At 35.0% G+C, this 58188-nt stretch overlaps 7 protein-coding genes across 13 annotated transcripts; 5 read left to right on the forward strand and 2 right to left on the reverse strand.

Annotated features, from left to right (window-relative positions):
• Window positions 1–5073: 5073 nt before the first annotated feature.
• On the forward strand, window positions 5074–9200 carry LOC114717851 (BAG family molecular chaperone regulator 1-like). Its single transcript, XM_028903074.1, has 5 exons — window positions 5074–5135; window positions 5170–5270; window positions 5614–5870; window positions 7856–8002; window positions 8678–9200. Exons 1-5 carry the CDS (start codon window positions 5074–5076, stop codon window positions 8819–8821), a joined length of 711 nt encoding a protein of 236 aa, XP_028758907.1. The 3' UTR covers window positions 8822–9200.
• Window positions 9201–10423: 1223 nt separating this feature from the next.
• On the forward strand, window positions 10424–12254 carry LOC114717856 (pentatricopeptide repeat-containing protein At4g21065-like). Its single transcript, XM_028903083.1, is given in 3 exon segments — window positions 10424–11069; window positions 11072–11131; window positions 11134–12254. Coding segments are annotated over 3 exon segments (1827 nt in total).
• A 5272-nt stretch (window positions 12255–17526) lies between these two features.
• LOC114717865 (protein BREAST CANCER SUSCEPTIBILITY 1 homolog) lies at window positions 17527–24587 on the forward strand. Its single transcript, XM_028903091.1, has 14 exons — window positions 17527–17654; window positions 18292–18345; window positions 18443–18513; window positions 19455–19568; window positions 20045–20532; window positions 20916–21023; window positions 21111–22055; window positions 22186–22286; window positions 22594–22780; window positions 22869–22966; window positions 23064–23187; window positions 23272–23437; window positions 23581–23699; window positions 24210–24587. The coding sequence occupies exons 1-14, from the start codon at window positions 17599–17601 to the stop codon at window positions 24561–24563; spliced, it is 2985 nt and encodes a 994-aa protein (XP_028758924.1). The 5' UTR covers window positions 17527–17598; the 3' UTR covers window positions 24564–24587.
• Window positions 21834–37866, forward strand: LOC114717806 (cytochrome b561, DM13 and DOMON domain-containing protein At5g54830-like). 5 transcript variants are annotated; one of them, XM_028903004.1, is made up of 2 exons: window positions 21834–21844; window positions 33277–37866. In XM_028903004.1, the coding sequence occupies exon 2, from the start codon at window positions 33502–33504 to the stop codon at window positions 36220–36222; it is 2721 nt and encodes a 906-aa protein (XP_028758837.1). In that variant the 5' UTR covers window positions 21834–21844; window positions 33277–33501; the 3' UTR covers window positions 36223–37866. The 5 variants fall into 5 exon arrangements, 2 of the variants coding, with proteins under 2 accessions (XP_028758837.1, XP_028758857.1); XR_003737751.1 differs by lacking the exon at window positions 21834–21844 and having other exon boundaries at window positions 33198–36342; window positions 37403–37866; XR_003737752.1 differs by lacking the exon at window positions 21834–21844 and having other exon boundaries at window positions 33198–36342; window positions 37446–37866.
• LOC114717875 (intracellular protein transport protein USO1-like) lies at window positions 25321–26610 on the reverse strand. The gene is made up of 2 exons (XM_028903102.1): window positions 26408–26610; window positions 25321–26132 (listed from the first exon to the last, which is right to left on the reverse strand). The coding sequence occupies exons 1-2, from the start codon at window positions 26505–26507 to the stop codon at window positions 25321–25323; spliced, it is 912 nt and encodes a 303-aa protein (XP_028758935.1). The 5' UTR covers window positions 26508–26610.
• LOC114717835 (F-box protein SKIP19) lies at window positions 29018–32139 on the forward strand. 3 transcript variants are annotated; one of them, XM_028903059.1, is made up of 4 exons: window positions 29018–29491; window positions 30909–31560; window positions 31707–31770; window positions 32085–32139. In XM_028903059.1, exons 1-2 carry the CDS (start codon window positions 29115–29117, stop codon window positions 31528–31530), a joined length of 999 nt encoding a protein of 332 aa, XP_028758892.1. In that variant the 5' UTR covers window positions 29018–29114; the 3' UTR covers window positions 31531–31560; window positions 31707–31770; window positions 32085–32139. The 3 variants fall into 3 exon arrangements, with proteins under 3 accessions (XP_028758892.1, XP_028758885.1, XP_028758880.1); XM_028903052.1 differs by having other exon boundaries at window positions 29019–29491; window positions 31677–31770; XM_028903047.1 differs by having other exon boundaries at window positions 29019–29491; window positions 30909–31770.
• An 8933-nt stretch (window positions 37867–46799) lies between the features above and the next one.
• Window positions 46800–49198, reverse strand: LOC114717827 (protein kinase PINOID-like). Its single transcript, XM_028903036.1, has 2 exons — window positions 48270–49198; window positions 46800–47760 (listed from the first exon to the last, which is right to left on the reverse strand). The coding sequence occupies exons 1-2, from the start codon at window positions 48893–48895 to the stop codon at window positions 46953–46955; spliced, it is 1434 nt and encodes a 477-aa protein (XP_028758869.1). The 5' UTR covers window positions 48896–49198; the 3' UTR covers window positions 46800–46952.
• Between the last annotated feature and the right edge of the window lie 8990 nt (window positions 49199–58188).

Genomic DNA, 58188 nt, shown 5'->3' on the forward strand with positions numbered 1-58188 from the left:
CTAACATCGAAAATATACAATATTGCATAGATTTTGCCACAGCAATTGCGTTATTACATTTAGCAAAGGATGGGTGTAACCAATCTGGAACTTAATAAATTAATGAACATTTGTTTATACACCTAGAAAGGGATTTCAGCCAAGTTATTTTTTTTAATCGTAAATCAACAAACATTAAATTTCTTAAACATGACCTCGCTTGAATCACAAGCTATAGCACCACCAAGCTAGCAAAGTTATTGTGCGTTGCATGACAATAAACAAACCCGTATATTTTTAACTACTCTTCTTCAATAATGCCTGAAGGCTCCAATTTTTAACAAGAACTTACATATTCAAAGTTCATGAATTAATAATTCTATCAAATATTAACAATTTACTCGTCTTTATATGTACACGCCAACCTTATAAAATTATATACACTTTCCAATCCCAGAGCTATGAACGCTAAGTAGTTGTTTTAGTTTTAAATAAGATCTCCATCTCCTTTTATCTTTCATATTTATTTTTTAAACTATCCCAATAGTTAAAATTTTTTAAATACTTGTTTTATGTTGATGATACTCTAACATGAGTGGTTCTATAAGAAAGAGTATATATTTTAGAAAAATTGTCTCATGTTTTTCATAAAAAAATTAATTACATGGTGGCACAGTGTAATTGGTGAGTTTGTTTCGGCAAAACAAAGAAGTAATTAGTGGCTAGTAGGACTGAATATAGAATCTTAATGCTTTTTTTTTTATGTAAGAAAATTCTACAAAACTCATAGAATTCTGATATCACCTTGGTAGTTATCGATCATTATTAATATGCTTTTACTCATTTCACGTAATGTCGTTAGCTTGGTTCATTTCTTGGCTGGAGACCCTACTCACACCCACTTGAGTTGTTAGAGCCAAATCAAATTAACCTGTTTCATCAACACATCAAAACGTGAGTGCATAATAAGCAACGTGACATTATTATTATTATTATTTTATTATTGTTCTGTATGTTATCATTACTATTACGTTATTCCAATTTTCATTTTCACCTCAACATCAAAGTGGAAAAAAGAAGATATTTTTCACTTTGATTATTGTAAGAGATATATAATTCCAAATTCATCTAAAATATAAAAATTAGTTTTATTAAAATAGATATTATGATTTAAAATATATTTCATACTCAAAACTGATACAAAAATAACTATCTTTTAGAAATTAAATTGAGAGAATTAAACAACTTTATCCATACATGGCTAGAGTTCTGGCAAACGCATTATACTGCTCATCAACTCAACACATGGGCTTGTGTAATTTGGTTCAATTATACAACCATTACGTGACAATAAAAGTCAGCTTTTTAGGAACTTAATATATAAGTTACTAAGTTAATTTGATGTTTATCTTGGGAAGGCACAATTATTATTTTTTAAAAGAAGTATATTATTATTATTATTTTGTTTGAAAGACAATAATACTCTTCTTATCCTTAATATATGACCTAATTATTGAATTAATTTTTGTCTTAAATATAAGACATATTTCTCATATATATTAATTTTTTTAAATTATCCCTATTGATATTTTTCCAACCATAACCAAGTAGAAATTGGAGGGAATATATTAATGAAGATAATTATGGTATTTTAAGAAAAAATATCATATTTTTTATAATCAACAAACTTACCTAACTTCTTTAATTTAATCAAATTAGTTAAATAGGTTTTTATATTAAGAACAAGAGGAGTACCAGGGAGTTGTATACTACCTCTGGTCCTATTTATAAGATCTCGTTTGTAAATTATAAATGAGATTTTATAATTATAACCGGAGGTCGTATAATCTTTCGTTTTTTTTTTTTAAGAAGTTGCTTCCCTAATTGCGAGAGAGATGTGAAGATTAACTTACTCAAAAATTAACGATTTTAGCAAACCAGACGATAAGAATTGCACCATTTTTCAGGAAGTCTAATTTCTCCTCCTTACCCACACCACAAGCCTCGATAAAAATTAGTTTCTGCTCTTAACAAATAACACTCATTGTCCCAGTGGGGGGAAAAAACTGGCGTCCTATTTGTAAGCTACTGAGATTTGTTACAAATTGACACTGACTTCAACTTACAAATCAAGTGAAATGGTAATGATTTGTTTTTGAATGGCAATATATTTATATATTTAATTAGCAAAGTCATCAATTGGCAGTTTAAAACAAAAAAAAAAACTACAAACTCGTCAAACTAGCTGCATATAAATAAATAATAATTCAGGATGTGAAGCAATCATGTAGATGAATTTTGATTGGATAGCCAACTAATCCTACCCAACGGGTGCTCTCATGTATTAAATGGATGGCATGGTTCATGGATTCGTTTTTTTTCTTCTGTTAATATTATACTCGTTCACTCTTTAATGAATCCAATTGTTAAGTTGATTTTAGTCTTAAATATAAGACTAATTTTTTATATTTATCAATTTTTTCTAAATTACCCTTATAGATACTCCCTCAACAATAATCAAATAGAAGAGAGAGATAGTATTAAAGAAGATGATTATAATATTTTAAAAAAATATATCATATTTTTTATAATTAACTAACTTACCTAATTTTTTTAATTTAATTAAATAAATTTTATAGTAAACACGGGCTACACATTTCGTTTTCATTGGCAGGCAGGCGACATGTGAACCGGAACATGTTTGCAAGCGAAGATAAGTGGGGCCCCATGAGGCTGATGTGACAGGAGTATTTCAGATCCGTGACCAATCCTGGCCGTTGGTTGGAGGTCAAAATCAACTGATCGTAGGGTCCTGCGTGGTTTGTGATTATTGATTGGCCCCGTGCTTTTGCTTGGACTACTTCTAATCTTTGTTAAAGGAGATAGATGACGCTTAACAACCATTGATTAATACCAGTAATACTATTTAATTGGGATTAAGGAATCTCACTAAACTTTTGACTATATGAAGGGCTTAGTGTTGCTTGCGTGTTGGATTTTAGTCGTCACTTCTTAGAATTTAATTTTTAATTTTTTAATTTAGTTCTCCTTCAGTTTTACAAAAGTCAAGCAAACATGTTTGGTTAATGCATTTAATTATAATTTTAATCTATTTAAGAATTTTCAAAACATAAATATTTATCCTTAGCATCTCAACGCTGATGAATAATTGAAATTATTTTCATCAGGCAATTCAGAAGGTCGAAATACTTTAATAATAAAGACGTAGATATAAATATTACACATATTAGATATAACAACTATGGTAGCCATGAAATGCTCCATTCAGTTTTAAATATGAAAGTTACTCAAATTCCTTGTATTGATTTAAAACGTAGGATCTCAATCCATTCGTTTTTAAATTTAAAATTTTTTTTCCAAACTATTTTTATTAATTGCATATATGAAAGGGAGGTTCTATTAACATGAAAATGATTAGGGGTATTTAAAAAAATTAATGCACATTTAACACAAACAATATTTTAAATTAATTATTTAAATTTTATATTTAATATTGAATGGAGTATATATATTTTAAAGGGATAAATAATCTCCAGGTCCTTATAGTTTCATTTGATTTTTAATTAGGTCCTTATAAAATTTTTTCTTTTTATTAGATCCTTTTACTTTGTGTGTTTTTTAATTAGGTCCTTCTATTTTTTTTCTTTTTATCAGGTCCTTATAGTTTCACTTATTTTTAATTAGGTGCTTTGTAGTTTTTGAAAATTATTTATTAACTTTATTCTTTAAAATTAATTTCATTTTTAAATTAATAATTATATAATTGGAAAAAAATAATTAATATAATCATTTAGTAATTAATAAATAATCAGAATAATAATTATGCTTAAATATAAATTATTTATAATCATATTTTAATTTTAGATAAATTTATTATTATAATTTGAATTTTATAATTATAAAAATTTGAATTAAAATAAATAATATATTTGTTTAACTAAAAATTTAAAAGAATATTAACATAAGATTGTTACAATAATTTATTATTTTTAAAATGTTATTATTTGTAAAATAAAGAATAGAAAACTAGAAGGACCTAATTAAAAACAAAGTAAAACAATAAGGACCTGATAAAAAGAAAAAAAATTATAAGGACTTGATTAAAAATATATGAAAGTATAAGGATCTGATAAAAGAAAAAAATGATAGGGACCTGATTAAAAACCAGTTGAAACTATAAGGACTTATATATTAATTATCCTATTTTAAATATTAAAAACTTTATCCATGGGAAATTCAAACCCACCAAAGGCGGTATTTTACATAATACTCTTCTGGTCCTATTTATATAACAAAAGAGAAGAGATTTTTTTGTCTTATTTATAAAGTATTGAAAGAAATTTTAGTATAGATGTACAATTTTATCCTTATTTATTATTATGTTGATTTTATTTTATAAAAAATAATATATATTAAATATAATAAAATTAAAAAGTTATTAGATTTTAATTGAGAGTTAACAAAATTTAAAGTTTTTTCTAAATCATATAAAATATGCTATAAAAGTGTTTATAAACATCCCATGCGAGTAAATTAAAATCTTCACTGCGTTGGTCCCTTGGGGTAATCCATTCAGGGAGACCTGCAATTTATGGTCCAATGATGATTCTCCACGTATCCAAATGAGCACGCTTAAAGTAAGCAACAAGGCCATGTGTCTTTCCTCTCGGATTTGGATGCTTCCTTGAGCTGTCGGCAAACTCCCTCCTGCTTAGCTGTCACTGCACACTATCAAACGAACCCCAACACGTGGCACACCTCTCATTGGTCCAAGATTCTCCCCTCATACTCCCCATCAACACGATGCATTTCCCCACTTCGCCTGCACTATAAAAGCCCCACACACCCAACATTACGGCTTGATAGTGTCGGCAGATCAATGCAACGTTCTCCGCTCATGCCTTTAGAGATATTTTCTCTCATCTTCCCGAGAAAACGGTCTCCTTCCTTCTCTCTCGCTTTTTTGTTTTATTTTTACACGCTTCGAGACGTTTTCCCGGGAAAATTGAGTTCAAAATGATGAGGAATAGACCGAATGGGTATGGTAGAACGGCCAGTGGTAGCTCCACAACGATGAGGACGCCGGCGCCGTCGTCCTCTTCGTCGTCGTATACTTCTAGAGACGAAGATGCTGAGTGGGAAATGAGGCCTGGAGGAATGTTGGTACAGAAAAAGTGAAAAACCAGAAGCTCCCGTGCCGAATTTGCGGCTTCGGATTGCGTATGGTGCTCTACGATACGAGATCTCAGTTAGTTCCATAGTGACATTTGGTAAGACGAGCCCTGGATCTAGAATCGCCATTGTTGTATTTTCATTTTCTGTTTGGCTGCTGAGAAAATTTAGTTGGGTGGCGCTGGCTAGCAATGCGTTGTAATGTCGAAATTGAGTTCGGTGGTGAGTTCAATAGCATCATCATTAACAATGCTACGTGCCTACGTAGCATTGCATGGCGTATTTATTAATTTTCTCTTTTCATCTTGGCTAGTCATGACGGAAATGATGACAAAAGTATTCATAATTTTAGATGGAAGTGCGGCCACTATCTTTCGCATTTGATGCAATGATTTGGCATTTGTGATGGAAACTGAGAAAGAAAAATGTGAAACTTAACAGGGGAGGTGAAGAAGCTACTAACGGAGCAGACAGGGTTACAGGCCGGTGAACAGAGACTTGTTTTCCGAGGGAAGGAGAGAGAAAATGGAGAATACGTGGACATGTGCGGAGTGAAAGACCGTTCAAAAATCGTTCTAATTCAGGACCCGGCCAGCATTGAGCGTCGCTTCCTTGAAATGCGTAGGAATGCTAAGATCCAGGGTGCCCGTCGCGCCATTTCGGACGTGTCTACAGAAGTCGACAAGCTGGCGGAGCAGGTAAACCTCACTGCCTTTTGTTTTGGTCGATACTTGTGTTTTTCACGTTTAATTATTTTATTACGTCTATTTTAGTTAGTACGCGATGAGGCCTTAGAAGCATTCACAGCTAGGGAGACGGAGAGCATAACAGTTCAACTTAGAAATTTGTGGTTTCATGCGCTCAAATACGTAGAAATTTGCAGGATTTGAATTCGAACCTTTTGAAGAAAGACAGAAATTAGACTTGCAGCCTGTTCGTAATCAAATGCTTGATGTAAATATTGGATGTCCAAATCTCGATCTCGAGCATCAAGTTACTCCTGAGTGGGGTTATTAAGCGAGCATAGGGTTGCAAACTCGGCATAATTTCAGTTTAGGGAGAGCGAACGAGGCACATCTCACAGTCCGCTATTTTTGAACCCAGCGTTCCTTTCTTTAGTAGCTGATTTCTGATACGCAGACGATCTGTAATCTATTGGCTCAGATTCAGATGCCCCTGGACCACACTGAGAGTTTCAGGGAATCTGAATTTTTCTTGTCAAGTGGACTATATGGTGAAGGCAAATATTGGCCTTTCCCATTCATCCTTCCGTTTTTGCATCAATTCTGTGCCTTCATTTTCATCTTTTCCGAGTAAGTGACAAATTTTCTTAGGTAGATAACGTGCTCCACGTCATGGTTTTTGGCCTTTTTACCTCGTCATTTATTAACCGTATTCATGAGTGAGGGTCAGATAGAATATATGCAGCTTTAATTTAGTGGAATCCTTGCACATATTGCGGAATACTCATTTGTCAGTCTAGTCCATGACTATACCTAAATATTGCGTTGGTGTTAGAAGTTTGAATGTGAACCACTTTTTGGTTCGTTTTTCTTTTAAGCTGGGTGGCTGAAACCTATAACAATGCCTTGGGAATTTGAGTCAAATTTAAGTTTCATCCCGGAGTACAAGTCTGTAGTGTTCGAATGATTTGAGCACTTGCTCTGCTCGTTTCATCATGTTCTGCAATTTTACACGATGTAGGTTTCATTTGTCAGAATGTCCAAATACTTTGAACTGTAGTGAGTGGAAACTGGGAGACATGCAAAATAATTGGTTGCCAAATTGTAGTACGTTTGTTCGGTCCCCTGGAATGTGAGCCCCCCTAATAGAGATGATTCATTTCCTTTGTACTCACTCTCAATAAGATTAATTGAAATTTAATTGAAGTAGCCAATGTTCAATGAGACAAATGTCTCGATGGGCACTTTAAATTGCTATAGTTGCTTATAAAATTTTATCAGTACAAAAAGGATCCTGCTTTAAAGTAAGCCTGTTTGAGTCTGCCTTACTCTAACAACTTAATATCTCAATTGTTAACGGAGTACACTGGTGAACATTTTGCTGTCCAAGCCCATGAGTTCAGGTTCGCATAGCGTCTTATGAAAAGTGATGTTATAACTGCATTACAATGTAAATCTTGTTAATTGCAGGAAGAGATAGTTTAAGTTACGACTAAGTACTAACCTTTAATTTTCGTAGAACATATTGCCTTCAGACCTCAGTATCCTTTAGCGTTGGGTCCGATCCTGTGAGCAATTGTATGACACCCTGCCTTTGCTTCTAACTCAACTGATTAATTAACATGGTGGGATTACTCAGCAACGCACAAGCGCATAATCCTTTTTGGGATCATGGCATGCTCTGATCTATCCTAATTATTGTGCTGTCCTGTCCTTCCCGATTAGCAAGAGACTATAGGCAAAAAAAAAAAAACAAACAAAAAAACACAAAAAGGCAAGAGATGGACTATAACAGTCTAGCCAATTTTAGCTTCAATTATATATTCTTCTCAACGCGTATGTTCAAATCCTCTTCTAGGTTTCATTCTTCATTACCATTTGAATGATCACTTATATAACGCGGTATAGTCTGAGAGTGCCAAGTTAATTGCTAATTGTAAGTGCTGGCCGATTTCCCCCTCTCTAGTAGAGGAAATAATAATGCATTTTTCATTTTATAGGTCTCCGCAATTGAAAAGTCTGTTTCCAATGGAGTCAAGGTACCAGAACTTCAGATCACAACACTAATTGAAATGCTTATGAGACAAGCAATTAAACTAGAAAGCATTCAAGCAGAAGGAGATGCTTCTGTGCAGAAAAATTTGCAGGTAATTACCACCTCAAATTCTGTAACCTCAATTGAAGTTTCATCAGCCTCTCCAGTAAAATTGACTAATCAATACTAATTGAAATGCTTATGAGACAAGCAATTAAATACAAGCTACTGTATGTATGGTTCAGTTAAGCAGCTCTAGAGAAAGGCTCATGTTCAACCCTATTTGCCCTCACAGATGGAAATGACCAACTTAACCTTCATAATGGCTATTCGCTCGACATTCTTACCCTTACCTCCATTGGGTCAGGCGATGCATGTATACATATTCCTTTTGCCATTAAAGTGCATGTATAGTTTATAAGTCCAGATAACCCATAAACCTAAAGCCATGCATTTCCGGAAACGGGCTTTCCAACTATTTTTCCCGCAAGTATGACTTGCCATGGGTTATTAATAAGATCAAGAGAAATCCCTGTAAGAGGGCTAATAGGCATATGATGATTTTCTTATGAGCAGTTAAGATTTACATAAACAATGAGCTAATTAATAACTCCTTATAGATACAGTTCTCTTAACTCTATCATCAACAATTGTCCACTTTACCTTCTAACGTACTAGAAAGACGCGCTCAAATGGAGCTGGATCCATCAAGTTCTCTTCACTTTATAAACATTGTAGGGAATATTAAATCAAACTATAAGGCTAAATCTGATGGCTGCGTTTCCAGGGCAAGAGAGTACAGAAATGTGTAGAAACCCTTGATGTGCTGAAGATATCTAATGCACGAACAAAGCCTGTTGTTCTCACGACAAAGTGGGAGACCTTTGAACCTCCTCCATCCACCACTACCCAATGGGAATTATTCGATTGATCACTCTCTTTCATTTCCCTTTGTCTTTGCGTGTCCATATTATTCAATCTTGTTATGATCTTAAAGAACTAAGCTTCTGTCCAAAAGGTACTGTATACTTCAAAGTACAGTCTCAACGGCAGCTGAACATGTGAATATGTCCATTTTTGTTGGTGTTAAATTTGCTTTTATCACTTCAAGTTTGGTGATTGCTCCGTCAAACTCCATATTGGGGAACATGGAATGTATATTCTTCATGTATTTTGTAATTGAGTGGTTGGAATATAACAGCTCAGCTCTAGTGTGAGTTTCTTGTAATTGTAACTCTATATGTTCCATTCTTTAAGGAACGTGTCTCGGAACCTTCTTTTATCAATTGTTACACGGATTTATAATTATACCAATTGACGGTTAGCAATGAATACTATATACCGCATCGTTAAGTTGAATTCTATCGTCATTATTAAATTTGGATTCGATTCTTTCGAAAATGTTTTGAGTTTATTTTCTGCCCGCATTCCATGCTTTCCCAAAGATGAAGAACAAACATGCGCTTCCAAAAGCATTTCATCTCATTGGATTTACTGTGTCTATCTAATTGATCTGCACCGTTTTGGCCTTGGATGAAGGACATTTCATCACTAACCAATAATTATTCTGATGACATTGCCCTAGCTCAACCTACTTAAGCAGTCTAACCATCTGTAACAAATGATGCTGCAATCCAAAACTTCTGTCTGGTTTTTTTGACTTTATATTAGAGAACAAGGACAAGTCCCATTCTTTATTTTGTTTTCAATCCGGCCCCTGCGATGATCCATCAACATGATTGAAAAAGATGAGGGATGCATAATACTTACAAGAATCGAAGTATCCAACCACACAGCTAAAGTTTTTTGGTTGATGATAACGATAAGTACAATCATTCAAATCTCAACATCAAACAACATAAAATGGCACATTTAATGCATTCAGAGAGAAGTGTCGGAAAAAAGGGAAGAACCATATGCAATTATTTTGGGATAAGACGGTTAAATATCAGTAAATATACATGAAGTCCGTGCCTGGAATTTTTTTTTTTTTACTCTTATTTGTCTTGAAAGTTTTGTTTTCATAGTAAAAATATCATGGTAGTTATCTGCCGTTCTGTTTGACCTTTAAATTATGTAGTATAACTGGTATTTTTAACTGTTAAATTTTTTTTGTGGATAACAGTTCATAACAGAAATATTATTTAAAAAAAAAAAAGGCCTAAGGCATTAAAAACCTACTAAAAACACTTTTAGGTGTTGAGTCCATCTTCGTTGTTTAAGTGTTTAACCACTCGTCCCATTAATGCTTCGTAGTGTTACTCTTTCCTGGCTATTGCCGCAGTAATAGCCGCGCTCCTCTGGTGCCAATCGCCATTGTTTTCACATGTGGGTGGAGAATCGCGACTTTACTTCTTTTCTGTATAATCAGTTAAATTATCGGTCGCAGATGTTGTTGTCACAAGTGATTCAACTTAGCCAATACTCTAGATTCTCTACTTGCTATTTCGCTGTGGTTATCACTGTAATTTAATGTTCAATTCAAAGTAGAAATTCCCTTTAAGCCTTTTTATCCTACAAATACAAGCTTCGAATGCGCTCGAAGTTTTCCTCGTTGTTGACTTACAATCCCAGAAACCACTCATGCTTCTTCTCAAGCTCCTTATCACCTTCTCCCGAAAACACAATACTAAATATTCTCAGGAAGTGTATCAATCTTTTGCAACTATGTGCTTCTTCCTGTTATAAACTGAGGCAGATCCATGCATTTTCCATTAGGCATGGTGTCTCAATCGAAGACCCTGATATGGGCAAGCATCTTATCTTCACTAGTGTGTCCCTTTCTGTATCCATGTCCTATGCTGCTCGCATTTTTTCCCAAATGCAGAATCCCAACATATTTACTTGGAACACCATGATTAGAGGCTATGCTGAGAGTGAAAACCCAAGGCCTGCAATTCGTTTGCACCGAGAGATGCACGCTTCTTCTGTTGAACCTGACACCCACACTTACCCTTTTCTTCTTAAGGCTGTTTCTAAGTCAGCCAATTTCAGAGAGGGTGAAGTGATACATGCTGTTACTATAAGAAATGGTTTTGAGACTTTGCTTTTTGTTCAGAACACTTTGCTTCATATGTATGCTGCTTGTGGGGAAACAGAGAGTGCACACCAGATGTTTGCGTTAATGACACAGAGGGATCTTGTGGCGTGGAATTCTGTGATAAATGGGTTTGCTCTCAATGAAGGCCCAATGAGGCTCTGACTCTGTTCAGAGAAATGAGTTTAGAGGGTGTGGAGCCGGATGGTTCACTATGGTTAGCTTGTTGTCTGTCTGTGCTGAGATAGGAGCTCTGGAGCTAGGCAGGAGGATCCATGTATACATGTGGAAGGTAGGTTTGCTAGAGAATTTGCATGCTAGTAATGCGCTACTGGACTTCTATGCAAAATGTGGGAGCATTAGAGAGGCCCAGAAAGTGTTCAATGAGATGCGTGAAAAGAACGTGGTTTCTTGGACATCTTTGATAGTTGGTTTAGCTGTTAATGGATTTGCTGAGGAAGCAATCGAGCTCTTCAAAGAGCTGGAAAGACAAGGACTAGTGCCCAGTGAGATAACCTTTGTTGGTGTCTTGTATGCTTGCAGTCACTGTGGCATGTTGGATGAAGGATTCAATTACTTCAAAAGGATGAAACAGGAATATGGTATTGAGCCAAGGATAGAACACCATGGTTGCATGGTAGATTTGTTGGCGAGGGCTGGTTTGGTGAAACAAGCCTATGAGTATATTCAAGATATGCCATTACGGCCTAATGCAGTTATTTGGAGGACACTGTTAGGAGCTAGCACAATACATAGACAATTAGATCTAGCGAAAATAGCAAGATCTCACCTTTCAGATTTAGAGCCAAATCATAGTGGAGATTATGTTCTCCTCTCTAATCTTTATGCCTCTGAACGTCGTTGGTCAGATGTTCAGATGGTGCGGAGGTCAATGTTGAATGATGGTGTTAGGAAAAACCCTGGCTTTAGTCTGGTTGAGTTGGGAAATCGTGTCTATGAATTTACCATGGGCGACCGATCTCATCCTCAAAGTGAGGATGTTTATGAGATGCTAGAGAAGATCACAGAGTTGTTGAAGCCAGAAGGGTATGTACCTCACACTGCAAATGTGCTGGCCGACATAGAAGAAGAGGAGAAAGAACAAGCTTTGTCTTATCACAGTGAAAAAGTTGCAATTGCTTTTATGCTCTTAAATACCACACAAGGGACCCCAATAAGGGTTCTCAAGAATTTGAGAGTTTGTGCAGATTGTCATATGGCTATTAAACTCATATCAAAGGTTTATAACAGAGAAATTGTTATAAGAGATAATAGTCGTTTCCACCATTTCAGCGGTGGTTCATGTTCCTGTAAGGATTATTGGTAATATAAGAAAATATGGGGACTTGACAGCCATTTATTTGTTGTCCTGTGTCAAGAGCTCTATTGGTTTTGAGGTTTTACATGTATCTCGGAATTGTTCATGAGAAATTTTGAAATTTCTTTAAAAATCACTTTTTCTGTATTTAGTCTACTTCTGATTTGTCCATATATCAGGTGTTTCTGATTCAATAATTTGTTCCCTTTGTATGGTAGAGAGCTTTTCTCTTATTAATGAATAAATTTTTAATTAATAACTAAGATCTGCCTTATCTGCTATACTTGTGCAGTTGAATGGGTAAAGTTTATGTGTAAGTGTATCAATCTTATTTTGTCAGGGCCCCCTGAAATTGCAAAACACTAGCAGAAAATCTAGGATTTCATATTTTCATTTGATCTTGTCTTTCTGGTTTTAGAGTAGACAGTGATTTTCTGGTCCTCTTTAGTTTTGTACTGCATTGAGAAATGTGAAGGATACTTTGGCAAACATTATATCAGATAATTCCTCCATGATTTTTGATGATGCTCAATTGCGGAGAATAAAAATTTTAACACTATATATTTTTTTTCTTTTGGGGATCGTAACCAACAGTCACATACAACCTTAAAGGAGCCCGATTACAAGGTAGTCACCAGTTTGGTTGGGCTTAACTTCAAAAGAAGCTTATATGTTTTAAGCTATTAAGCCAGCGTTGGGGGATAAGCTGCATTTTGTAGCTTATTTTGGAGCTTATTCTGCTTTTTCATTGTTGCACATGTCAGAGCTTTTTTTTCCCCCTCTGACTTCAACTATATTAACACATTTCCTGAGTTTTTTTTTTCACATCTGACTCTCACACCTCTCCCACATCCTCCGTCATTTGTTTTTCACTTTTATTTTTTTTAATGTTTCACTTTATATCTAGATTATTCCTCTGATTCTAAATATAAGACTTTTTTTATAGTGTAAATTCTATCCTAAATATAAAACCTTTTTTGTAGTGTAATTACACTATAAAAAAGTTTTATATTTAGGACCAGAGGAATATTTTTTTATAATTTCTCTAAAGTTTTAAAATTTAATTCACTCATTAAATTTAACTTTTTTATATTAAATTATTTTAATTTCATTGTATTATGTGAAATTATTTTTTAATCATATTTAATTATTTATTAAAACTCATACCCATTTTAGTTATTTTACAACTAAACTTACTTTTATTCAACCATAATCCAAACAATTTTTTACTAATCTCATTTTTACAAACTAGCTTTTCTGAATTTTAATTCAAACACAATTCAGCTTATCCAATTTAGCTTTTACCTAACTTCATTTCTCCATAAGTTACTTTTTCAATAAGCTATTTTTCCAATCGCTGATCTAAACGGACCCTTTACGTTTTATGCTAAATATCAAAGTTGATATTCTTTTATTTTCTACAAAGCATTTCCTGTACGATTCATTAAATTATATAAAATTCATTATTTCTTTTTGTTATTTATGTTCAAATCCAACAATATTTTTAATAAAGACAAAAAAATGATGTCACGGTCTTCTTCCTTTTTTTTTAAAAAAAACTATTTTATTATGTTTTTATCTCCCTAAATTTTGAGGCCCAATTATAACCATTTTATAATTTAGTCCCTTCTTTTATTAGATATATAATTTTATTTTTCAAAAACACAAGGACTAAATTATAAAATATATAAAATTATAGGAACCGAGTTGCAGTGAGTCAAATTTCAAGGACTGAGTTACAATTGAGTCAAAACTAGAGAGACTGAGTTGCACCGAGTCGAAATATAGAGACTGAGTTACAAATGAGTGAAAAATATAGGGACCAAAAGATTAATTTTCCCAAGAAAGAATAAAGAAAGTGACGATACCGGAAAAAAGAGAATTAAAAAAAAAGAATAAAATTATGGGGAAAATTACTGTAGAGTCCCACATAAGAGAATTTACTATTGAAAGGTCCCATGAAATCATAAAATGTATATGAGGTCCCAAGAGACTTTATGGCAAAAAATTTCAAACGTGCAATTACTTTCTTGCCCTTCTGATTAAAGAAAGAAACTGAAGCACACGATTGAGAGAAAAACTCCTATCGATTGTCATCTTCATGAAATCCGCCGCCGTCTCGTTTGTGTCCATCCTTGTGTGCTCCGACAGCTTCAATCTCCGGCGAGGTCTGTCAGTGTCTGCTCGGTACATTGTCGCTCGCTGCTCCGCACTCTGTCGGTCTCTGGTCCGCACTCAGTCGGTCTCTAGTTGGACGCCTCCAATCTCGTGCACGATCCGTCGGTCACTGGTTCGCACCCCACTACCAGCGAGCCTCGTGGGTTCCATCATCGATGACCTTCGCACCCCACCGCCGGCGAGCCTCTCTCTCTTGGTATATCATATTGATATTATCTATTACTGGTATATTTAGGTGAGACGCTTCTCAGTTTCAGAGCAACAGTTGGCTATTGTGTAAGTTGTATTATTTAAATTTCGAAGTAATGTTGGCTATTGTCAATTGTTGTGCATAAGTTGTTATTACAGTGATCGAAGGTTGTCATTAACGACCCCATGACCTGTACTGTTATGTAGGATGGAAGACTTGTGTAAGTTGTATTATTTAAATTTCGAAGTAATGTTGGCTATTGTCAATTGTTGTGCATAAGTTGTTATTACAGTGATCGAAGGTTGTCATTAACGACCCCATGACCTGTCCTGTTATGTAAGATGGAAGACTTGTGTAAGTTGTATAATTTAAATTTCGAAGTAATGTTGGCTATTGTCAATTGTTGTGCATAAGTTGTTATTACAGTGATCGAAGGTTGTCATTAACGACCCCATGACCTGTCATGTTATGTAGGATGGAAGATTTCTGTAAGTTGTATTATTGAAATTTTGAAGTAATGTTAGTTATTGTCAATTGTTATGCATAAGTTGCAATTACCTAAGTGGAGCGATTCCAAATGAACTAGGAAACCTATCACAGCTCAGAAGTTCGTGAGTGCAGTATTTTAATGTAGTTTCTGGTTCATTTCATCCAATTTATGTTGTTATAAGGATGGACAAATCTCATTCATTCATCATATTCCTGTATTTTCTAGGGTTATATCAAGTAACTCCCTCAGTAGGAATATACTATTCTTTATATGTTGTAATTGGTTACTCTGTATCTTGTCATTTACTATCCTGTATGTTGTCATTTACTACTCTATGTTGTCATTCACTAGTATGTACGCTGTCAACTGCTTATTTGTGTGTTGTGATTAGTTGGTGTGAAGGTTGTTATTGTCTTGTGTGCAGGTTGTCATTAGCCTCTGTTAGTTTGTCGCTTGCTTATGTATAGGTTGTAATTTCCTGCTATTCTTGTTGTCATTCGGTTTAGCGTGGATTGTCATTGGCTGCTGTGTATGTTGTGAATGGCACAAATGTAGGTTGTGATTGTCTGATGTGTAGGTTGTAACTGTATGCTGTGCATGTTGGATGCTTGTAATCCCCTCAAGAAATCCATGACTTGAAGGTTGGATGCTTGTGGTGGCTTGTAACTTATCAGAACAACCTGCATGGTGATCAAGTGCTGTCTTTGCTACGAGGAAACTCCCAAAGCAAGAAGAAGAAATAAACGATGAGCATAGATTGTATTTAGTTTTTTTTATTTGACAGCTGAATGTAAAGTTCAGATTTTGTTTCTTTATTTGACCATGTAGTAATAGCTAGATATTAAGATATGTTAATGTGTATTGACATCATTTACTGATTATGAAGTTTTTGTAATGACATTCATGTGTTTTGACAAAACAGGAAATTCTTCGTTCCACACACGGATCATGTCCACAAATGCAGACTAAATAAAACTGGATAAACAAATGGTAACCATGACGACATGATAGGCATATATCACAATCATCTCTGCTACATCCATTTACAACCTCAACGGGGATTGTTGACAACCCGAAGACAAGTGGTTAACAACCTGGGCAGTGTCCCTGACAAATCACTCTGTGGGATGCCACAGCTTCTAAATAGATTGTATTATCAGCATATATAACGACCTTAAAAAAAATTAAGAGCATTTTAAAGTTATTAACAGCTTTAATTGAACCCAATAGGATTACAGTAGATTTTTACTACAGCAATTCATTTACAACCTCAACAGTGGGTGTTGACAACCCGAAGAGAAGTGGCTAACAACCTTCGCAATGGGCCAAACAAATTTGTATGAAAACTTATCAGCAATGCTGTACCTATATAGTGCTTGTCTAAGGGCTACTGCATTAGGAAAAATTTATTCTTCTCCAATAACCAGACCCTTTCACTTTGTTGAATTCCTTTCCGAAATTGGGGTTGGCATCATTTCTGAACCACATGGCAATGATAGTGGGTCTTCACTAAACACATTAGGTGGAGACATGGACAATGCATCTGAACCTTCGAACAAGTCTTCCATCCTACATAACAGGACAGGTCATGGGGTCGTTAATGACAACCTTCGATCACTGTAATAACAACTTATGCACAACAATTGACAATAGCCAACATTACTTCGAAATTTAAATAATACAACTTACACAATAACCAACTGTTGCTCTGAAACTGAGAAGCGCCTCACCTAAATATACCAGTAATAGATAATATCAATATGATATACCAAGAGAGAGAGGCTCGCCGGCGGTGGGGTGCGAAGGTCATCGATGATGGAACGAGGCTCGCTGGTAGTGGGGTGCGAACCAGCGACCGACGGACCGTGCACGAGATTGGAGGCGTCCAACTAGAGACTGACTGAGTGTGGACCAGAGACCGACGGAGTGCGGAGCAGCGAGCGACAATGTACCGAGCAGACACTGACAGACCTCGCCGGAGATTGAAGCTGTCGGAGCACACAAGGATGGACACGAACGAGATGGCGGCGGATTTCATGAAGATGACAACCGATAGGAGTTTTTCTCTCAATCGTGTGCTTCAGTTTCTTTCTTTAATCAGAAGGGCAAGAAAGTAATTGCACGTTTGAAATTTTTTGCCATAAAGTCCCTTAGGACCTCATATACATTTTATGATTTCATGGGAGCTTTCAGTAGTAAATTCTCTTCTGTGGGACTCTACAGTAATTTTTCCTAAAATTATGTTACCCGCAAGCAGTCAAAGAAGTTGGCGCGTAATAATCGAGCGCGCACTTGTTGAAGTTTAAAATTGGAGTGAAATTTGAATTCTAAATCCCTCCTGCGCCAGCGCCTCCCGCTTTTGACATCCAGTTCGAGCTTCTCTCGTTTCTCTCGTTCAGTTTCAGCTTCTGATTCACAGTCACTCGCTTTCACTTTCCTCGTTCTTCTTCGTCTTCTTTCTCTGTTACTCTCTGTCTCTCGCTTTTCGATCGACAATGGGTGATCCGACTCATCTCGAGCAGATGGGCAAAGAACTCAAGTGTCCAATTTGGTGTGTGGTTCTTTATCATTTCTTGCGTTTTGTTCATCTGCGATTTAGTCTGTGATCCCTCTTGCTCTCAGCTCTGACCTCTTGCAGAAAATGGGAACCCGATTCCTTTATTCATTTACGTTTCAACTTAGTTTTCATCTCCCCCAACGTTTTTTTTTAAATGTTTCTGGGTTATCCCAAGAAGAAAGGAATTAAAAAACTCTACCCCATTAGCTGTTGGTCATGTTTGGCTTAACCATTAAACAGCCGGAAACTAAATTGATTACAGATATGTGTTTGTGTTAAGAAAGCCTGCTCGTTATTTTGCTCAGTTCAACACTCTGCTAAAAACAACTTAAAACCCGTGTCTCCTTAATAATTTTTATCGGCGATACTTTTGGAAGGAATTACAAACGCTGTCCCATTTACTTTCTCCATCCAGTATATAGCTGCAATGGCGATAATAACGTAGTGTGCTATTTGGCGACCTTTTGAAATTTGAAACAGTTATGTATTCAAACGGGTTGAAATTTGAAATAATTAATTTAAAGAAAGAATAAAAAATACATTTTCTGTAAATTTCAAACTGGTTGAAATTTGAACCCACTTTCCTGGGATATAATTGGCTGATTTTGTACGCTTTGCACTGAATATGCAGTTGGAGTTTACTGGATTCTGCAGTTTCTCTTACATGCAATCATGTATTCTGCAAGTAAGTTGCTTTGTCGATTTTTAATTGGTTTTTTTTTTCTTGCTTAAGTATTTGAGGATTGAGGATACTGAAAGTAAGTCTTTCTGCTTGCTTTCAGCGCATGTATTGTGAAATCAATGAAATCAGGTTCTAGTTGCCCCGTGTGTAAACTGCCCTTCCGGCGTAGAGGTAAGTTTCATGATTTTACATGGAGATAATAGGGTGCAGAGTTGCATTGAGGAAAAAATAATTTAACATTCTTGAATGATATATTATTTCTCGAAGAATTGTTGATTATGTGGCTACACAAACTTGCAAATCATTTTCTTGTGAATAGTCAATATAAACTTCCCTGTCAAATACATTCCTAACATGTTTATAGATACGTTCTTTCCTTTTTGATGTTTCTTGCTTGTATATTTGAGCCAAGGACAGAAGTTTTAAAGGCCACAATTTGATTCCTTATTTTCTTTTGGACTGAAATGTTCATTTTGCTTCCTCATGGGATTTTGTGTGCTTGACCTAAGATTCCTAGTGGTTTTAAGATCTTGGTCTTTTTTACAACTAGACCATTACATCTAATCGTTTTTAGTGTGGCTTAGTAGCGTAAAAGCTCCTTTATGTTGAAGGTCGTGGGATCACTCTCAGCGGTTAGTGCCTGCCATTATTAATAAAAGAGAGAACAGTTCTCAGTTCCAGTCTAAAATCTATATTAGAAATCATAGATACCTGAAAAAGAGACAACTTGATATGCACACAACTGTGCTTGCTTGATTACCTTGAACAACTAATTTTATGTCTGCATTGTATAATTTTGAGCACCTTGCTCTTTCTTAAAGTATTATTGGCCGTAAAAGAGCCTATTAATTGCTCGAAGCTTCTGGTTTACCGGTGGACACTGTAAATTCTGTCACAGACACCAGTGTTTATGAATTCTGTATGAAAATAATTTTTATTCTCTCATGTTGTTGGGGCATATTATCTTGGTTTCTGAATGCTGTAAAATACTTGTAGATAATTTCAATGTAAAGATGGCATGACTACCAAATTTCATGTCCTTTTTTATGCCGCTGTTTCTCGGATTTTGGTAATTACTGGCTTAATCACGGAGAACATATTTCTTTGTGAAGAGATTCGCGCTGCTCCTCATATGGATAGCTTGGTGAGTATCTACAAAAGCATGGAAGTTTCTTCGGGAGTTAACATATTCGTCACTCAGAACGTACCTGGTGCAAAATTATCAGGTACTTTTGCTTCTTTTAATCATTCTTTTTCTGGTAGTGTGGATAGTTCAGGTTGTTTGCTTGCAGGAATCGTACCTGATCCAGTCCTTGTATGTTTCTCAACTAGCAAATTGAGTTTTATTTGCTTCTTTTTTATGCCGCATTATAAAGGGCAAATAGTCAGACTATAAAAAATGATTTGCACCTGTGTCGGTTTTTTCTTCTCCTAGAAAAAAGGCCAGTTATGGAATGAAAAATTTTAATTTGAACTTTATTATCATCCCTCTGTTAGAGCTAATCGTATATACTCTTAGAATCTTATAGCTACGGACAAAATTTTGTTTGTGATAATTACATGCCAAATATGCTTTTCGTTTGTCATCTGTCGGACACATTGCTGCTTTTTTGTTTCCTTGCATGTAAAGCTGCATATGCATTGTCTTGCAATCATGCCTCGGGTCTTGTCCTCTTGATATTGTGCCTGCACGATCTTGCAGATGGAGAAAAGCAATGTGATGGTGATACCAATTGTAGGGATAAGGTTGCTGGTGATACTCATCAAAATCATTCAGAGACACGACAGAAACGCAAAAGGAAGGGATCGAGGAAAGAGACTGAGGCCAACAAGAAGAATTCTGGTGCTGACTCTGTAAAACCTACCTTTCCAGCAAAGAAAAGGGTTCAAGTGCCGCAAAGTCCTCTTTCAAAAACTCCATTTAAGAATGCAGGGCTTGAGCCTTCTCCAAGTGAAATTATCAAAAAGGGAAGCAAAGAGGGTTTGGCCACCTCAAATGGGAGGCCTGTCAGAAATGAGAAAGAAGTAGCTCTTTCGCCCTTCTTTTGGTTAAGAGATGAAAAAGATGGGGAAAAGTCAAGTCAGGACACCGTTGGGGGTAAACTCAGCGATACACCAACACCAAATCTTCCTTCATTCAGTGATCTCAGGGACTCTGACGACGAAAACTCTTCTAAAGCGACTCCATCAGTAAGTTTATATCATGTACTATCACAACTTGCTAAGTGGAAAGTATTCCTTAATAGTTTGTTGATTGAAACAGTAGTTGCTTACGGTTATGTATCTATGAGAAAATGGTGAAATTTAGCTCTGTTGTGTTCTGAATACTTCGATTACTTGATGAATCCCTAGGCTACTTGATTATTCACAAGTGATGAAAGCGAACCTGCAGAAATCACTCAACTTCAAAATTCAGCTTAATTAATTGTTCAGCATGCATCCCCCCCCCCCCCCCCCCCGGGGGGGAACTCTTCTATTTGGCTAAGAAATTGAAACGGGTTGAATCGGTAACATTTAGCCACAACTTCAGTATGGATCATGCTATAATGTTAATTTTTGTTATTGTTATATAGGTTGATGTACAAGATACAAATTTCGTTGATTTATTTGATAGTGAGATGTTTGACTGGACACAAAGGCCTTGCTCCCCTGAATTATGCTCAAGTCCCTTCAGGATGCAGGTAGTGGAAGACCATTAGCCATAGTTTCCTCTAACTTAATTTTGGGTCTTATCTACTAATTTATTCCATTAATTGCATTATTTTCAGGTTGAAGATACTGGTGAGGTTGATGAAAATCAAGTGAAGGATTATGTACCTGATTCCCTGGAACTTGAAGCAAATAAATTAGGTGCTGATAATACAGAATTTGAGAATTTGAAACAAGGAAATGATTTGAACACGAAGACACCTGGAGCGGCTTCTCTTCAAAAGAAATCAAGAAAGAGAGGCAGGAAGGCAACCGAAAAGCCCCAGAAAGAGCAGACTGAAAAAAATGGAGTCTCAATTAATGGAACTGACTTCATTCCAGAGCAATTACCAAAAGTCAGTCACGAGCAAACATGGGACAATAAACGTGATTCTTCAAATCAGGGGAGGACGAATAGAAGAGGTAAGAAGACTTGTTTCGATAATACTTCAAAGCCAACACCTCAAACTGCTCGAGCACTTTCTGATATATCTGGGACTATTGGCGACGGGGAAGCAAAAATGGTAAATGATTCACCTGCTTCACCATGTAAACAAGAACATGAGAAGAATTATAATGTGAAAAATTCTAAGAAAAGCCAGGGGAGAAGGTCCGGGAAACAAAAGCTGGATAATTTACAAAAGATAGTTGAAGACCCATCTTCAATGCAAAACTGTAACAATGAGCATGCTGGTCATCAGTTATCAAGTCTCCAAATGGATAATAATGGAAAGCCGTTCAGAAGCAGGCAAATAGAAATTAGTTCTGGCAGAAAATCCAAGTCCTGCGACAGAGGATTGGGGAATAATAAAAGGTTAAAAGTTTCATCTGATTGCATCTCCCAGGAAGCAAATGATGAAAAAACTCAGCCTACCGAGAGGATTCATCAACACCCTGAAAGTGGGGTTTTGAGTGAATCATTTAAAGAGAAACACCATCCTGGGATTGATGTAGTTTTACGGAAATGTGAGACCCATATCAAGAAGTTCCAATGCGCTTTCTGTCTGTCATCAGAAGAATCAGAGGTAAAATTGCTTGTCTTCTTATTGTCTATAACTCTATAATTTTTCGCCCTTTAGCTGCTTTCCCACTCTGTTCACGCTGGGTATATATCATTACAGATAGACTAAAACTTCTCTTTAAACCAAAATACAGGCTTCTGGCCAGATGGTGCATTACTATAAGGGCAAGCCTGTTGCTGCAGATCATGAAGGAGGATCAAAAGTCATACATTCTCACAGGAATTGCACTGAATGGTAAGGGATTTTCAGGCGAGTAATATGATTATTTTAGCAATGGTACCTTGTGTTATATTAATTTAGCATGGAGTATATTCGTGTAAGTTGAACATGTGCTCATTCAGAAGTGCATTGTATCTCTCTACATCATAATGTCATGCTAATGAGTCAAACTGCGATTTATCACTCTTCTTGGAATTTTAAAAAAAAAAAATCATCTCTTATAGATTTGTTATAGTTAAGTTGGTTTATTTAGTTCTGGTTTGAACTCGGACTTGTGAGTTTAATATTTTCATTGCAGTTAAACTGTTTTATACATGCACAGGGCCCCCAATGTATATTTTGAAGATGATATTGCAATTAATCTTGAGGCCGAAATAAGCAGAAGTCGAAGAATTAAATGTAGTTTTTGTGGACTTAAGGGGGCGGCACTAGGTTGTTTTGAAAAAACTTGCCGCAGGAGCTTCCATGTTACCTGTGCCAAGTATACTTCTCAGTGTCGATGGGATATGGTATGTGGTAAAAATCAAATTGCACCTAACATTGCATCCACTTATATGAGAAGTTGCCTAATTCAATCTATTTACCTTATTGATTCAGGATAACTTTGTGATGCTCTGTCCTCCGCATGCTTCTTTGAAGTTGCCTTGTGATAGTAGAGGAACGCAAAACGGAAGCAAGAAATGCACAGCTAGAGAGTAAGCCAATGCCAGAATATCATCTCGATTATGAATTATCTAAAATATTGTTACTTATTGAAGATTCTTTCAAATTTCAATTTCGTTCTCTTTACAGTTTTGTCGGGCGAGGAAATCAGCGCAACACTGCTGGCAAGCATGACACTGCCCAAAATCTGAATGCTCGTGGGTCATATAAGAAAGTTGTTCTCTGTTGTTCAGCTTTATCTGGTCCAGAGAGGGTATTTTCTTTTCTTGTGGAATCACATTGCTACGTTCTTCTTGAATAAATCTAATTCCTATTTTACGATGGTGAAATTCTGTAGGATATTGTTTCTGAATTTGAAAGAGTTGCCAAGGTAACAGTTTTGAAAAAGTGGGATGCAAGTGTGACCCATGTGATAGCATCAACAGATGAAAATGGGGCATGCAAAAGAACCCTCAAAGTACTGCTGGGTATCCTCGAGGGAAAATGGATTCTCAATGTGGAATGTAAGTTCTATTCTTTTCTGAAAATTATTTTATTTATATTCTTTTTCTTGCAGTAAATGCCAATAGTTGTCTTCCTTTTTCTCGATTTGTAATACTTATTTTTTCTTTGGCGGTGGCGGGTGTGGATTTGGGGTCCAAAGCAGGGATTAGAGCATCCATGCAAGCAATGGAACCTGTTGATGAGGAGCGTTATGAAATTAATGTGGACATCCATGGAATCCAGGATGGCCCTCGTCTCGGACGACTGAGAGTATTGAATAAGGTTGGTTTTCCTAGAGTTTTGGCTATTCCCTTTTTTTTTTTGTGGGGGGGTGGTTAATCAAGATAACATAGAAGCAATGTCTATACTAAAGAGGGAAAAATTGCGAAGGTAAATTTCTTTTATCTTTTTTGGCCCCCAGCGTGCCCAAGAAGCTGAATATTCTTGAAAATAAGAATGAAATATCGACAAGAACCTTAAAAATCCCGCCTCGGCATCTTCAAACCGGAATAAATCGCAACCAATCACTACCTTTAATCTTCAGATTGTGTCTGGACTATAGGGAATGAGAATATTCTGGATGTTTTGTATGTTTGACCGTCTGGTAATTGGCATATGCCAGTTAATCTGGACTTTAGCCCATCAAGTTACAGAACCTGATCTCAACGTCATCATTGAAGTGTCAATGATGAAAACCCAACTATAGGCTTGAAAAATATGCATTTATTAAAATCAATACTAAATGTTTACTTGCGTGCTAACATGTACTGTCTTTTGTTTCTACCAATGCAGCAACCAAAGCTTTTTGATGGCTACAAGTTTTATTTTATGGGTGATTTTTTGCCATCGTATAAGGGTTACCTACAGGACCTTGTCACGGCTGCTGGAGGGATCTTTCTGCACAGAAAACCATTATGTCGCGACCAAAAAGCATCATTATCACCTGATATGCATCCACCCCAAACCTTCATTATTTACAGCCTCGAACTTCCTGAAAAATTTGATCCCCTAAAAAGGGAAACGATTCTCAGTCAAAGGCGAAATGATGCGGAGGCTTTGGCAAGGTCAACTGGTTCAAAAGCGGCGAGTAATACATGGATTTTAAATTCTATTGCAGCCTGCAGGTTGCAAAGCCTTGTTGAATAAAATATACATACTTCCAAACTCTGATTCGTGTACATATCCTATCGTTCCCTTTTTATTAATCGTTGTTTCTGTTCAAACGTGGGTAGAAAAGAGCAGCGAACTATTTGTAAAACAAACTTTCAAATTTTATGTTTGTTGGGAGATTGGAATTATAGTGGATTGTCGCATCATGGAATGAATTCATACCCTATTCATGTGCTTAAATGTCCACTATACTGAGACGTAATAAAATGGTGTTGAAGTCAATAGCAAGCAGTTATAGATTTAATAGCGGGAAGATGTGTATGATGCTTGTAACAGAAGCATATGGAGATATACATCGTTGATAATTAGTTGCATACATAGCTTTATAATTATCGATTACAAGATTAAACTGCCACATGAGGTCCTCGAATTTTCTTTTCCTTGTAAAACGTGAATTGAACAAAGCTTGGGTTTGGGACTGCAGGCAGAGTACAAAGGAAAGGAAGGGAAAGAATCCGGAATATACAACTCTTGTGCCAGTGGACACACGAAAAGCTGAAGTTTCAGGAATATGTGCAAGGTCACTAATCTCCTCTACTTTGACTCATCTCCTCACCCTCATAATACGAACTATTATTAAAGGCAAACTATTTAATTCACGGCTCCTTTTCTTTTCATGATCTAAGCGTGCTTACTAGAACTGAAAATGAGTAAGAGGTAGGCGAAGAGTGAATAATGATCTCAAGTTCACCTCTTATCTCCGCCTCCACCTAGTACACGTTTAGCTTTTGTATTAATGATCCCAGGTTTGCTTTTGCCTATGTTTTGAAATTTTCAAGCTGAGAGATTCGAGCACATGCTCTAAAGCTGAAATGTCCTCTTTGATATTGAGGTCGTCTTCACCTTTTGTTGCCAATTTTCCCTTGAAGCCATGTATCTTGTCAATGCCTGCTTGAACTTCCCCCTCCATTTCCTCCATTGTAGCAAGAATCTGCGTGTTCTCCTCTTGTGTTTCTATGACTTTTTTCTTCAGAGATTGAAAACCATCATTTACGTTTAGGAGCTGCTCTGAGAGTTCCTTGTTTCTCTCTTGCAGCGCCATGTTGCCTTGCATTTCCATTTCACTACTCCTCTCCCTGTGTTCTAAGCCGCAAGAGCGCAACTTCTCCATCAACATATGGTTCTGATCTTTCAGATCAATAATATAGTCCTCCAATTCTGACAATTCTTGAGCCTTCCTTGCAAGTTCTGCTGCCATTATTTGCTTCTCTTTTCCCAAACTTGAACATATGGCTTGAATGCTCTGTCTCGCTATCAAGCTTGCATGAAGCTCTCTCCTTAGCCTTTCTTTCTCATCTGTTATCAGTTCAGGACCTTTTTTCTCCCTTGGGCTCGGAATATTAGGCTTAACATCAGTGTTGCACCGCCGGAGTTCAGCTCTTCTCTTTGAAGTCGTTTGAATCTTTTGAATCCTGTTCTTAACTTCATCTATGATTGAAATCATCCCAGCCACCCTATGATGTTTGCGCTCCAAATTATCTTTCGGGTTCCCCACATTATGATCTTGAATTAATTTCAGCAACAGCTTCACATTGGTGGCAACCCCTATATGGAAAATAAGAAACAACAGAGAAAGATGAATAAGTGCTTGATCAATATGCTTGTGTTTTGTTTATCCAGTTGCTGCCATTAAAGATAACAGAGCTATTGTATACTTTCTTTCTCTGATATATTTCTTTATTAAATAAATTGTTTCATTGATTTTCTGAGTGAATACAAGATGGTAAATCTTGTCATGCAAGTTCTGACCAAAAACAAATGCATTGAAATCTAACAAACAGGAGGCATCACTTGGGAAAGAGGGTTCATAGATTGATTACCTTCGAAACCAATATTTTCTTGGCCTGGTTGAGCAATGCTGCTTGAAGAAGGTATTAATTCTGGGGCTGAAACTGCTCGAAGTTGGCTCATGGTGTGCATTCAGGGGAAGAAACTAATGATAATCTGGTCCAAGAAGCAAGGAGGAGGATGAGGCTGAGGATGATGAGTAAGAGGAAATGGATGGATTGTTAAGATGACAAAATCTCAATGGCAATGTGTTGTGTTTTTTTCTTTTTCAGAGATCCAAGAAAGAGAGATTGCTTTGTTGCAGCCTCTCTTGTCCTTTCTCTCTCTACGCTCTATGAAAATCTTTTCCTTTCCATTTCACCATTTCTAATTCAGTATATTCTTAAGTTGGTGTTAGTTTTGATGTGGTTGGTTATTGCGCAATTATTGGGTGTGGTTTTGACTTTTTCCAATGGCCTTTGGTTCTTTTGTCTTCCCTTTGAGATCTAAAACCACATGGGGGATAGATGTATCCAACTAAGATCCCATTTTTTAATGAGCAAAATGTTTCTGTAAAACAAACACACTCCTTTTATATTTATTAATGTGAACAACCAGTGTGTCTCAAGGGATTTTTTTCCCTTTTTTGTTTTCCCCTAAAAAATAGAATCCAGTTAACAAAAGCTTTTTTCCCTCCATTTCTCAACAACCAGTTTCCATGAAAGAAAACCGAATATTGATTTTATAATAAAACAAAAGAAAGAAGAAATTTTTAAGTGTGGAGGATTATTTTCTCGGAATGGAAGCTAAATAAATAGAGTTCTCTTCCTTACTGAGAAAAATTATTTATTAATTTAGACTAACAAATTCAAAATCCTAAAGATATTTATTTATTTTATTAAAGATAAAGTAAGATATATAATATTTTATATGTTACTAAAATTCTAAATAAGATGTTATCCCTTATTCAAAACTATAACTTCAATTACCAACAATAAAATAATTATTATTTAAAATAGTTTAATTTTTTTCGCCTGAATTAAAAATAATTAATATCAATCTTGCATCTTTAAAAACTAACATATAATTGTATTTATGCAAAAAAAAAAAAAACAACTACTAAATTACATTCCAATATATACGAAAGATCTCAAAAGGGGAAAAAACCACAGAGTTGATATTTCTATGCGGAAACAAAAACTATGGTCTCAATTCTAACAGTTATTCACTTATTCTATAGTAGTGTAAATTCTTAAAATTATGAATTTAAATAATAGAGATGACTTTATGATTTTAATATTTATTCAGTTAGCTAGAAAAAAAATATTTTTTCAATTAAATTATTGTTGTTAAAATTACAGTGAAAACTATTACATACAAAGAATAGCTTATTTTAGGCTAAACTATCTTAGACTAACTATATTTTACCAAAAAAATTACTTATGCTACTAAAAAAATTCTCAACCAAAAATATTTTGACACTTTAACTCTTCTAAAATAATCAACTTAAATGCTTAATTTTGCCAATACATTAAAATTTGCCACATTGTTTGGCTAAAAATAATACCATATTCGATCTTTAATACAAGAGTTAATTGATTAAAGGGAAAACCATATTGAAGGTACCTATACTTTCTCTCAATTTTTAATTTGGTACCTATATGTTTTTTTCCCTTTAATTAAACATTTAATTTTATCTTTTTAGCAACATTAGCTCTTATAACTTTGTTTCTATTTATATTTTTAGTCTCTACATAAGGATTAATGATGTTAATAGAGGAAAAATAAAGATTTAGTTAAGAGAAAAAAACACATAGGTACCAAATTGAAAATTGAAAAAAAGTATAAGTACCTCCAATATGGTTTTCCCTTAATTAAATTAAAAAAATCAATTAAGTTAATCATTTTTGATAAATAGGTGTTATTTTTCTTAAAATATTTTTGCTAATCAAATGTATTAACTAGAACTACCATCTGATAAAATATTTAATATGTGCAATTACTACAAAGATTGTATTGAAAAATAATGAATAAATATGAAAGACAAATGAATTGAGATCTTATATTTAGGACTAAAATGAATGTCAAACTACTACCTCTGGTCCTTAATATAAGACCTTGTTTGACTTTTATTTTGATCATAAATATAAGACCTCAATCTATTTTATCTTTCATATTTATGTATTTTTTTTCAAGGTAGTCCTTCTAACAATGATAATTATAACAAACACACTTAATTAGCAAGGATATTTCAGGAAAGACAACACCTATTTATTATAAGTAACTAACTTAACTTCTTTCCTTAATTTTCTCAAATTAGTTAACTAGCTCTTATAATTAGAACCGGAGGTAGTATTTCTTATATTAAGGATAGGAGATAGTAATATTAGAAAAGCCTAGTTTCATAATATTATATCATTCAATTAACTGTACCAATTTGCTGCAAAAAAAAAAAATAACTGTACCAATTAATTTTATCAGTATTACTGTCTAAAAATTGGTTATAAAATGCAATTAACAATTCCCATTCCCATTGTCCCCAAAAAAAAAAAAGAACAATCTCTCTTGAAGAAAATTTTTTTGGAGCGGAAGATCCAAGTTCCAAAAAAATGACGTGGTTCGCAAATTGTGAGGTTGATGAGTTCGGTTAAATACTCAAAAGCCCAATCTTCATTGCCCAGCCTGAGGTTAAAACGAGGGTTTAGTTTTTGAACGGTGTTTCAGTTTTCTTAGCAGAATCGGTTTCTGGGGAAAGTTTCAATGATGTCGTCTTATTCGTCTTCGCACCCAGCATCGTCTTCGTATTCTTCTTCGAAGGAGCTATCTGAGAATGAAGAACCTGAAACCAGGAACTGGCTGGACCTTCCTCGGGACGTGACGGCGTCGATTCTCCTGAAACTTGGCGCAGTGGAGATCCTTACGAGTGCTCAGTGTGTATGCACTTCGTGGCGGAGTATCTGCAAGGATCCTGTCATTTGGCGCAGCATTGACATGCAAAATCGGGGGGATCTCCATATTATGCCTGACGATTTGGAGATTTTGTGCCGCCGCGCTGTTGACCGAAGCTGTGGTCAATTGGTCGATATTAATGTCGAATACTTCGGCACTGATGATCTGCTCAAGTACATTACTGATAGGTAAACTCAAACACTTTCTCTTTGTTGTTACTTTTCGAACGTTCTAGGTAGTTGGTTTTCGTAGGTTTGTGGAGTAAGAATTTTTATGGCTCTGAATTTTCCCATTTTATGGGTATTGTTATCATGAGTTTCTTTTGAGTGGATGGTACTGATTGATATGTTGGTTATTTCCTCTGTTCATTTGAGTTTTGAAGTGAATGTGTTGAATGCATTCGGGATTGCGGAAGCACTTTTAGGGTTTTGTTTCCTGAAGTTGCGACCGTTTCGAACTAGGAAGATTTTCTTTCCTTTTCTTCTGGGTCTTTTATGTATTGTGTTATAGGGAACAGATTAAGTTGGAAATGCAAATAATGGTCATGCTGAAAGTAACATTAGATGTATCGTTTTCCATTCCGTAAGAGCGCAATGAGAATTTTGGTCACTTGATATTACCGCAGTCTTAATTGTAACTCTCTTTCATTAATTATAGTTGTTGAGATGCCTTCTTTCATTCCATCGGGAGAATTCTAGAAAGTTTCCAGAGCTGAAAAAAAAAATCGTAATTATCATGCAACACTTTCAGAACACACACACACACCTACCCATGGCGCTCGCTCTGCCCCAGGGTTGTGTTTAGTTTTCACATGAACTTTTATGACTAAGTCAGCGTGCTGTAAAACTGGGGACTTGAGAGTAGCCTATGGGTGTCTTACTTGTTTTGCATGATTACATGTGATAAGACTGAACCCCAAGTTTTAAATCCTCGTGATGTCAACTACGCCACTGTGTTCTATTAGCAGCCGATTTTTCTAACATATCATTCACTGAGAAACTCGATTTGATAATTTCTTCAATTTTTTTTCTGGGGCCTTCATCTACATCTTTTCATAGGACTAAAGCCTATCTGCCCAACTCCTCTCATTGGCACCCCCGTTGGCCTTTTTTGCATTTTTCCAACCCATCTTAAATGATTTTCTACTATTTTTCCCTCCAAAGATGTTATTCCCAACTTTTCCTCATATATAATCATTATAGATCTTTTTTCCTCATGGGCATACATCCACCTCAATACTCTTATCACCAAGTTTTTGCTCTTATTGTCCCTTCATTTCCCAACATTCATTGTCACATAGTGTCACTGGTCTTATAATTGTTTGGTAAAACCTTTTTTTTAAGCTTAGCATGTATTTCAAGGTCACAAATGGCTTCTGATGCCTTCCTTCATTTCGACCAGCAAAGAAAAAGATGATCCTGAATTCATTTAATTGTACGTTTATATTTTGGAACTAATATGCTCTGTTTATGCGTCCGCACTTGCTGTTAAACTTTTTGTATATATTTATGTAGTTGACAATGTAGTATGTAGGTTTTACTATTTCTGTTTTGAGTATTCCAATGTTAACATCACCCCCTGTCACAATGTCATGTTATTTTGCAGTACAAGTCACCTACGTCGTCTTAGGCTTGTTTACTGTGATGATATATCAGATGAGGGGTTGTGTGAAGTTGCTGGGAAACTTCCACTGTTGGAGGAACTTGACATTTCAATTGGCAACATATCTAAGGATTCTCTTGAAGTTATTGGCCGAAACTGCCCTCATATAAGATCTTTGAAATTCAATATGGAGGTTTTCAGACGTCCTCACATTGAACTTGATGATGAGGCATTTGCTATTGCAAAAACCATGCCTGAGCTGCGCCATCTCCAGCTTTTTGGGAACAAGCTGACTAATGTTGGTCTGCTTGCCATTCTTGATGGTTGTCCTCGCCTGGAATCCCTTGACCTGAGACAGTGTTTCAATATTAATATGGAAGGAGCTTTGGGGAAAAGATGTGCTGAACAGCTGAAAGATTTACGGCGTCCAAATGATCCCACTGATGACTACCCTTTTGATGCCACAATTCCTGATGGTGGATCATTTGATGAAGACTATCCGTTGGGGATCTCAGACACAGATTTCTTGTCGGATGATGATTATGAGTATGACTTTTATGCCTTCTCGGACGGAAGTGATATATCTGACGACGTCGGCTATTATTTTGATCCTGATACCTATTAGCAAAACATGAAGCTTTTTTGAAGAAAACAGGTGCTTTGAAAATTCAAGTTTTCATTCTTTTGTGGCTCTCTCTTAAAGATTGTGGTGAAAGTGCAGCAGGGAAAAGTTTGTCAGTAAGTTAAATTCAAGTGACCTGGATCTTGTAGGGGTTGATGCTGTTTTAATGGATATTGTAGATGGAGACATCCTGCCTGGTAGAATGTATGAAGTGTCTCCCAACGTCAATGAGATGCCTGCATGGTGGGCAACCTTCATCTATGTGTTTTTTTTTTCTTTTTTTCTGGGTGCTGTTTTAAATTTTATTACAGCGTTTCACGTGCCAAGATTGATCCATTGAATCATTGTTTTGATTTGGCCCCTCAATTATGCTTTGTGCTAAATAAGACCATGTGATCGAAGAGATGTGATATATATACTTATGTTAAGTTAAAGGAGCAATATTGGACAAATTTAAACAACAAATGAACTTCAATGGATCAAGCTTGATCTTGCCATTTTCCTCCTATTATTCATAATTAACCTCTATTCTAACTCTAGTTATCTCCTTTTGGAAGGTGTCTTTTTGGTGCTTCATGGTGCTCAACCTCACATTTCAATCAAGTTATAGCTCTTGGAACGTGGAAGAACACTTTTTAAAATAGTTGATGGTTGATAATATGTGTCTATAGTAACACTGTGCTTAGTATGGGAAAAGATGCTAATTATATCTTATGTTTGCAAACACTATCTTCAAGCATGGAGTGACTTCTATATATATAATGAAGGGCCTCGGATTTTATATCTTCAAGCATGTTTCGTTAGATTTTCACGGGCCAATATGTATAATTAAAATCATCGGATTCAATTTTTAGGCATCAAAATCGATTATTTCAAATTTCAACCCTATAGTGAATATTGCTTTTGGAGTAGAAAATTATGTTTGGGAAAGGGATATGTGATGGAGAACATTAGCATTGGCTGAAAATAGTCTTCATCAGAAATTTAATTTTGTTAATGCTGTTGCTATCTTTGTATTAAAGCTCGGCCTAGGTCCAGCGTCAAGGATGAAAATCTCATTAAACACGAAAATTGAATTATGATGTTATGCTTCATCCAGCGGATGCGGATCACCATTTCATATTTAGAATTTTCAATGTTATATTTTAATTTACATATAATAAAACATTAAACCATATAAAAAAATCATCCTAAAATATTCATACTAGGTTTTTAAGCTGACCGTCATTTTCCCCCGTATTTCCTTTTCTAGTTTAACCCATTTTTTAGTTGATTCTCGTTTTTATTGGTCTTGCAAAGTTGTGAAACAAATTCAACATCAGTTATGTAGTACTTGTAACACCTTGCAAGTGGCTACTAAATTTTTTTTTTTTGATAACAGATCCACTAAATATTATATATATAATAAGAAGGATTTGAATTGTTGATTTATATATGATGGGACTTACTAAATAGTACAGTATGTTGCCAAAAAAAGTAGTTAAAAACTATAAAAAAATATATAATATGACTACTGATTAATAATTAATTGTATGACTTAATGTTCAAGCGTCCTGCGACATGTCTTTTTGGCCCACGCGAAAAAGGTGTTCAATTCATGATAAATTCTATGAAGTTGTTGGTGTAAATTTTGCAGATCTTATATTATTTGGGTATGGAATAAAAATTTTTATCGTCAACACATTGAATGCCATTTAGGCATTTACATGCAGCTCTTCTTCCTGTTGTCTCAGTGCTTAGCAACCAAAGATCTCGCCTTTGTTATTCCCGCGTCAACCCCAACGCGCAGGAGCAAACTTTTAAAATTACAATTACAATACTGAACGCCCAACGACAATTCCCCTGGCGACGACGACGGTGATCTCACCCCCCGGCAACTCCTCTTCTTCCGGGTTCCTCACTGTTTGATTAGCGGCAATTCGGGTCCCAGGGATTGGGCGGATAGTAGATCTTCTAAATTTGGATCCCATCCTCATGCTTCACAAATCCATACTCATAGCATTCCTCTTCAACTACTTATTCTTCGGGTATGCGGATCCCGATGGAAATTGCGGCCGGAAGAGCCCTCTTGTCGATTTGGAGGCCGAGTTCAAAATGGTTCAGCACCAGCTAAGAGGGTATGTGAAAATCATTGATGATTGTTCATTTAGGGTTTCACAATTCGATATGCTTTCTGGGGCCGATGTCCATTGGTGGGGTGCAATCGGTTCTGATTTCGAAAACTTCACTGCGGGATTCATCGTGTCTGATCATAAATTGAACGATACTTATAAGAATGCTAGCTTTGTCGTGCGTCTGATGAAGAATATTACATGGGATATGATCCAGGTTCTGGCTGTGTGGGATATCCCCACTGCCTCCGATTTTGGGCATGTCATGCTTGGGGAGTTGATGAATGGTACTGCGATTTCTTCGGGTCCTAGTTTGGCTCCTTCGCCTTCAAGCAACGCCGGTCATGGCGCAGACAAGGGTCGTAATCACACGGAGCCAACTATGTTTGAGAACTGTAAGGTGTTATCGAAGGATTTCAGAGTTAGGTGGACGCTAAACGTTAAGGAGGATTTCGTTGATATTGGGTTGGAGGCTGCTACTGGAATTCTAAATTACATGGCATTTGGGTGGGCAGACCCGAATTCTTCTAGTTCGGAACTCATGATTGGAGCTGATGTGGTTGTGACAGGGTTTAAGGAAGATGGCTTTCCATTTGTGGATGACTTTTACATTACCAAGTATAGTGAGTGTATGAACAAGAGCAATGGATCACCGGAAGGGGTTTGTCCTGATTCAGTTTATGAAGCATCGGAAGGGGTTTCTTCAGAAAACAACACAAAGTTAATTTATGGGCATAGGAAGGACGGGGTCTCATTTGTTCGATATCGGAGGCCATTGAGTAAGGTGCAAGAAAAGTATGATCACCCCGTGAACTATACAGCAAATATGACAGTCATCTGGGCTTTGGGATTGATTAAACCCCCTGACTCTATTCGGCCCTACTATCTTCCTCAAAATCATGGGGGACCACCATTTGAGACTTATGGGCATTTGGTATTGAATGTGTCAGAGCATTTGAATGACTGTGTAGGTCCTATTGATGCAGAAGATAAGGAAGATCAAGATATTATCATTGCGGATGCAAAAGTTCCGTTGGTAATTTCGTCAGGCCCAGTATTACATTACCCAAACCCCCCACATCCAGATAAAGTTCTTTACATCAACAAAAAGGAAGCTCCTGTCTTGAGAGTGGAAAGGGGGTTGCCAGTTAAGTTTTCAATACAAGCTGGCCATGATGTTGCACTTTATATTACATCAGATCCAATTGGCGGAAATGCAACGTTGAGGAATTTGACTGAGACTATATATTTTGGGGGCCCTGAAGCCGAAGGAGTTCAAGCCAGTCCCAAAGAGTTAGATTGGGTTCCTGACAGGAACACTCCTGATCATATCTACTATCATTCATTGTTCGAACAGAAGATGGGTTGGAAAGTGGAGGTGGTTGACGGGGGTCTGTCAGACATGTACAATAGCAGTGTTGTTCTGGATGATCAACAGGTAACTTTCTTTTGGACGTTGGCAAAGGATACAATATCTATTGCAGCTCGTGCGGAGAAAAAAAGTGGATATCTTGCAATAGGGTTTGGAACTGGAATGGTAAACAGTTACGCTTATGTAGGTTGGATTGATGAAAATGCTGTTGGTCGTGTAAACACTTATTGGATTGATGGAAAGGATGCCTCACGTATACATCAAACAAACGAGAATTTGACATATGTCAGATGCAAAACAGAAAATGGCATCATTACTTTGGAATTTACACGTCCCTTGAAACCATCTTGTAATCAAGGGAATAGACCAGAATGTAAAAATATTATTGATCCCACCACTCCTCTCCATGTTGTTTGGGCAATGGGTGCTTCATGGGATTATGAACATCTTAGCGAGAGGAATATGCATTCTCTTACTAGCAGTAGGCCTATCCGTGTACTACTGATGCGTGGTTCAGCAGAAGCAGAGCAAGACTTGCTTCCCGTCTTAGCGGTGCATGGGTTTATGATGTTTCTTGCATGGGGTATCCTGCTTCCTGGTGGTATACTGGCAGCCAGATACGCAAAGCATCTTAAGGGCGATTTATGGTACAGGATTCATACTTACATGCAATACTCAGGGTTAGCTATCATTTTACTTGCCCTTCTCTTTGCTGTGGGAGAGCTGCAGGGTTTCTATGTCAGCTCTTTACATGTTAAATTTGGCATTGCTGCATTATGCTTGGCTTGTATACAGCCAGTGAATGCATACCTAAGGCCTCAAAAAACAGGAAATGGGGAGCATGTGCCCCTTAATAGGCTTATTTGGGAATATTTTCACATAATTGTTGGCAGATCTGCCATTGTTGTAGGCATTGCTGCACTGTTTAGTGGGATGAAGCATCTTGGAGACAGGTATGGCGCTGAAAATATTCATGGGCTCAATTGGGCTTTGGCTATTTGGTTCTTAACCTTTGCACTCATGGTTGCCTACCTGGAATACCGTGAAAGGGAGCTAAAAAGGAATCATATATTTGGAAGAAGCAACTGGGTGTTTGGTAATCTTGAGTCAGACGATTCTCTTGATCTCTTGAGCCCAAGCAGGACAATTGCTGAGGAAGGTTTAGATTCATCTTCAAGAATGGAAGTACAGTTAGAACCTTTGAGAAGATAGATGATTGTCTGGTAGCGAGATGCTGTTTTATGCCAAGTTTGGCATATTCTCATTTAATATATGGCCTGGCAGGATCCTTCATTTGCTCGGAGGCTTTTTTGTTTCGAAATCTCTTTTGAGGTACAATTGGAGGCAATGGATATTTAGTCTCTTAGTTCGATAGATTCTGTATTGTGTGAAGAGTAGCATTCCTACAACATGGATTTCCAATAGATAATATATCTTCAATTAAATAGATTTCATTACTTTTCTATCTAGTTGCTGCAATTTTCTCTTCTTGGCACTACTTGAAATTTCTCATATAATATGTGGGCCGACAGGACTCCTCTTTGCTTGAAAGCTTCTTTTTTAATAGAAAGAAAAAGGAAAATCTGTCCCGACTTACATTGGGAGGCAGATGCTCTTTAGTCTCTGTTCTACCCGGGTGTTGCATTCTGTGAAGAGTAGCTTTCCAACATGTATTTCTTTTAGTCAATACATCTCCAGAGAAAGTGGTTATATGATTTGTCTACTCTAGCTGTCCCCGTCTTATTTCCTTTCCTTTCCTTTTCTCGTTCTTTTTTTTTTTTTTTTAAACTCATAAAAATGACAGAAACTGCACTTTACAGAAAAGTTTCTTGTGCGTCACAATGGGTCTTGAATGATTTGTTTGATAGTATCCTCCATGTCGTTGAGGCATGGAAAGCAATTTAGCAAAAAGTATAATTGTAGATGCAGGGAGTAAAATATAATAGTAGACCGTTCTTGTCATCCATGGTAACACTTGATATCAGAGTCAATGCAATTGCATTTTTCTTCTTTGGATGTCATGTGCTATCAGTCCCAGTGAACACAGGAGCTGAAGAAAATTAACTGTAATCTTGAGTGGCTACAGCTTATAAATCAATACAAAGGAATCTACATCAGTTCTAACTTTGTGGCATTGAATATAAATGGCCGCGCATACGGACCTTCTTTCACTATATGGAACTCGTACAACCAGTGATTAAGGACCAGAGCACCTTGTAGAATTCTTTAATCTGATTTAATATAGTAGAATTGATGGAAATTTATTATCTTTTCTTTTGCTGAAAATTATCTGGTGTTTCAGTTTATCAATTGCGAAACCATTGAGAAAGATACGCATTTTTTTATGCACAGAAAGATACCTATGCTAACATGTGACTTTGTATCCCTACAGAATTTCTCAGATATACTTAAATTCCAATATTTGTTTCAATCAGCGATCAATGTGGCTAGCTTTGGCCTAGGTGGTTCACACTTGTGAAGAAACTGTTGCACCTAGGACTAAGGACCGATGCCCTCTGTGATGTTGTAGGTGCTCCCATCAACAAAATCAGGAATTTTTCAACTCATCGGACTGGATGTTTCTATTTGGAGATAACTGGAAGATCGTTTCTTCTTTTCAAGTCTAAATGTATGCCTGCGTTTGACTGGAGAAGGGCACTTTACTGGCTGACATCTGACATTCTATGCCTCCTTCCTTGCCTCAAGACCGCATGATAAGCATTTTGTCTTGAGGGTTAATACAAGTAAGAGTTGTAAAACCATGTTATTACTTGAGCTCTTATTGTATTGAACACTACTATGTTTTGAATTAAGCCATAGCTTAATTGAGTAATAAAACATGTTTCTTGGTGCTGCCTTGCCTATTCACATATGCTTCTTGGAGACGGGGGCTAGTTTTGATGCTCTAGGTGTTTCCACTTGCAAGGGCTTTGCTCTGGTTGAGTACAATAGTAACTGTTCTGTTTGAGTCAGATCTTTCGTTATTCCTCCGAAAATGTTGTGCCATAAATTTGATGTAACATATTCTGAGCCATTAAATGCTTGCTTTCTGGCTTCCTCTTGTTATGAGTTGTTTAATCTGAGCTTTACAGTGATGTCTCCCATTTAGAAGCAAAGATTGAAACGGCCTGTTTGTTTCAATATTCCGATATTGTCTCTGCTTTCTGGGTCTTTAAAAATCAAGTATCATGGCCTCGTTACCCATGTTTCCTGGAGAGAGAAAACCAAGTCAAATATGCATGAACAAATGATAGTATGTCATGTTATTCATTTCATTTCAGGCTTTGCATATAAATAAAAAGAAAATTAGTCAGTAAATTCCTGTAATTTTATCTGATTTTCCCCTGATTCTAATCAGTTCTGTATGGAGTAAATTTAAGGACAAGGGTCTGTGATTTGGTTAATAGTAGGTTGAATTTGAGGGGATGTATCTGGTTAGAGTGTAGAGGGGCTCAAAGATCGAAACAAGGAATTGTATTTATTTCATTAGAAAAGGGTTTTGTAGGAGTTAATTAGGACAGCATTAGTTGCAGAGGTTAGAATAGGGCATAGTCATAGAGGTGTAGGACACGTAAGTCTAGGTGCCCTACTCGCTGTCTAGCTCCAAGTTCCAGTGCATGCCCCTCTCACGTGATTCCCCCTGCGACGCCGTCTTGGGTCTCAACTTCGCAGTTCCCACACTCCTCTCTGCCACCCAAAAATTGCACAACTTATTCCCACTTTGTCATATATTTATATCACCTCCCCCACTTAATCCATTCAGGTTACTTTCTTTGCTCCCTCGTCCCATTACAAATTTTTCTTCTTGTATTTTGTGATCACTTAATTCTCTTCATTCTTATTTATAGCTGTAGATTTGATTTTTATTTTGTCTTTAAATATAGAAGAAAAAAAAGAAATTAAAAATTACTAAATGTCAAATAAGAAATATCAATAAAAATTTGTGGTCATTTGTAAATTCAGTGTTATTAACATCAAATAAAATGTTGTTGTCAAACCTAATTTGGAATTTGTTAATTTTTAACTTCTTTTTTTGTTAAATATATAAATTATTATCCAACATTTTGGTTATAATTTATAAGGATAGGGAAGTATAAGTTTAAGGAATATAATTATTTTGAATTAGAAATATACACACACACTCCATTCAATTCGTAATATCAATCACTTTAATTGATTTATTAGAACTAAGAAATGATAGTTAACTCATTAACCTATTTCATACCACTATGTTCTTATTTATAAATTATTTGTACACCAAGCTCGTAAATCCAAAAACGTATTAAATTAATAATTGTTTTCACCTTTTGCCCTTGTTGACGAAGGAATATTAGAAAAACGTGTGAAAAAAGCTCATTAATTACTCTATAAGTGATTTATGCATAAGAATAATTTTTGTTTTACAGATGACTTGTAAATAGAAATAGAGTAGTATTGAAATTTTTTTTCCAACTTCACCTATAATAAATGACAATACAATGAGCTGTATTTAAGTATTAATTATGAAGACAAAATTATAAATAATTTATATTTTGGTCATGTTTTCCTAGAAATAACTTATGCTGAACTGTGTATATACACACAGGTATGTATGCATGAATATTGAAATCACATGAAGGCACTTTATTGATTTTTTATTTTTATTTTTTTTTGACCAGAGGGCACTTTATTGATTGAACTCTGATGGAGGTGTGAATTTTTGGAAGGGAAAAAGGTGATGGCAGTAATAATGATATGAGGCTGAGCATGTGAATTATTACACTGTTGAGTGACGCACCCGACCATCACCCTCCCTTGCCTTTTCTTTTTTTTTTCTTCTTCTTTTAACTGCTTTTCCTTTTGCTTTTTACCCTTTTTTATTTATAATAACTTCACCCACTCATAGTCATACACGTGGCTTCACTCCTCTCTTTCCCCCTTCTTGCGTCACCAGCGTAACATCTTCCACATTCTTTTATTAAATTATTAGGAACGTTTTCTTTTAGTTTATGCTTTTAAATTTTAGAAAAATCATTATGCAATATATATATAAGCAATTCAATTATTAAAAAATGACTCAACAAGTGAGTAACATGAGCTTATTTGTTGTCATTTTTTTAAATTTTTCATTATATGCTGTTCATTTATTATGAAATTCTTTAGTAATTAAATTATTTATATGAAAATACTACCTTCTGTCCTAATTATAAAAACTCATTTATAGATTATAAATGAGGTCATATAATTAAAACTGGAGGTAGTATATAATGATTTTTTCCTTACGAGTTTCATTAATATATCCTATGTTGCTCTAAACTCATTCAACTGAGTCTTAAAATGCCAAGTCCACTAAGTTCAACAGAGTAAATTTTACCAAATTTAGTCAACTTAATTTTTTATTGTTAAAAATATTTTTAGCCATCTTTTTTGTATAAATGTATAATTTTACCCTTCACTTATTATTGTGTTGACTCTACATGAAATGTAATACATATTAAACAGGGATGAAATTGGAAATTTGTTGAATTTTAAATTAGAATTAATAAAATTTAAAATTTTTCTTGATCTGTGTAAAATATATTAGAAGTGATTTATAAATAAGATTAAAAAAGTACAGAGGAGTACATAATAAACTAAACAAGTTAGCTTTTGGTTAAACAAGTTAGCTTTTGGTTAAACAAGTTAGCTTTTGGTTTTTTTTTTTTTAAAAAAAGACTCATCCAGACATTAATACTAACAATTTATTTAGCCTCTTTTTTTTTTCTAGAGAATTATTATTTATGTTCAAAACTCTGTTCCATAAGCTGGTTCGTGAGAGTAGGAATGAATTAAAAAATTAAAATATGAAGCTGTACTGCGTGCATTTTGAGATTATTAATTAAAGAAGGACGCCATTACAGATCAAAGTGTTGATAAAATAATATAATTGTGGCAGTACATATTTAATTAAATGTGGTCATGGAGCTAACCAATTTTGGGAAAAGGCAAAGAGTGTGAGGATTTAGTAGACAGGTTTCATTATGTCGGTTGATAATGAAGTCAACTAATTTAAATAATTTGTACGACTACGTATTAGGAATCAACGTGGGTGTCTCCATGCATTGAGATTATATATTCGCAGACTTATTTGAAAAATGAAATCGGTTCTTAACCACATTAATAATATAATAATCATAGTATTAGACATCAATGTGATCGTAATAATAGTCCCATGTTTTGTCGTTTTGTAACCAAACTAAGTTAAGAAATCTTAGATTAATTCCTTCCAGAGTACTTGAATCAATTGGTATTAGTTGTTTCAACAATTCAACTTAATCAAAAGGTCACGGATTAGCTTAGTTGGTAATTTCCTAAAGGGTTGGCTACGAAAAAAGAATCGATAAAAGAAAGAACAAGTGCGAAAATAGAGATGACAAAATGTGTAAAGGAAAAAATGAGATAATTAAAGTTGAGAAATTGTTAGAGTAGAAAAGTGAATTAAAATAATGTGTAAAATTTTACTCTTTTTTTTTTTTGAAAAATACAACACTCAACTATTTACCATTTTAATATTCTAAGTTCAAGACTTGAAGTGGTCTAGTAGTAAGCTCACAAACGCTTTGATTCTTGCATAAATTAGCTCACAAATACTTTAACTAAGCTCTTAGAAATACTCAAAAAAATATCGAAATAAAACAAGACATGGGCTTATGAAAGATGGATATGTCATAATATGATGTAATAGCTTTGATTTTTAATATAAGAGCTTGTTTGATTTTTATTTTGATCATAAATATAAAACTTCAATCTATATTATCTTTTATATTTATTCACTTTTTTTTAAAATAGTCCTTATAATAATGGTAGTTCTAATTAACACTTTTGATTAGCGAGGATATTTTAAGAAAAACATATATATTTATTAGAAATAACTAACTTGATTAATTTTTTTAATCTACTCAAATTAATCAACTAGCTCTTATATTAAGAATCGGAATTAGTATCATTTATCATTTTTTTTACTTTGTAGTACTGCTTTTGGCCCTTAATATAAGAGTTATTTGACTTTTAATCTGGTTCTAAATATAAGATTCTAATATACTATTTTTCTCATATTTATTCATTTTTTTCTCAGGGCAATCCTTGTTGTAATGATAACTCTAGTTAATACACTTGATTAATAAGGATATTTTAGGAAAGACAATACCTATTTATTACAAATAATTAACTTAATTAATTTTTAATCTATTTTAATTAGTTAACTTGTTCTTATGTCAAGGATCAAAGCTAGTATATTGGTAAATATTTTTAAAAAAATAAAACCGGTGGCAAAGGGGAAAAAAAAGGTGCATTATTTGCCATAGCTTGGTCAACCTTCTACAGTATAGACGTGGGACATTGAGAACATGCTGTCACGAGGCTTGTAATTTTGATGAGTCACAATTTCAAAGAAAGTCCCATCATATTGGTTTTAAATATAAGTATTTTAAATTATACGGCCAAGTAGTTATCCAGTAACTCATCGTGAAAGTGATTTTACAACTTTAAGGATAAAGTTATTATTGTCACATTATTTTGGTCAAAACGTACATAACATTTTAATGAAATAACCAGTACTCTTCAAGACCCTTCATTCCAAGTTCCAACACACTTCTCTCGTCCTATTTATTTATAGAGTATAAAGATAATTTTTTTTTGTTTTGAATATAAAATCTCATTAAATTTACATAACCATATAATTTGATTCCTAATTTATTGTTTTGTAAACTATGAAAAAATACTATATATACACATACATACGTATTAAATATGAGTAATAAATTAAAGTTGAAAAGTTATAAAATTCTCAAAAAAAATTAATGAGATTTAAAGTTTTTTTTAATTCCAATAAAACATGTTTAAAGCTTCTTATAAATAAGATTAAAAGAATAATTAACTAAAGACCACTCAACGCTACAACAATTGAGTCAAAAGTTCCATTTGAGTCTTGCCAATATAATAATATTGTCTCCGATTCTTAATATAAAAACTAGTTGAATGTCAGACTTAGTTCTGAATATAAAATCTTAATCCATTTTATAAGTCAAAATTTATGTTTTTTCCCAATCATGCCTCTATTGATTGTAAAAAATTCTCACCAAAAAATAATCCTAATATACATGATTTAATAAGATAGTTTATTGAAGCCAGCACATATCCGTTATCAATATCTAAGTTAACTATTTTTTTTAATATTTTCAAATTCCCTATTTAACTCTTATTAATTGTTTTCGTCTTCTGGTGACACACGAGTGAAAAAGGCTTCACACAGTCATGCAATGGAAGAAGAAGGCATATATAGTGAAATGATGTCCTTTTTGTTTTTGTCTGAGAATATAAACAGTTGATCCCACTAACTTGTGTTTGCCCCTATATAACAAAATCATGCCCTTATGGATTGGCTTTCCAACAATTCATCACCATCAGATCATATACTAGTGATCCGATCTTTAATATAAAATTTATTTAACTAATTTGAATAGATTAAAAAAGTTAAACAAGTTACTTAATTATAAAAAATATGACATGTTTTTTCTAAAATATCATAATCATCTTTTTTAATATTCTTTCTCCTTCACTTATTTGATTATGGTTGGAAGAGTATCTATAAGGGTAATTTAAAAAAAATTAATAAATATGTGAAATAAATTTTATATTTAAGATCAAAATTAATTTAATAATTAGGTCATATATTAAGAATCGGAGGAGTATAATAATAATTTTCCATTACAACTTCTTGCATTTTTGAAAATATCTTAGTGTTGTAATTTGGCATAATATTAAATTTAATTATATGTGTTTGTGGAAATGGTGGAGACGTGGCAAGAGATAACTGGGTGGAGGCAAAGAGAAAGAGAAACAGGAGCAGAGGGGAGACAAAGGCTTTAAAAGGCTTTGCCTGGTTGGCAGGATGTCACATGGCCACCCCTTCCTCGTCTTCTTCCTCTTTCCTTTTTCTTTCTTTCCTCTAATTTAATTTAATTTATAATTAGCTTATCAAAAAATAATTTATGATCAAAATGGGTAAATCTGCTGAAGAAATATTCCTTCGTACGCAACCAACAATAAAAAATTTTCGAAAAGTACGATAATACACATGAAGTTTCTTTTTTTTTTTTAAAACCAAAAATGAAGCTTCTCAAATAAAGTAAAAATATTTACTTTGTTGTATAGTTTTTTTAAGTAACAAACATAGCATTTTTGCTCTCTGCTTTAAAATATTCATGTATACCATTACATTGATAAAAATTTTATGATATGAGATACGAACAGGGAATATTTCATAACCATCTTGCATGTTAACTCTTTAATTTATATATGTATGCACATATTAACAATAAATATTTGAGACATAGTAGATTGAAATATTATATTTAAAATTAAATTAAATTTTTAATTGGTTTTTATAATAAGAATCGGAATTAGTAATTGAATAAATATCTCTTACTTACAATTTATTATAAATAAGTTAAAATAGCTCCACGTCTAATTTTAACATGTATATATTTGTTTATTGTACATATTCAATATTGCCTTTCAATCAAATAATGACACTTTGTCCCCAAAAAAAAAAAAATCAAAACAATTACATGTATTATTATTTTTCTACTATTTCTCCGTCTTTTTCAACAAGACGTGCGCGGCTTCTATTTGACATTTTGGCACCAGAGCACGTAACGTAAAGCCTATCCACTTAATAAGCCAACCATAATACTACTTCCGGTTCTATTGATAAGACTTCGTTTGTATAATAAGCTGGTAATACAAGTTAGGTCTACAGATCAAATTTCCCTCAAAACTAAAGGATTTGATTTGTAAATTGCCAACTCACATCCTTCTCGTCTGAGTTATGCTGTCTTTCAACCCGTATTTTTAACTCTACATAAACCAAGTTGATTTTTTCAAATAAAAATGAATTATAGCAATAATTTAATATTCAAGTTCAAAATTTACAGTTGGCCACAAACAGTTCAAATTTACACCAGGTCGGTGCATGTTCCAGAAGGATAATAAAATATTTAGAGGGAAAAAAGCACTTTGGTTAGTATATATCTGGATGATGGACCCACAAGTGGAACAATTTCTAAGCTGGAACAGGAAAGATTGTACCTTTAGGGATTCTGATCAATATATAATTAAGTAATTATCACACTAATATAATGAAAACATCGAGGTTTGTGTAAACTAAACTAAAAAGCTCACTGGTGTTTATTTAGTCAAAAGCGAAACGGAATTTGAGGGGAAGATTTTTCACACGCAAGAAGAAGAAAAAGAAGAATTTATTAGGAAGTTTGAAGGGTCAAAACCTACAAGAACCTTAAATTATTCTAATGCATGCACACACACATGTTGGTTGTGGTAGCAGTAGCTGTTAATAATAATAACAATAATAATAGAATATAGTGGTTGAACTTTCTAGCGCACTTCCCAATAAGTTGAACAAAATTATTGAGCCTTTTTATTTATTATACGTGTTTCGCAGGATCATGATTCCTAGTTCCTTCCAATTTTCCTCATGAAACAAAACACCAACAACAAAAAGATCCAAACCCTAGTTAATTTCTGACCACCTAACCAACTAGCAGTAGTAGTAGTTCTAACTATACAAAACAAATCTCAAATCCAACCGCTTTTACTTGCTTTAACTTCAGACCTACTATTGCTGCTGCTACTATTATACTGTTCTTTTGTTTTCATAATGGACCTGCTTCCCTATTATATTCCCACCTAAAACCCTAAAAAGGCTCTTATATTATTGTAAGCAAAAGCACCATAGGGTCATGAATGAGGAGGCGATCGCATCAGCACAATACATGTGCGGTTAATGCCATTGTTAAGATTTTAATTACTGTAATTTCAAATTGTTAATTTTGGTCCTATGATTTTGTAAAATTTTTATGAGTTTAACAAATAATTCTTATGCTTTTCACAAGTTTTGATTTTGGTTCTTATAAATTATAGAAACCAGAACTGAAATGACATCAAATTGTAAATATATACTCCTTCAGTCCTAAATGTAAAATCTATTTTGTAACGGGTATTGCATCTAGGACCAGAGGAGTATAAAACAATTTCTAACACTGAATCTTTGGTTGAAAGAATCAAACTTTTTCACCATGCAGGTTTAAAAACATTGGTTGAGTGAATGAATGGTGTTTGTTGATTATTCTAAAAAGGAGGAGACAAGATAAAAAGAAGGGGCGAGTTAAAGAAAGGTCCCAGAAAGGGGTATGATAAGACGGTAGAAAAAGAAAAGGATTAAGTGAAAAGAAGCATTATTTGGTGGAAGGGTATATGGATTCTTGGGTTTTACCATCGGACTAAGATTCCATATATGTACACACTCACGAGTGTGACACATAACGTTTGAAGGAATCAAATCATACGAAAACGTTTTCAAGGTATGAAGTAGCAGCAGCAGACATAGCATTTTACAAGGGGACGTGTCATGGATTATTTCTACTTTAGGTCATTACAGTTTTTACGTGTCAAGTTTAACTATCACTTTTTACGCCTAATCACATGCAGGGTTTTCTAAGCGTTAAAAAGGGACAAGGGGTGAAGTTAAAGCACAGAATCTTTTTCCATAACAAGAAGTTTACTTCTTGCTTTTACCATAATCATCTTGTCTAGGCCTTCCTTATAAGGCAATGACCCCTGCCTCCGTTTTAGCTTTTTTTACGAAGGGCACCCCCACCCTTTTATCATCATCATTGCCTGTGTAGGTATTTAAGCTTTTTTTCACATGTATATAATATATATATTGGAATTAAAATTTCTAACTAGTTCGCTTGAATATTAAAATATGAACTTGCTTTCCTTCCAAAAAAGCAGAGATTACAGCTCGAATATACAAATACGTCACCCGCGAGGTACAAAATCTGGAGGGTGGGCCCTGACGAATACGTGGCGGAAAATTCGCCGGTCGTCGTCGGGTTGATTCGTCAGAAGTAGTCAAACGACGCCGTTGGACGCAGCTGCTGTCTCCTGCCAGTAGTCCTACTTCCCGTTCCCTTCACCTGACCTAACGGCGACGTCTTCTGCCTCCTCGAACCTGGTACCTCTGGTGGCGTCATCATCCGTATCAACGCCAAGTTCAGACCTTTAAAGAACGCGTGCTTCTTCACGTCTGCTGCGCCCCGCTTTGACCCAAGCCTCCGGGTCGGGTCTTTGTGAAGCAAAGAGGAGATGAGGTCACGCGCGTGGTTCTCAAGCGTGCTGGACGGTGTGGGGGTAGGGAAGGTCAGGGGCTTCTTGATGATGCCGCGGAGTGTAGCCTCGTTTGATGGGGCTGCGAACGGTGTTCTCCCGTAAATAAGCTCGTAGATGAATATTCCAAAGGACCACCAGTCGACGGCGTTGCCGTGGGAGTGGCCGGAGGCGACTTCCGGGGAGACGTACTCGTGGGTACCTACGAAGGAGCATGACCGAGCGGATACCGGCTCAGCCACGAAAAGTCGGTTCGGCTGAAGGGTTTGGACCTTGCGGGAACGGAAAACCCGGTTCGGGAGGCACGAAAAGGGACTAGAGTGCGAGCCAGTATACGGCAAGGTATCTGGGAATGCAGGGTCTGGAGAAAAGTCAGAGGATTCAACGGCTGGGATGGCGTCTGAACACATCGAGAGATCAAAATCGGAGAGCATGATATGGCCGTCGGATCTAACCAACACGTTCTCAGGTTTCAGATCTCTGTATATGATTCCCAGCATGTGAAGGTACTCCAATGCCACGAGAACTTCCGCAGCATAAAACCTGGAAAGGAATAATTCCCAGAAATTTATTAGGCACGAAGAAATTTCTCGGAAGCAAAACAGCTATCACCGATGCGAAAATTTAAAAAAGAAAATAAAGGAACTGGTAAACATCATCTCCTTCTGATGGATTGAATCAGAAGGCAAAATGTAGCGCCTGATCTGGTAATGTTGATCAGTGACGGCAAGGTTATTCAAGTTTCTAATAATGGCAAAAAAACACCTTCATTACTGAAAACTTGCGGCTAAGTCAGATTCATAATCTGAGAAAATCCCAGATGCTGAGCAATTAAAAAAATGGCTATATGATGTTCTGAAATTTGATTTTCAAGAAAAGAGACAAAAGAGTGAAGTGGCCATTTCAAAGGGTGATGCAGGCGAGAAAATAACAAGGCGATAGATGATGAAGCAGAAAAGGCCAAAATAGAGACAGAAACAGAATGGGTCTGGATATGAAAGAGAACAAAATTGTGCAGAACGAAACGCTATCGTTTAAGCAGCTGTGTCTACCTTGCAGAGGAAAGAGGGAATCGCTTCTGAGGCTGTCTATGGCGTAGGGAGTGCAAGTCCCCACCAGAACAGAACTCCATGACAATGCAAGAGAAGTGTGAGGCCTCGAACTCAGCGTAAAGCGTAGGGAGAAAAGGATGATCCAGCATCTTCAAAATCTTCCTCTCCATCTCCGCCCTCTCAGATTTCTTCTTCAATGCCACCGCGTCTTTGTCCACCACCTTCATGGCGTAGAGGCAGCAACCATCATCCTCACGGCCGACAACAACGTCGTCCTCAGCGCCGGCGACGAACCGATCGTCATCGGCGGCACCGTTGTTGCGCAGCCGGCAGAGGTAGACCGTTCCGATGTCACCGGCACCGATGCGACGGAGGAGATGGAAGTCGCGGAAGGTGAGACCAGTCTTGCGGCGGAACGTGGCAGAGCGTATGGCGGAGTATTCGAAGTCCGACGAGCGATGAGGCTTGAGAGAGAGGCTATCAGGCGAAGCAGGGAGGAGCTCGAAGGAGAGACGGCTGAAACTGGTGCTGCAAATGCTTTCGCTGCTCATGGAACTACGCTGGGTTGAACTGAGAGCCTCCAAACTAACCTCGGAATCACGACCAGAACCAGGAACGTCTAACATGGTAGGAGGAGAGAGAGTTTCAGAAGCCAACAAGCTCTCATAGAATACAAGGAAACTACAGAAAAGGATGCTGAAATCGGGAGAATCGGATATGAAAATCAGAGAGGATCAAACAAACAAGAGCTTTGAATGCGTAGGTTGAAACTTGAAACGTCGTTTATAATAGTCGTTGCAGCTTTACTTTAAAGGGATTTCTGAGCACAAAACTTTGAAAGGATCATAAATCTCTGTTCGTACGAAAACTTCAGAGAGATAGAGAGAGAGAAGGAGGAGGAGGGAAGGAGAGAGAGAAAATTGGGTTTTTGAGAAGAAGAAGGGTGGTTGTGTGGTATTTATGCTGAGGGCGTACGAACGAAGGTAAAACGTGATGTAACAGAGAGGGAAGGGGAGGCACGTGAGAGGGGGATGGCACGTGCGGAGGGGGTGTATTGGGGTTTGAAAAATCGACGGAAGAGATGACGTGGGGGGAGGCACGTGCGGGGGAGGGGAGTCACGTGGCAGAGATTGCTTAGGGGCATAGCTCAAAGCTTTGGGAGAGGAGTGGCGGAGTTACTGGGCGTGTGGGAAAGGGAGAAGCTTTTTCTGCAAAATTCACAGATCGCAAATGACAGAAAGGCCCCTGTAGCTGCAACGTTTCAGTACACCCTCCTGCCATGGTCAACTCCGTCTGACCAGCTAATTAAAACTGATCCAAAAGAAACACTTGCGAGCCGTGACTGCAATATTTTTATTTTTTTATATATAAATTACAAAAATTGCATCACGCCATCACCTTCTACTCCTTTTTTTGACGTTTGGTTTTAACCCAAAAAACAGTCATTTTAAAAAAATATTTTTACACAAATCCAAATAAATTTTTCTTACATGTTTATTTTGTATCTCATAATATTATGGTTTAATTTCTATTTAAATACCCCTTAAAATGGTTCACACGAAGATGTTAAGTGTTTATTTGGAATTGTTTAGCTAAGCATTTTCTTGTAAGTAAGTCTAAACAAAATTGTCATCACATGCTTACAAAAATTGCATTACACTATCAGTTTCTTCTTCTTCTTTTTTTATCGATTGAGTGGTGTTTGGTTTTAACAAAAATTACTTTTAAAAAATATTTTTAGACAGAACTTTTATCACATACTTACTTCATATATTATACAGTTACTTTTAAAATTACAGTTTGGTTTTTATTCAAATACCTTTTAAAATGGCTAACATAAACATGTGAAGTGTTTATTTGAAACTGTTTAATATGAGCATTTTCTTGCAAATAAGTTGAGACAAAATTATCATCACATGTTTATATGATATTTTATAAATTATAATTAAAAAATTACACACAAAATTAAAGATATATAACCTTAAATACACATGTGGTTTAATCATTCATTTAAGAATAAGAATCTCTTCATGAATCTTAGGGGGAAATTGTCAGTCAGACTAGATCAAATAAGAATATAAAATTGTCTCACCTGAAAAGAATTTGACAGACAAAAAATTTCATTAGCCAATGTCTATGCTTATAAACAGTACCACTCACTGAATGAAGAACACAATTAAATTTTAACGTGTGAGTCACCTAAGCTTACTTCAAAATGATGAGCATAAATATAAAGTGGAGTAAATTTATTTTAAAAGTTTTTACTCAGAATATTAAGAATTCAAAAAAAATTTGGGTGCAAATTTTTCTTCAAAATATTAACAGTAGTTTTACTGTTTTAATGATTCAGGTTTTTTTTTTGGATAATAGGGCATAATATTATTATGATTTTAAATTTTTAGATAAAATTTGTACCAACAAATTTTCTTGAGTGCTTGGTACTCTATTGAGTAAAAACTTCCTGGCAAATATACAAATCAATCCATATAAGTGGAAGGTGAAGGTGGATAATGGGAAACAAGAGGGCGAGGTATAGACAAAGTTTTACAATAAGTGAACAGGAAGAAGGGGAACACAAATAGTAGAGGGAAGGGACAATGATTGAAGGAACAAGAGCCACAAATGGCGTGTTTGGAATCAAGCTAATAGGGCTTTCATACACAGTCTAATCAGATGAAATGAAAAGAGATGGGGAGGAGGGAATGAATGACAATATAATGCCTGTGGATGCAGAGACAGGACGGTGAGAATGTTCATCCAAACAAGCCATCTACTCTTCCTCCCACGTAACTATTTTCCCTCTGCCCTCACACGCATTAACTAATAACCCTCTCTTTGTTCCCCAGCCAAAATAGTAACCTTACATAGCTCCTACGTTCTTCCTATCTGCTCTGTCTATATCAGCTTGAAAACTGCCCACTTGATCCGCTCTTGTCCCATTATTAATCCCAATGCATTTATCATACGAGTTGCCACTGAGTAGTTGCAATTTGCTCTTATCACTTCTCATTAAATTGTTGCTTCATCTCTATTGTGAATAGGAGTTGAACGAAAAAAAATCTCATTCAAAAATATTACTCCCTCCGTTTGTTATTATAAGAGACACTTGATGCTTATGCCATGTTCCTATATATAAGAGACACTTACAAGTTGTTTCTACTTTTTTGTGTTGATTTATTATTTTACCCATATTTATTATCTCCAACTCACACTCTCTCTCCCTTCCACTTCTCTTTCTTTTAATAATTTAATTGTTCTCTCTCATGCTCTCTCTCCTTATTAATGAGAGCATTTTTGGAAAAAAAATTATACTTTTTATACATTAATTGTTCTTAACTAACTTTAACTGTTTTTTTGATCAACGTATTTCGGTTATTTATCTCTTATAATAAGGAACGGAGGGAGTATTCTATAAGAAGGCATAGCCCTTTAATTCACACTTGCAAGGCCTCCTCTTTCATCCCACTCTAGAGATCAGAGTTGATGTCTTCTGCGGCTCTATATTATGACACTTCACTCAATTTCCTATTAAATGACTATCATGCGCGTGAGATCGACACCATGACACACCACTTAATGGATGTTTAGTTTACCCAAAAACACTTTAAAAAGGTATTTTTATAAAAATCGAGACAAAATTTTTTTTATATATTTACTTCGTATACTGTAAAATTACTTTTAAAATTATTATTTGGTTTTTATTTAAAATTTTCTATAAGTAGCTCTCTCCCTTACTACTAGATTCTCATTGAAAGCAACTTTATTATAACCAAGTTGAAAGAAATAGAATAATTTTCAAAAACTAGCCTATTTCCTGACTTACAAACCACACTATACCTACACTAGTGAGACTAACACGTCCAAATCCAATCAGTCTTGAGTGCACTACCAAAGACCGACACGTTTTGAGGTGGGGGTGATAGAGAAATATCGGATTGGGTGGGTTTTTTCATATTACTATATGACATCTACTATTCCTCCGGTTCTTAATATAAGACTTATTTAATTAATTTGATTAGATTAAGAAAGTTAGATAAGTTAGTTAGTTATAAAAAATATAACGTATTTTTCCTAAAACACCGTAATCATCTTCTTTAATATCCTCCTTTCCTCTTCTACTTGATTATGGTTGAGAGAGTATCTAAAGGGATAATTTAGAAAAAATTAATAAATATAAAAAATAGGTTTTATATTTAGGACCAAAATCAATTCAACAACCAGATCCTATATTAAGGATTGAAGGAGTATCAGATAGTTTTTATATGCACACACATTGACACAGATTTTGAAATTCTTAATTTGAAAAATGAATGGCAGGTGAAAAGGAAAAAAAGAATGCTCCTTGATCAACAAAGTTTGGAAGCCTCAAATTGCCAAGACAAATATAGCCTTAATTATGTAGAATCAAAGCTGCGTTGTTGTATATATGCATGTGATGATACATGGATTACCTCAAATCACTATCAGATCTTAGTTTTTGTTGAGTGAAGAGAAATATATAAATACACGGAAATAAATCACATTTATGTGTATATAAATCTCTCAAAAGTATGGCCCCCTATTGCTTCCCTCTATTTTACAAGTTAAGGTCAATTTAGAGATTCAAATTATAATTAGCACATGGGATTATATATGACAGAAGAATAGTCATGCTGATTAGGCATTGATTCCAGTCTTTTTCAACCCATCTAGGGTTGTTTGTGGCAAATTGCAAACATAATTTTGCATTTTATGAGATAAAACTAATTTCATAATATTATTTTCATCAACATCATATGTTTTGACCAAATTCAACCCATCTCTAAACCCATATATGTATACTTAACCAATCAATATATTCCCTCTCCACAAGGTCAGAATTTCCAAACGCACATTTAGCCAACTAATATATTCCCTCTCCATGGGTCCTTTCCTTTTAATTCTCTCCCTTTTCTCTTCTTCTTCTTCTTGTTTTTTTTTTTTTTGGGTCAAAATGCCTCAGAATACAAACCTTCGCTTCTTCCCTTTTCTTGTCTCTGACCTTTTCCTTTTTCAAATCAGATAGCTCCATGTTATTGCAGATAAATTAACCCTTAAATAACTAATGCAATATTTTATTCGGCTATATCCTTCTTCTCAATTTTATTTATTTATTTATCTCATGTTATCATATCAACTAGCTTTGTTATTATGTCATGATAATATATTTTGCGAAATGATTAGTTTCTGATTTTAATTTTTCTTCTTGTTGTTTATATTTAGCTGAAAAAAAATGCATGAAAATACTAAAAAGAGTAAGAATAATTGATGAGGGTGAAGGTGAGGGCGCTATCACTAAAAAGAGTAGACAAATAATGTTACGGAAAAAGGATGGACAATTATTTTTGTGGTCCTATTTTATCTTTTTTCTTATTCTTCTGCATCATGGCTCTTATCACTCATTACTATCAAATAATTCCGCAATAAAATTTGGATCCATCTCTCCCACCCCTTTATGCTATATAATAAACGTCACATACTAATTCTTCACTTATCCAGACCCAACTTTTGGTTATCTGGTGAATTTGTTTGTTTAAAAGAAAAGCACATTTTTAATTTGTGTCCATCTCTCCCACCCCTTTATGTTACTCGTCCGATCCTTAATATAGGACCCAATTGTTGAGTTGGTTTTGGTCCTAAATATAAGACCTATTTCTCATATTTATCAATTTTCTTTGAATTACCCCTATAGATACTCCTTCAACCATAGTAAAAGAGAAAGAAGATGTATTAAGAAAGATAATTATAGTATTTTAGAAAAAATGTGTCACATTTCTTATAATTAACTAACTTACCTAACTTCCTTAATCTAATCAAATTAGTTAAATAGATCTTATATTAAGGATCAAATGAGTATATAATAAACGTCACATACTAGTTCTTCACTTATCCAGATCCAACTTTTGGTTATCTGGTGAATTTGTTTTTTTTAAAAGAAAAGCACATTTTTAATTATTATTTAGTATAGAAATAAATAAGCACTTCAATGAGGGAATATGGAGAGTCAACTAGCGATAATAATCAATTAGAGTCATTAATTGCATATAAAGATTCATTATAATGGACAAAGATTTCAATATATATTAAGCCTTCAAAATTAATTAATGTCGAATCAAAGAAGTTCACTATCACAAAGATTCTTAAATATTCTGCCAAAGAAAGAGGAAAGATTCTTAAACATAAACATAAGGTGGATTAACCTAATACTTGCATGAAAAACAATTTTACCTCAAACGTGGGATAGTAATCAGAAGATAATGTATATGATCAAATGAGTCACACCTTAAGTCAAAATTAATGATTTTTTTTTTTTGGAACATATCAGTCTCAACTTCACTCGATGCTGGACTTTCCATGTTAACACGAACACTTGACATATCCTAACACATGAATATCTAAAAGTAGAAGTATAATTAGGTGGGATGTGTTATATTAGAGTGGTTTGTATGTAATTAGTTGGGTTGGGGGAGTTAGTTATAATGTTAATTTCAAGTTTAAAAGAAAGAAAAAGGCGTCCCACGAGTGGGAGGAGGTGAAATGAGCTTGTCTCATGTGTTAGATATCAAGAATGAAAGTTGATGTGAAACTGGTTAATCAGTGTTTAATTAAATAATGAGGGATTAAGAAAGAAGCAAATGGAGACAAATTTAAGAATAGAGATAGAGATAATGAAGGGGGGACAAATCAAGAGGGAGGGGGCATGGTGGATCCTTAAATATCTTGTCAAAGGGGCAAGAAAAGGAAAGCAACGTAAGGCAAAACAAAAAGGGGACAGATTAGATGGATACTTAGGACAATGCGTTGGCCCTATTAATAATAATTAAAAACAGAGCATGCATGCCATGTTTTGCATCTTGCAAGCAACTTGGTGGGATTTGGCCCTCTTGAGGGTCCCCTTCTTGAAAACTACCTCCCCCCTCTTTATTTCTTTGTTGTCATGTCCCTTCCATCATTTTCCCCATTATTAAGTCCTCTTCACAACATGTTTCTTCCTCCAGTTGGGGAAAAAAAAGAAAAAAAAAGAAGTAGGCTACGGTTTTATTTTTCCCCTAATTAAGTTTGTACATATTTGAAAGTTCTTTAAATTAATTATCATTCTAAAAGTGCTTAAAAAAAAAAAAGTAAAGTCGCCTTCACTGTTAAAAAGTAAACACCAACAATTAACATTTTTAACAGTACATGAGCAACATTGCTTCTTTTTTAACACTTCTAAGGTGATATTGACAAAATATTTTGAATACTCATAGTTTTCATATAAAAACTTCCATGGTAAAATAAAACATTAATCCAAAAAAATTAGGTAAGGTAGGCTTTGAAAGTTCCCTATTACAACTTCCTCCCTCATTCTTAACATAAAAAGCTGCTTTACTTAATTGGGATATATTAATGGAGTTATAATATGGTCTTTCTAAAATATTTTTGTGCAGTATTATATTATATATTAATTTATAAGTTGAGTAAATTAATTTAGAAAAGAAATGATATAGAAAACAAAATATATTGAGATATCATATTTATGATCAAATATCATCTAACCCTAAATTAGCCCTTATATATTAGGATATAAGGAATAAGAGGGAGTGCTTTTTATCAATTAACATTGTGAAAAAAAATGCTATTGTTTGCTTATAATTTATAAATATAATGAGAAGCGATTATAAATTAGATACAAATTACCCAGTCATAAAATCTTCATTTTGTTTTGACATTGAATATAAAGTTAGGAAAGTTTTATATCAAGAACATATCAAAGATTAATACAAGCGTCACAACTTAAACACATACAATTAATCAGCATGGTTCAAAAGCTATATCCTTGGGATCAACTGGTCAAACTTCTATAACGGTATTAATGAGGGCTTTATATTGATATTACATTTAAAATTGACATGCGTCTTTATAAGTTAGGAGACATTTGGTTTTTAACAACTTAAACCAATCTTTATTGGTGCATTATTTTTTTCTCTTAACATTGCACAACATGAGAATTCAACTTCAAGATCAAATTATATACATGAAAATTGATTCTATGATAACTTATGGTTTAGATTATTTATGCAGATGCATTATAGCAGAAAGTAGGAGTACGATGTTGTGAATTTACAGCCAAATTTGAAAAAAAGAGGCGGGAGGATCATTAAAATTGCATACTGATAAATGCAAAGGACGAAGGAAAGAAAAAGGGACCCATAGGACGTCTTGGACGGGAATTTTATGTTATGGGAAAGACCAACATAAAGGGTAGCATGGTGGAATTGTTAGTATCACTGGGGCCATTATATTTCCTTTTTCTTTTGTAAAAAAACAAAAAAATAAAAAAACAAAGAAAAAGGAAAAAGAAAACTATTCCTTCTTCTTCTTTTCTTCATTCTTCTTCTTATAGGCCAACTCAAGACACTCATATTCATGAGCTTTGTTAGTTTGTGATGTCCGTGCCAAATTTTTCAACCTCTCCCTCAAAGTTACCAAACTTTATCCTATTTACTCACGTGTGACTCTCTATTCTATTATTCTTTCACTTGCTCTCTTTTTTTAGCCGCCATATAAAATTGATAACGAGTTCGTGTTACTCATGAGTTTTATATATAGATGTGATTAATTTATCAAATCACTAATTCATATTCATGTTAAGTGGTAGGGACTCTCATTCCCTCAGTAAACGATTGGGAGTTTGAATCAGCCAACTTTAATAAATTGAACAAACCCCATTATGAAAGAGGGGTCTATCATTTGCCTTCTCTACTCTAACAAATCAATAGTGATTTTGAAAATTATTACTCACATTGGTTAAGCCTGCTACAATATCAGTAGCAGTGTGAAAAATCACTACTGTTACTAATATCGGGTTGAACTTCTAACATGATATTAACATGATTGAAAAAAATTACCATAGAGGTGTCAGGATTTTTTTTTTTAATAATTGTTGTTGGTAGTGATTTACAAACTGCTATCAATTTTGGTGTCCAAATTTATAATTTTCTGATAGAGCAGAAATTTTGAAAAATTAAAGATAGGTAATTTGTTATAATGTTCAGGCATGTGCAAACAAATTCACCACAAATTATGTATGTGCAAAACTTGATGCAAACAATATCACATGGTGAAATTGAAGTGCCTAACAAGTAACAAGGGAGGAAGATATACAGAAGGAACCAATAATTGAATCAAATAACATGATCATCACATCACACCATATGCAGTTAATCCATATTCTGTGGGGTACACAACGTGGAAAATCTCACATCAAATAATAGCCAACATCATGTCTACAAATAGATCATTATCTGCTCAGCAAAATTTAGCCAAAACTAACAAAAAGATATAACAAAAAATCAAATCACATATATATAAACATGTTGATGACAGTTAATCACAGGTATTATAATAATAATATTAATGAGTGGCTCCAAATTGTAATCCCACTAATAGAAAAAATGTAAGATTTTGCACATGAATGTGGGCCAAAATTTAGGTCACACCCTTGTCTCCGGGTTGCTTCAGTGTGTTTGTCCTCTTCTCAATCACCCACCTGATGATATAATAATAATAATTATTATTATACGTGCATGTGCAGTTTACTACCTCCGATTCTAATTATAAGACCCAGTTGATTAATTTGAGAAAATTAAAGAAAAAAGTTAAGTTAGTTATTTGTGTTGTCTTTCTTAAAATATTTTAATAATCACATGTATTGACTAGAACTATCATTGTTAAAAGGACTATCTTGAAAAAAATGTATAAATATTAGAGACAAAGTAGATTGAGGTCTTATATTTGGATCAAAATAAAAATCAAAGAAGATCTTATATTAAAGATCGGAGGTAGTATATTGCAATACTACTACTACTACAGGGAAGATGCTCAAATATGAACCTCATAATAATATGCATATGAATGAGAG

This window comes from Neltuma alba, unplaced genomic scaffold, assembly GCF_004799145.2.
Source record: "Neltuma alba isolate B1F8T4 unplaced genomic scaffold, ASM479914v2 tig00002154_pilon, whole genome shotgun sequence".
Taxonomy (NCBI): Eukaryota; Viridiplantae; Streptophyta; class Magnoliopsida; order Fabales; family Fabaceae; genus Neltuma; species Neltuma alba.

Excerpts from the sequence above, each read along its gene's own strand:
- LOC114717806 (XM_028903004.1), top strand. The coding sequence starts at position 33,502 with ATGCTTCACAAATCCATACTCATAGCATTCCTCTTCAACTACTTATTC.
- LOC114717827 (XM_028903036.1), bottom strand. The coding sequence starts at position 48,895 with ATGTTAGACGTTCCTGGTTCTGGTCGTGATTCCGAGGTTAGTTTGGAG. Across the intron at positions 47,761-48,269 it reads TTCCCTCTTTCCTCTGCAAG|GTTTTATGCTGCGGAAGTTC; the intron begins GTAGACACAGCT and ends ATTCCTTTCCAG.
- LOC114717835 (XM_028903059.1), top strand. The coding sequence starts at position 29,115 with ATGATGTCGTCTTATTCGTCTTCGCACCCAGCATCGTCTTCGTATTCT. Across the intron at positions 29,492-30,908 it reads CTCAAGTACATTACTGATAG|TACAAGTCACCTACGTCGTC; the intron begins GTAAACTCAAAC and ends GTTATTTTGCAG.
- LOC114717865 (XM_028903091.1), top strand. The coding sequence starts at position 17,599 with ATGGGTGATCCGACTCATCTCGAGCAGATGGGCAAAGAACTCAAGTGT. Across the intron at positions 18,346-18,442 it reads TGCAATCATGTATTCTGCAA|CGCATGTATTGTGAAATCAA; the intron begins GTAAGTTGCTTT and ends GCTTGCTTTCAG. Across the intron at positions 23,188-23,271 it reads CTTTATCTGGTCCAGAGAGG|GATATTGTTTCTGAATTTGA; the intron begins GTATTTTCTTTT and ends GAAATTCTGTAG.
- LOC114717851 (XM_028903074.1), top strand. The coding sequence starts at position 5,074 with ATGAGGACGCCGGCGCCGTCGTCCTCTTCGTCGTCGTATACTTCTAGA. Across the intron at positions 5,871-7,855 it reads TCGACAAGCTGGCGGAGCAG|GTCTCCGCAATTGAAAAGTC; the intron begins GTAAACCTCACT and ends TTCATTTTATAG. Across the intron at positions 8,003-8,677 it reads CTGTGCAGAAAAATTTGCAG|GGCAAGAGAGTACAGAAATG; the intron begins GTAATTACCACC and ends CTGCGTTTCCAG.
- LOC114717875 (XM_028903102.1), bottom strand. The coding sequence starts at position 26,507 with ATGCACACCATGAGCCAACTTCGAGCAGTTTCAGCCCCAGAATTAATA. Across the intron at positions 26,133-26,407 it reads AGAAAATATTGGTTTCGAAG|GGGTTGCCACCAATGTGAAG; the intron begins GTAATCAATCTA and ends TTTTCCATATAG.